This window comes from Pinus tabuliformis, chromosome 4_2 (genome assembly GCF_031772625.1).
Source record: "Pinus tabuliformis cultivar Carrire ecotype Pingquan chromosome 4_2, CPIR1, whole genome shotgun sequence".
Classification (NCBI taxonomy): Eukaryota; Viridiplantae; Streptophyta; class Pinopsida; order Pinales; family Pinaceae; genus Pinus; species Pinus tabuliformis.
Window position 1 is genome coordinate 1,123,950,369 of NC_142304.1, and position 72,089 is coordinate 1,124,022,457.

The 72,089-nt window shown below is 35.0% G+C and overlaps 1 protein-coding gene across 1 annotated transcript; it reads right to left on the reverse strand.

The window, feature by feature from the left end:
- Positions 1–5,480: 5,480 nt before the first annotated feature.
- LOC149173612 (subtilisin-like protease Glyma18g48580) lies at positions 5,481–51,982 on the reverse strand. Its single transcript, XM_089426754.1, has 23 exons — positions 51,833–51,982; positions 49,955–50,052; positions 49,065–49,162; positions 48,755–48,937; positions 45,520–45,719; positions 43,485–43,582; positions 43,114–43,359; positions 42,583–42,694; positions 42,285–42,479; positions 36,508–36,659; positions 36,291–36,394; positions 35,938–36,140; positions 15,071–15,385; positions 14,316–14,413; positions 13,207–13,304; positions 12,897–13,079; positions 10,709–10,820; positions 9,126–9,669; positions 7,399–7,496; positions 7,028–7,273; positions 6,497–6,608; positions 6,180–6,393; positions 5,481–6,034 (listed from the first exon to the last, which is right to left on the reverse strand). The coding sequence occupies exons 1-23, from the start codon at positions 51,980–51,982 to the stop codon at positions 5,481–5,483; spliced, it is 4,413 nt and encodes a 1,470-aa protein (XP_089282880.1).
- Positions 51,983–72,089: the final 20,107 nt, after the last annotated feature.

Genomic DNA, 72,089 nt, shown 5'->3' on the forward strand with positions numbered 1-72,089 from the left:
GAAAGTGATGTCATCATTGATGTTGAGTTTCTTTTTTCAGTGGCCTCCATCTCAGTTGCAATAGGGCTACCGAATAATGGTGAATATTGGTTCAAGGGAATGAACCTAGATCTTGAATACTACAAGCCTTTCTTAAAAACACCATACAGGGAAAAACATGATCACACTATGCCTTTCAAATACTTATTAGAGAAATATTCCCATTTGATGAAGATTATCATGAATTTCTTTACATGTGAAGGGAGATTCTCCAGGTTTTATTCTTATCATTTCCACCTCCTAATGCACTTCACCTTTCAGAAGCCACTCAGCATGTGTAACTACCTATTCAGGAGCATTTCGAAAATGTCAGAGGAAATAAAAACTAAGAACAAGAAGCACTACCCAAGCCTGTTTCATCATAGTCTAATTTAGACAATAGTCCTTCACCAACTTGCAGAGAAAGGCATGACTTGAGAAACCTTTCTAGAAACTGCCCTAAAATGGCATGAGGCCAATGTAGCAACTCAACCCTCTAGCACACCAAAACAACAAATGGAAGTGGGGTCCTCTAAAAAATCAGTTGAGAAAACTCAAATACCTAAGCCTGAGGTGACTAAAGTGTACAAGAGAGGATAGAGGCTTGCGTTTTCTTCTCATGGAGAGAGAGGGGCCAAGCCTTCTTCATCGATAAAGCAGGGACTCGTAGCGAAAGATAAAGACATAGTTGAGCATGAGTTTGAGCTAGTTGATTCAGAGGTAGAGGATCAGAATTCAAGCATGCAACAGATAATTAGAGATAAATACTATCAAATCAAGGAGCTTACAATCAATATGGAAAGAGAAAAATATGTATTTCATTCCTTGAACAGGAGAATAGTCAGCTCAAAGCAAAGGAATTTATCATGGAGAAATAACAAGCCAATTTATTGTAGAGGGTTGGCAAAGGAAAATAAATCATAGAATCAAGTGATCCTGAAGGATAAAAAGGGAAAGGAAAGAGGAAAAGGCCATGAACAAAGGGCCTAAAGAAAGTTTTGCAGGAAGAGGAAAAACACATCCTATTGAATGAAGAGATGGACCTAGAAGATAGAATTTCTCTTGAGGTCAATCAAGACAAGAAGTATTGGACCAATAGGGTGAACGAACACTTGGAGAAGCTCCTTGAGAAGGAAAATAGAGATAATTAGTTGTTTATACATATGGCACACCACTATCAGGCTCAAAACATGATCGCCAATGTCAAGGTAAAGCAACTTAAAAACAAGCTCAAGGAAGTGAGAAAAGACTAAAAGGATGAGGGAAATTTGGAGATGCTTGGTGAAGCATCTATGAAGGTTTAAAAAACATATTTTTACAGCTTCCAGCAGATTTTGAGCAAAGTTTGAGCACTCTTTGTTTTTTGAGAATTTTTGAGCTAAATTCAGAAAATCAGCAGCTCTAGAAGGTGTTGCGCTTTTTCCTCACGCATCTATTTCAGTGAATGTTTACATATTTGAAAAGCTCTTGCCATCCTCTAAAAATAAATTTGCTCAGATTTTGCAGAGGTGGCTTAGTTTTGGAGAAAAATGCAAAAAAGTGGCAAAAAACTAGCATTCTGGACCCTTTTGTGACACACACTGTGCAGAGGGAGTGACCTAGGGAGAATGGATTTTGGAAGGCATTCCCATGGTCAAAATTAAAAAAATTCAAACTATTCTGGAAACTAGACTTGAAGGGCTAGTTCACCGTTCTCTCAATTTTTCATTTCGATCCCTGGAAGGCACCTCAAAATCAGCTCAAAGTCGGCGCTGCCCTTATGCACTTCTCTATGTTTTAATTTGTAAATTCCACTGTGTAAAATTTCTAGTTTCTAGTTTGACTCAGTCAAAGTCAAGATTCTCTTTGTAATGGCACTAATTTCGAGGCTAGGTGATGTAGGCATGAATAAATGTACATCATAGGTTGTTTTTTATGTTTATTAGGCCTCATAAAGGAAGGATACTCCTAAACAAACTTTCCATGAAGTGTTTGAGTTTCACCTTCTCACTCTCACCTGTTGGTTGAGAGAATATTGGAGTCAGTTCCTCCACCAAGGAATTTGAATTCTGAAGGTGGGAAAGTGGTCTAGGAGAGTCTATATATATATATCATTTCTCTTCAGGAGAAAAGGGTTGAACTTTTCGTGAAGGAGGATTGCATGTAATCATCTTTTTAGCTAATACAGAGACAGGTTGGAGCTATTTTCAAGTAACTCTAGCCCAGTGAGTTCATGGTGCTTGTTCTTCATTCTATTTGTTTTCTAATGGTTTAAACATATTTATCTACATGATATCTCTTGTTTCTATGGATGCCTTACATTGAAATATACAAAATTCTTGTTTTTCAAGCTCTGTTATCTGGTTTTCATAGTTATTATGTTTATGTCTTCCTAAGCTAATGAAATCATGTTTACTTATGCTCATTAGTTTCTTCTACATTTTCTCGTCTATACTACACTGACAATATTCTAAATACACCATGGGTTCTGATATCTAGCTCCTTCTCATATTTTCTCCTGCACTCCTACAACCTTGACGTATTTGTGGCTCCAAACCCTAAAACCAAAAATTTTCATTAACAAAAAAACAAATACACATATCTAGCCAAAAATTCATTTGCTTTAAAGTCATATCACTGATAAGCGACTTACAGAGATCCCTCTCATGCTCAGTATGACAAGCTACTCCGCTGAAGTGGTTTGAGGCTACTCTTCTCGATTTCCTTTTTAGCCTAGGAGATTGTAAGGACTAACAATAACCACGAAAACACGCTTATTAGGGTTCAACCAAATTTTGCAGTAATGACTTCTCAAAGACTAAATGAAGGTGTTGTGGATGTTCCACTCTCTTGCGAGAGCGAACAACTGAATCATCCAAATATGATTCAATTATATGCTTGATGTCATGGAAAGCATAGGACATGGCCCGTTGAAAGGTAGCCCCAACATTTTTAAGGCCAAAAGGAATTTTATATATGCAAATGTGCCCTGGGGTTAAATAAATGTTGTCTTATGTTGGTCCTGAGGACGAATTTTTATTTAATTATATCTAGAGAAGCTGTCCATGAATGAAAATATTTCATTTCCAGCACATTCATCGATAACCTAATTGATAAACAAAGTGGGGAAATTGTCTATAGAAGAAAATTTATTCAAATCCATAAAATCGATGCACACTAATTGTTACTTGTTGTTTATCAACAAGGACTAGATTTGAAACCCATTCAATCAAAAAAACATGATAGATGAACTATGTCCTAAGCAACTTCTGTACCTCAACGTTAATAGCTGCAACTTTCCTAAGATTAACTTTTCTATTCAAAACACAAAAACTTTATTATGTATGCTATTAATTGTTAAAATATGTTTTAAAATATATATATACACTTCAAATTTCTTTTGAAATGATATAAAATATAATAATATTTATTTTATTAATTTATAAATATTTAAATTATATGAAACATAATGATATTACTTTTCAATTTATAAAAAGACTTAATAAAATTATATTTTAACAAATTTAATAAAATTTATATATCTTTAAATATTATAATATTATCCTAAATTAATTTTATTTAATTCAAATTTTTATAATTTTTTTACATCTATGAGCTTAAATAAAATTTTCCCATTTGAGATTGAATAGAGATTTACCAATTTAATTTGTTACTTTTGAAAATAGTTTTAAGTTTTATCTTGTATTTTGTTTATTTAATATTATTTTATAATTGTTTTTTTAATGTAGTTTAAATATTTTGGAGATGGGTGAAAATTATGCTCACATTGTATTATGCAGATTCATTTGAAAGGATTATTTCTTATTAGTTCAACTAAAGACTAGAAAATGTAAAGAGAAAATAACTTCTAAATAACAAAAATGTTCTAGCAATTAAAACTCAACCAATTAAACTAACTCTTCAAAGTATATTATTTTTAATTATATAAATATATTTTAAAATATACAAATTATATTTTTAAAAAATGTATTAATTTTCAAAATTTTTAAATATTATTTATAATAAATATTTTTAATCTATGAAATTTAAATTTTCATAAGTTTAATTAAAAAATTTTAAATACTTAAACACATTTTATATAAAGATTAATTAAGAAAATTAAAACACTTTTAAATATTTAAAAATAATTACATATATGTGTAACTAACTTAGTTTCAATTTTATTAACTAAGATTTAAGTTATTAATATTAATTATAATTAATATTTAGGTATATAAGTATTATTTTAGTGTATATAACATAGATTTTGTTGATATTATTATTCTTTGTAAATATTAGGACACTCACATTAGTAAATGTGGTTGATATAGGCAGGGGTGTGTCATTTTCATATGCTTATTGATGTATTTAGTGTATATAACATAGATTTTGTTGATATCATCATTCTTTGTAAATATTAGGACAATCACATTAGTAAATGTGGTTGATATAGGCAAGTCTGTGTCATTTTCATATGCTTATTGATGTATAAAAGGTGGAAAAAATTGTATATCCACTTATATCAACCACATTTACTAATGTGGTTGTGCGAGTTAATGGAGGACACTGGTTGGGTGGATTTGTTGAACATGGTTCACCATACTTGAAGAGAGTTGATGAATTTGATCATGGTTGATAAGGTTGACTAAGGTTCAAAAGGGTTAACCAAACGTTAATGTAACAATGTAGTAATGTTACATCTAACAAACAATGTTATATTAATGTTGACCATTGATACATTGTGATATTGATGTTGACCATGGTTGATGTTACATTAATGCTATTGTTAATGCTACATTAATATTATGAAAAAGGTTGAAGTAATTGAGGAGGTTGATCATGGTGAAAGAGGGTGACAATGATTTAAGAAGGTCAACCATTGTTGGTCAAAGAGGACCATTACCATGATTAATAAAGATTAAGATGATTGTTTAAAGATTAAGAGCAATATTGTAATTAACATTAATTTACCATTATTAACCATTATTATATAATTACAACAATATTAGCTTCATTAATATTTAAGTTATTCATTCTAATTCTACTTAATATTTAATTATTATTTTTAATATATAAAATTATGTAAATAAATAAAATACGATTATTTGAAATAATGTGGGATAATTTATTAAAATCATATTTTTAACCTCTTCATATCTTAACTACTTATGGAAAACCAATCTCTTACTTTTAAACTAATATTTTTAATAAAATTTAACCTCAATTGCATACGTAATATCAAACACCATCCCATCCTATCATATAAAAATCCATATTTAAAAACTGAAAAATTTATATATAAATTATTTTATATTACTCCCAAGTGAATCCAACCAGCTGTAGATATGTCCAACATCTACATTTATGAATTTCTTCATCCTTGAAAGTAACAGCATTGAAGGATTCTCTTATTTTTCCTAACCATAATCCCTCCGGTAAGGAACAATGTCTACAGCTCGTTCATTGATGACTCAAAGGATTTTCTAAGAAGTCTTTACCGATGTTGCGTTGACAGCAATTGGACTTGCCACCAAATGGTGTCTATTTACCCATGTAATTGACCCAAATACATACTCTCCTGCAGAACTCTTGACAGCTCTGAGTGCCACATTAAATGATTTTTTTTCCCCACTTCTTGAAAATTGAAGCACTTGAGGCTGAACCGAAACGGAAATTCCATCAGGGGACTGCACCTTTGCTCTGTAAATTGCAGGTCCATTTCCTACATTTGTCACAGTTCTTTTCACAGTCACAGACCCTTTCAGGTCTGAGACACTGATAGAAGGATAGTTGAGGTCATATATCTTAGGTTCACCTGCTGGACAAGAGAATACCTTCCCTGTTATGGCCTTAATCTGGGTTGAATTATAGTTCAAGCTGCAGAGGAAGCTATTGTAGTCTCTGGTTGATAGATCATAGACTAGGCCAGGATCTGCAGCCCCATTTGGATTAACATGACCCGCGCCATAGTTGAAAGGACCGGCTGTTTGCAGGGACGAATCCTTAATTCTGCCCTTGGTGTTGTCTGTTATTTTAGCTGAAAGAAAATAATGTGCACAGTCAAAGGGAGAGTAACTGAGCATATAGATGTTTGTTTGGCAATCTGTATTTTAACAAAATGGGGTTTGCCTTCCTAAATCTCCCCTGCTTAAAATGACTTAAGTATGGTTAGACACGTATACCTGTAGTCATAAGGGCAGACTTGATGGACCCCGGGCTCCAATGAGGCTGTAGTCGTTTTAATAAGGCTGCAACACCAGCAACATGTGGAGTGGCCATAGATGTGCCAGAAAATATATTGAAAGGTACATGTCTATTATCAGAGGTAAGATCAGTTATTGGTGCTGCTTCTGAATATGCTGCAAGAATGTTCACCCCTGGAGCTGTGATATCAGGCTGCATTGGAGAAAAAATTAAAAACTTTCTTTGCATGAAATTGCAGTACCTTACAATTGATATATTATGATATAAACACATGTTTCAGGAATTGGATTATAACCTTGAGTATGTCAGGACTAATAGGATTTGGCCCAGGAGAAGAAAAAACTGCCATCACCGGAGCTGGCTTTATATTTAACTGAGTCCTTGAATAAATGGAAGCCACAGGGGACCTGATTGTGCATAATTTAATTGCAATTTATCATGTAAGCTCTTTAACGGACTAAAATCCTTTTTAATCAACCTATTTCAAGAATATTTTGAAATTAGATAAACATCTGTAATGTCAATGAATCTGATCAATAGAATATTTTGAAATTAGATAAACATCCATAATGTTAATGAATATGATCGATAGAAATGAGGTAAATTATTTTTGTTTGTTTATCCAATTCAAAAATATTTCTAGAATCTGTAATTAAATTAAGGGGAGCGAAATTTTGTTTCTATTGTTAATTCTAAAATAATATTTTAGATTATAATAAATAAGAGTAACATCACTCTTATCCATCATATTCGAAATATTCTTAAAATCTGCCATCAAAATCTGCAATCAAAATACATGGAATTAAAAACTGCCCTGAAAACCTACCTTGTTGAATTAATGTATTGAAAAACTACTGTTCCAGCAGACGCATTCAAATTTGTTGCAGGCAGTACATGAATGTCTAAATCGACGTGCTGGGGAGTTTGCTTTCCATTGCAGAGAATCATACCTACTCCCCCTGCCGCACGAACCGCTTCACCTTTCTCAATATTGTCGTTGATACCGCTGAGGCAAGCAACGATCTTTCCTTTAACTTTTCTGGGATCTAGAGCTCCCAGGAAGCACCGCTCTCTGCAATATTATTCTCATTAAAACGAAAACACCCACTGTGTATAATTTCACTGATGGAACTGGTACTCTTTCTTGGAAAAATAATAATCATTGAAAATGAAAATTAACAAGCATGTAGCTCATACCCAGCGGTTTCATTTGTATTTGGAGCTCTGACATTCACCGATGATACAAGAGGGTAGAGTCTGTTCTTTGGTAACTGGAATTGGGACAGACTTCGTCCCTGCCATGAAACAAAAACATAGAAAAGAGTATCTAAGTATTTATGAGGGATCAGATATCCTGACTTTAATGCCCTAAATGTTGTTTTATATTTATATTTAATGTAGTATTTGTTACAGGTTTGGAATTTTTTTGAGCAATGTAATTAGAATTTCGGAAAAAAAAAAAATGGTTGGAATCACAAATTTTAATTATGAGTTTTACAATTTAAGTGTTTCCAATTATTAGTTAATTTAAAATTGTTTCATTAAACTTTTATCAAATATTTTAAAATATAAAACACTATTTATTTTAAATAAATAAATTAAAAAATAATTTGAATTTATAATGCTTTCACAAAAAAATAGATTTAATAAATTATAAAAGTTGATTATTAGAATATAAATAATTGATATAAATAAATTTCTTTTAATAAAAATGATAAGCCTAGTTTAATGAGGTTCTAAATTTGCTTTTAAAATAGTAGAAGATTATGAATTTTATGAATGAAATCAAAATAAGCTTTGATAAACAAACAAGTTTTATCAACCTCAAAGTGAAGATTATGAATTTTATGAATGAAACCAAAAGAAGCTTTGACCAACAAAGAAGTTTTATCAATAACTTTGTTAAATTCTATCATCTAGAGAATGAGCTAGGTCATAAGTGAGGGCTCTTCTGCAATTTACTATAGGGCTAACAAGAGTGTATTTTTGTTTTTGTAAATTTTAGGTTGCTCATAGATAATTGAAGTTTGAGGGTTATGAAGAGTAAGTCATTTATGAATAAAGTTTACAATGGCTTTGACCACTAAGTTAGTGATGGAATTTATCATATTTTTAAATAAAAATTTGTATGAAGAAAATGATGGAAAAATGAAAAGTTTAAATTCATAGTGAAAAGTTAATAACATTAAAATATTAACCTTATTAACTTTTAAAATAATAATATTGATATTATCATTAAAATACCATATAAATTAATTTTTTTATTTGTAAAAATTATATTTAGACATCTTTTCACAACATAGTAAAGATTAAATTTTCAATACAAATATGATGGAACATAATGAAAAATTAAAACATTTTTCAAAGCTACCAAAGATGGAAGATCATGAGATAATTAGAATTGGAAAAGGGTGAGGGGTATCATGAGAAAATTAGAAGCGGAAGAGGGTGAGGGTTTTTTGGAAAAGGGAAAGGAAGGATTAATGTAAGTTAATGTTTTGAAAGTATTAAATCATTATATAAAATATTTAAATTATTATAATTAGTTTTATTAAATTTATTAAAAATTTCATGTTAAGGAATTTGATATTTAAATTTAAAATATAAATTTTAAGATATTTTTTGATAAGTTTAGTAGGATTATATTTTCATTATGTCTAGGGAATTGAACAGTGACATCAAAAAGTGCCTAGTGCCTTAACAAAAGCTGAACATGTCTATCCAAGACTCTGTAAACAAATTCCAAAACATTTTTATTTTAATTGTTATTTTTATTTTAATGGTAGATTTTAAAAATGTGATGAAAATTTCCCATAAATTTCAAAATATTTTTAAAATATATAACCAAATTTAAATACCAAAATAATTTTAAAATCTGCCATCAAATTAATTTCAACAAATTTAAAGGAATAAAATATACTCACTGTATATGTCGTGTTGTTTCCAAGAGTAGCGATTGAAGGGAATTCCCTATCGACAGTGCTTGCTGCCACAGTTATGATTCGTGGTGCCACGTTTGGAACACCTTCTGGACCAAAATTTCCTCCAGCGAAGACAACTATTTTTCCTCTCTGGACTGCATGGAACGCTCCAATGGCAATTTCATCTTCAAAATAATCTGGGTCAGGGAAAAATGCCACAGAAATAGAGAAAACATCTACACCGTCATGTATCCCTTGATCAAATGCTGCAAGCATATCCGCAGCAGTGCAAGCATATCCGAACAAGCTAGGCCAACAAGCTTTGTATGTTGCAACTCTGGCATGGGGAGCTCCTCCTTTTGCAACCCCTTTTGCATGTCCGTATAAACTTGCATTTCTCACAAAATTCCCACCCGCTATGGACAGAGTGTGCGTTCCATGCCCTTCTTTGTCTCGCGGGGAACGATATTCCCCTGATAGAGACAGATTCAGATGCCCATATACAGCTTCATATCCCTTGATAAAGTATCTAGCTCCAATCAATTTCCTGGTGCAAATAACAATTTGGTGAGTGAAATGTTGATCCTTTAAAGAAAAGTTTAGCGCCCTTATTTCCAATCAAATCCCTATTTGGGTGTGAAAGCTTTTCTTTACCAATCTAGGTAACAGGGGTTCTATAGTGGAGTTGGGTTTTATAAAAATCAACAAAGCATCCAGCATAAAGAGTTTGAGCATATTGTCCAATCTACATGTTGCAATTTCTTCTTCATTCTCAATTTAATAAACTGAAAATAACAATCACATCAGATTGCAAAGAATACAACAAAATCAAATAAAAAAGTATGCACACCAAACAAGTTGTATTGTTATTTTTTAATTGATCCAAAAAAAACATAAAGTGGAACAAAACCTTGCATGAAAGACAAACTGTACTAGTGCTTGGGAAAAGCCTCAGTAAACTGTACTACTTCATACAAACACCTCTAAAAAGAAGTATAAAATCTATATCTATATTTTAAAGCTTTGGAACGTGTATCCATGAAGGTAGTCCACAAAAATATAATTTTTGTAACTTGGAAATTATAATCTTTTTCTTTGAAAAAAAAATTCTTTCATCAATTTTAAACCACTTTAAAACTCTTAATTTTATAAATACTTGAGTCAACCTAAAAAACCAAAGATCTACTTCCATATAGTTATTAGTAAATTCATATGCACCTGAAAAACCCTTTGGATAAAAAATGTTGGAAAGAATTTAATGATAGAAAATCCTATCAACCTTCCATATGTTGATCTGGGAAAATGAAGATCAGAAATTCAAAATACTTGGAAATGACTTTTTCCCTTATTCAACAGTCATCCTTTATTTGAAAAACCAAAGTAATTTTTCCCTCTTAAATAGAGGAAAGTCCTTATATGTTTGGAACATCAAAATAATGCATAAACAACAAGGAACATAAAGTATTTCTTAACTTTCCACGATTGGACTCATCATCTATCTCATAAAAGATGATACAATTGGACTTTACCAATTAAAACTACTTGGAAAATACATTGATTCATGCCACGTATATCAGTCAGCCCACCTGTTGCATTGCCTTGAAGTGAATTTTGTGCCATTTTGGCAGATCCCTTTCCATCTGGTAGGAACGGGCCCGAAACCTTTGTCACTGAAGCTTGCAGATTCAGGCCATGCTCCTTAACATAACAACAATAACGTTAACAACATAAATCAAATGAATTAACTTGAGTAATGTCTTATTAAACCTGTTATGAATTAGTCTTTATAATTTCTTCTTGAGAAAATCAATGCTTCATTTAGGCATGCATATGAGTTCAGTTTCAATTTATATTGTATTAAGTAGTTACCTTGTGCGTTTCCTAAAAGACATTGTAGTTGAACCAGCATGCAGGATGTAAAGCATTTTGATTAATAAATAGAGTAGATTTTGATTTAAGAAAATGTAGTGAATTGAAGTTTATTATGTTTAGAAAATTTATGATTATTAATAACCTAAAGGGGAAATGATTAATAAATAGAGTAGATTTTGATTTAGGAAAATGTAGTAAATTGAAGTTTATTATGTTTAGAAAATTTATGATTATTAATAACTTATTATAAGGGGAAATGAGAAGAAAATTGTTACAATATGTAGTTAGTTTTTGCGTTTTGTATTATTATTTTGTGTGCAGGCTGTCTTGTTTAATTTGTAATGTTTTGTTTTCATGACATGTTGGGAAGCATTAATTATATGGAAAATATTTTCAATATTGAGTAATCAAAATTCAAGTATTCATAAATTTTAAGATGTGTTAGATATAGTTTAAGATAGTTAAGATAAGGTTTTTTTAATGACCTTTAAAAATGTATAGGATATAGTTTGAACAAGGTATGATAAGGTGCAAGTATGAGTACTAGTAGTGAATTAAATATGAATAGAGAGCACTATTTATTTCTATAAAGATGATCCATGTTGATGAAATGCACAACTCCTAAGTTTAGGATTTGTGGATTGAAACGTAGTCATGGTACATATTTTTATGGATCAAAGTATCAGGAAAAATTATAATCAATTACTTAATAGGATACAATAGGAATATTGTTAGTATTGATAGCACATTATAAGTGGGTAGTTCACTAAATGGATTTGAAATTGATCTTCAATGATCACAATAAGGGAGAACCCTACGTGCAACAACCACCTAGGCTTGAAGTAGACATAAACTGTAAGAAACATAAATTTTGCTTATAAATTCATGAAGATATTATATAGTTTGAAAAAATTTCTTAATCTTAGTATTTAAGAATTAAAACTAATATTCTATAGCATGGTTCTGTTATGTCAAAATGAACCAATATTATATGTAAAACCAACAAGATCTCTGTTTGTATATTTTAGGTAGATGATTTTATGTTTAACTATAATATCTATAAAATTATACATGAATCCAAGCAAGTGATGTTTGAGTTCAAGATGCTCTTTGTGAATTAATGCATTACTTTCTTGGTATGAAATTATATAAACTGCTTGATGTTATTTTCATTTGTTCCATTAAAAGCTTGGCAATCATATTATCATAAGCTGAAAAGCTAAACCAAAAAAATAAAAACAATAACATTGATGTAACTCAATTTTAGAAATTAGATAATAATCTCATATATACATTACCAGACATATATAAGTTTTGTAATCAGTTATATGCCTAGATTTATAACAAATCTACATAGAAAAGAATTTGGGTCATGATATTTATTATACTACACCAAAGAATTTGGAGTTGGTAGTTTTAATTCAAATTGAGATGGCTTAGTAGATGATCAGAAATCAACATTAACATACTATTTTAATATGATAATATTAATCTATAATAAAATTTTAACGAGCAAGCAGATCTATTTTTATATATCTATTATAACAAGCAAGCAGATCTATTTCTATATAATATATAAAGTATATTAATATTTTATATCTATTTCTATATGATATATAAAGTATATTAATATTTTATTTTAATACTTCTATAAATTTTATTCATGTTTATTTTTAAAATTTATATTAACTTTTAAGTTTTACTTGGTTGATGGTAAAAATCCAATATAAACTGAAACCCCAAAAAATACAAAACAGTCTCACCTATTAGCTTGTTTTTTAATATAATTTAAACCAGATTTGAACGAGAAGAGAATAACAACGTTGTTAATGCATGCCATTGACATTTCATGCATCCCTTTTCTGATTATTTTTCATCTACAACAATAGTTCTGAGGGGTACCTGTATCCAGGTGAGCAATGATAACGTTCTTCCCGAACTTTCCTTTTTTCCATAGCGATTGCTCAGGAATTTCTTCATTTTCAGACTCTCCCGCTCCTTGTTCTAGGCCGAGGAATCCCCATGAGTGAGTTGTCTGCAGACTGCCGACTTTGTTGACAGATACAGACAATACCTGCGGGTGTTCTGAATCACAACACCCAAAACCAGTAGGACCACTTCATTCAGATAGCCAAAATTCCATGTGTTTGCAAGTTAGACCATTCATTCAATGCAACAACTGTAGAGGGTCGTTTAATGCTAAGTATGTTACTTGATAGAGAGACAGCGTGCTCTTCTTCCAGAATGGCAGCAAAACCATTAATGGAGGTGGTGTATGAGTAGAAGATGGCTTCTCTGGCTCCTCTCTTGCTGTATGTTTTCATTTAAAACTTCTTTATCAGAGCCCAATTCATAAGCAGGAATACCAGATTCAAAAGCTTGTAACATTTATATCATATAACAATAACAAGAATACTATGCTGGGATATAATCTTGCTCATATGTATATACTGATCATTTTTAAATATAATAGAAATACTATACAACTTTTTCTTCTGAAAAAAAAAAACAAGAAGAAGAACATGCTGATACCTTGTATTTTACATTATATTACTCTACTAGTTTTAAATTAGTTGGCAATGCTATGGGTTATTTATGAATTAAGTTTATCTATTCAAGTTATTGTTACTGTGATGGTAGATTTTGAGACTATTTTTGGATTTGTTACAAGGTAGATGAAACAATTAGTTGGCAATGCTATGGGTTATTTATGAATTAAGTTTATCTATTCAAGTTATTGTTACTGTGATGGTAGATTTTGAGACTATTTTTGGATTTGTTACAAGGTAGATGAAACAATTAACTCTTTTTTTGTGTATTAGATTCCAGTCTTTGATCAATTTATTAATAAAAAATAACTTTATTTTAAAGAAATAAAAATAAAACAATAAATTTGATTCACTAAATCAAATTCCAAAATATTTCTTAATTTACAACCAAATTATTTATCAAAAATTCCAAAATATTTCTTAATTTACAACCAAATTATTTATCAAAAATAACTTACATTTTAAGAAAAATATTACAGTACCTTTTAAATAATATGAACAAAATTAAATTAAATGTGAATAAAACAAAATTTATAACCTAAAATAACAATAACATAAAAATATTAATTTTATTTATATCTTTGAAAAATAAAACTACTTTTCTGATTCATATTAAATAAAATTAACTCTTAAATTAAAACAAAAACCTCTGATTCATAAATAAAACTAACTCTTAAATTAAAATAAATATTTAAAAACAAACTGTATATTAAAATAGTCTTATATAAAAATTTAACGCAATATTTTAAAATTTATCAATTTATTCAATTACCTTCCGAGTATTGATCCCAGAATCCTATAATGTGTGTTCGCCACTTGTCCGTATGGCAAATTCTCGTTATGTTGTCCTCCCAGGTACACTATATAAGACTGCAGGAAACAACACAAATTGAATCATATATTTGGTTAAAATCTTTATATATATATAATTAAAAAGGAGTTATGATCAAATATTATAAAATAAATTTATTAAAAAATAATGGTAAATGAAATATTTTAAAATTTTATATATTAAATTATTATTTTATATATTAAATATTTATATAATATATTTAAAAATAAATAAAGTTAAAAATACTAAAACTAATAACTTTACCAGAGTTTCATGTGATAGTTAACAACCCATATTTCTGACAGAATCATTTCATACCTAATACCCACTAACCTATCTTTCACCCATATGTTTTAAAAAAGGAAAAAACTAAAAGGAAATGAAAAATATATTTAGAGGAATTGTAGAGATGGTTAAAAAGTGGCTAGAATGTTAGTTTGACAACGAACTTCAACCGTAGTTTAGTTTTTAGTTATGTACAGTTTTCTTTGTAACGAATAGTTTTTGGTTATGTAACGGTAAATACATGAATATATCGAATGTCATGTAGAGGATATTAATCATCGAATGAAATAGATTCATATTCAGTTTATTTTTCTTGGTCCTCTCTCTCATTTTGTTCTTGTGTTCTTTCTTTCTCTGTCATTAACTCAATAAGTGGTATCAGAGCCTGGACAAATCTCCTGTGATCAAACCCGTGATTTATTCCTGAGGACGGGCAGAATTTCTGAGGACGGCGTGGACAGCAAGAACCCTGGCGTTGAGTTTGAAACGGTGTGACCCTGGCGTTGAGGCTGAAACGGTGTGGATGGTGTTGCAGTAGTGTTTCCCTGAATCCGGGTACGTTGCAGTAGTGTTTCCCTGTGTGGACGGCGTTGCAGTAGTTTCCCTGGATCCGGCCTTGCTGTGGACAGCGTTTGCAATCGTTTCCCTGAATCCGTTTGCAATCTGGGTATTGTTTGCTGAATCCGGTCTTGCTGTGGACAGTGTTGTCCTGTGGACGGCGTTTCCTGAATCCGGGTATCGTTTTTTTTTGTTGTAGAAATTAAAAAAAAAAAAAAAAACGGGTTTGTAGATTTTTTAAAAAAGAGAGCAGCAGAGCAGATTTGTTTTTTTTTTTTTTTAAAGAGAGCAGCAGTGCAGAGTTTTTTTTTAAAAAGTTAGCAGAGGTTGTTCAGCAATTTGTTCAGAATTTTTTTTTTAAAGAAAAATGGAAGGGTTTGCAGAAATTCTTTAAAGTTTGCAGATATTCTTTAAAGATAGCACAAATTCAGTTTTTTAAAGATAGCAGCAGAGATTGAAAAGTGTGTTGTAGTTGTTTTTTTTAAATTTTTGTAGAAGAACAAGTTTGCAAGGGATTTGCACGGAAAACAAAAGGGTTTGCAAGGGGGAAATTTTTTTTTTTTTAAAAACCTGAAATCCTAGGAAGGAGGGAAAATGGCCAAGATGTCGAATGCAAGATTCGAGGTGGAGAAATTCACCGGAAAGAGCAATTTTGCTCTTTGGAAACTGAAGGTCAAGGATCTGCTTGTGCAACAAGGGTTGCACAAGGCATTGGATGGGGTTACTAAGAAACCCACAACCATGACTACTACAGAGTGGGAGGACTTGGATGCCCGTGCTCTCAGTACCATCCGGCTATGTCTAGCGGATGAAGTTCTCTTCAACATCGTTGAAGAAACTACGACGTCAGGTTTGTGGGAAAAACTTGAAAACCTTTATATGACAAAATCATTAACCAACAGAATTTATCTGAAACGACAATTATACAGTCTTCGAATGAAAGAAGGTTCAAGCGTTGCAGAACACTTGAATGTTTTTAATACACTAATTTGTCAATTAACAGATATGGAAGTGAAAATACAGGAAGAAGATAAAGCCATAACCTTGCTGTGTTCTCTGCCTGAATCATGGGATCACTTCGTAACCTCGATCAGCTTCAGCTCTGCTGATTCTTTGAAGTTTGAATCAGTCGTGGGAGCTCTTCTGTCTGAAGAGGTACGAAGGAAATCCAGCACTGATACAACTGCATCAGAAGCCATGGTTGCTAGAGGACGCTCAAAGGAAAGAGGAGACAAACCAAGGGGAACTTCCAGGTCGAAATCGAATGGCAAAAAGTGTAAGGTAAAATGTTGGAGCTGCGGTAAAGTTGGACACTTGAGGAAGGACTGTTGGAAACGGAAGGAATCCGAAAACCTGAAGAACGAAGCGAATCAGGCTGATTCAGGTATTGTAGATGAAGTTTTATCTGCTGAAGATTTGTGTACGATAGATGAAACTTCACCTGAATGTAATGTCTCTCAGAGTTTTGATAGCTGGCTGTTAGACTCTGGTGCTTCGCATCATATGTGCCCACATAGAAACTGGTTTACTTCGTATGAAAATGTAAACGGTAGTTTTGTGTTTATGGGTAACAATATGTCATGTCAGACTGTTGGGATGGGAGATATCAGGATTAAAATGTATGATAACACAGTTAGGACATTAACTAGTGTTAGACATGTACCTGATTTGAAGAAAAATTTAATCTCTTTGGGAGTGTTGGATTCAGATGGTTATAAGTTTACAGGTCAGGATGGCGTCTTGAAGGTCTTCAAAGGTGCCCTTGTGGTTATGAAGGCAGAGAAGGTCGGGAATCTTTACAGGTTAAAAGGAAGTACTCAGGTCGGTGAAGCAGCGGTTGCGTCAGAAAAGGAAGAAGCAGGGACTCGTCTGTGGCATCAGCGTTTGGGTCATATGAGCGAGAAAGGTCTTCACATACTGATGAAACGTAAATCTCTTCCCGGTCTGAAATCCTTGAATTTAGATTTCTGTAAACATTGTGTGTATGGGAAACAGTGTAAACAGCGATTTAAAGTTGGCAATCATAATAGTAAAGATGTTTTAGACTACATTCATTCTGATCTGTGGGGGCCTTCCCCTGTTATGTCATATGGAGGTGCATTGTATTTTTTAACGTTCATTGATGATTATTCTCGTAAAGTTTGGGTCTATCTGCTAAAAAGGAAAGCTGATGTATTCAATGTGTTTAAACAATTTAAAGTAATGGTAGACAAAAGAACAGGCAAATCTATTAAATGTCTAAGAACTGACAATGGTTGTGAGTTCACTTCTGTTGAATTTGAACAATACTGTAAGGATGAGGGCATTGTTAGACACAAAACTGCTGTTTATACTCCTCAGCAAAATGGTGTTGCTGAGCGTATGAATCGGACTCTTATGGAAAGAGCCAGAAGCATGATCAGCAATGCTAACTTGCAAAAGGAGTTGTGGGCGGAAGCAGTATCTACTGCTTGTTATTTAGTTAACAGATCACCCTTAGTAGCAATTGATTGTAAAATTCCTGAAGAAGTCTGGACAGGTCAGTCTTGTGACTATTCTCATTTGAGGATATTTGGCTGTGATGCTTATTCTCTGATTCCGAAAAATCAACGTTCAAAGTTAGATCCAAAGTCGAAATGTTATGTCTTTGTTGGGTATGACTATGCAGTGAAAGGATATAGGTTGTGGGATCCTACATTGCAGAAGATAGTTATTAGTAGAGATGTAACATTTGATGAATCTTCTTTGTTAAAATCAAATGTTGAAAGAATTGAACAGGAACAGGTATCGCCGAGTCAATGAGTTCAGTTGGAGGCCAGATCTTTTGGTGGCAGTCGAAAGGAAGGAGAGACTTCTGGAGACAAAGGTGTTGAAGACACAAAGGAAGCCGTTGAAGCTTCTGAACCAGAGCAAGTTTCTGAACCAGTTCAGCAACCAGTCGCTCTGAGAAGGTCTACAAGGGAAAGGAAAACTCCCAAAAGGTATGAAGATTCTGCTGCTTCATATTTTGCTTTGGTTACTGAAGATGGGGAACTGTCTTGTTATCGGGAAGCGATAGATGATACAGATAGCGAGAAATGGAAAAAGGCTATGGAAGAAGAAATGGACTCCTTAGCCAAGAACAATACTTGGGATCTTGTAGAGCTTCCTAAAGGGAGAAGTGTTGTTGGATGTAAATGGGTCTTCAAGCTGAAACAGAAATTTGATGGTAGTATTGAGAGATATAAGGCGAGACTGGTAGCAAAAGGGTATTCTCAGGTTGAAGGTATAGACTTTCATGAGATTTTTTCTCCAGTTGTAAAACTTGTTTCTATACGTACTGTGTTGGCACTAACTGCGTTGCTTAATCTTGAGTTAGAACAGTTAGATGTTAAAACAGCTTTTCTACATGGTGATTTGAACGAAGAGATATATATGGAACAACCAGAAGGTTTTGTACGAGGTCGCAGCAGAAGACTAGTTTGCAAGCTCATGAAATCATTGTATGGTCTGAGGCAGTCTCCCAGACAATGGTACAAGAAGTTTGATTCCTTCATGGTGAGCCAGAACTTTATAAGAAGTGAGTATGATCATTGTGTGTACTTCAAAAGTTTCAATGGCATATTCATTATCTTAGCTTTGTAGGTTGACGATATGCTTATTGCAAGCAAAAGCATGGAAGAGATCAACAGGTTAAAGGCTCAACTCTCTAGGGCGTTTGATATGAAGGATCTTGGAGCAGCAAAACATATCTTGGGCATGGAGATACACAGAGACAGGAAAAATGGTAAGCTTTGGTTATCACAGCAGAAGTATGTGGAGAAGGTACTTGAAAAGTTCTCTATGAATAATGTAAAACCTGTTAATGTTCCTTTAGCTTCCCATTTTAAGCTTTCTTCGGTTTTGAGTCCTAGAGATGATGAAGAAAAGCAGTATATGTCTCATGTACCATATGCAAATGCGGTAGGCAACTTAATGTATGCGATGGTATCTACAAGACCTGACATTTCACATGCAGTTGGAGTTGTCAGCAGGTTCATGGCAAATCAAGGTAAAGAACATTGGCAAGCAGTGAAATGGGTGCTTCGATATCTAAGAGGCACAAGAGATCATTGCATCGTCTTTGATGGTAGTGAAGGATCAGTCTGCGGATATGTAGATGCTGACTATGCAGGTGATTTGGACAAAAGAAGATCTACTACAGGTTACGTCTTTACTCTTGCAGGTGGAGCAATTAGTTGGATGTCAAAGCTTCAAGACACGGTTGCATTGTCCACTACCGAAGCTGAATATATAGCTGCTTCAGATGCCAGTAAAGAAGCAATCTAGTTAAAGGGTTTGCTCGATGAAATCGGAAGGACGTAGGAGAAAGTGAGTGTACTTTGTGACAGTCAAAGTGCTATTCACTTGGCCACAAACCCTGCCTATCACAGGAGAACCAAGCACATTGATGTGAGATATCATTTTCTGAGACATGTGATCGATGGTGGAAAAGTAGCTCTTAAAAAGGTCCACACACGAGAAAATTGTGCAGACATATTCACAAAGCCAGTTACAGTAGAGAAGTTGCGGTGGTGTTTAGCTTCTCTTGGCTTGCAGGAAAGATGATGAATGTGAAAGTTGTTGTCAAGGTGGAGTTTGTTAGTTTGACAACGAACTTCAACCGTAGTTTAGTTTTTAGTTATGTACAGTTTTCTTTGTAACGAATAGTTTTTGGTTATGTAACGGTAAATACATGAATATATCGAATGTCATGTAGAGGATATTAATCATCGAATGAAACAGATTCATATTCAGTTTATTTTTCTTGGTCCTCTCTCTCATTTTGTTCTTGTGTTCTTTCTTTCTCTGCCATTAACTCAATACAGAATAGCAAAAAAAATTGAAAAGATATTACAGTAGTAGTGTTTGAATCATGTTTTTGATGGTGGAAATGGATTCAGCACCATCAACAACCTCTGAGGCACCCAAAATCTGAAAGTTTAACAGCTATAGCCTGATTTACAAAAATCTCTACAAAATTTTATCAAGTTGAAATGGATTCAGCACCATCAAAAACCTTTGAGGCACCAAAATCTGGAAGTTTGATAGCTATAACCCAGATTTACAAAAATCTCTATCTTCAAGACAAGATGAACCACAGTGGATGGTTCCAAACGCATCTACTAGAATTTTTCTTATGTAATTTTTGCCTGGTACAATTTGGATTGTTAAAATGGTGGTTAGACAGAATAGTTGGTATATTGCTCACTAAAATTTATTTCCTTGAGAGTTGCCTAATGATGAAAAATATTATTGTAATGAGTAAGTACCTAAGAACATGATTTGTTTTAACCTTAGTACTGCTCTTGGTTTATGCCTTGTGAATTACATGACGATGACAAATTTGTCCAGCCTATAATTATTGTTTATATTAACCCTCACTCTGGCCCGAAACAAATAGAGTAGATAATTTCCCAAAAAAACTAATAAAACTCATATAAATAATTTCATCTCATTATTATATGTAATAGATCATATCATCTGATGATGAAAACCTGTCTCACAATGTTGACATATAAAAGATATTGCACGCAATAAAAGGTGTAATGTATCCGGAATTTTTTTTGTTTTTTTTGGGTTAAAATGAGTGATATAATTTCTGGTTACATGATAAATTTCAGTGGTTTAAAATAGGTTTGTAAATGAATAACTAAATCTAAAACAACTTTTGAGCTACTCAAATTTTGCTGACACTTACAATTCCAAAAAATCCAGTGGAAATCCAAAATAAGCATAAATCAGTACTTACTGAACTTAAATCTTAATGCAATTCCTCTGAAATTCTAATAACTATAAATCTTCAGACTGCAGGTACTGAATAACAATATTCCCCAAACAAATACAAAGCAACATTCATAAGGCGAGCTGTTGTTCTTGCCTGTGTAGCGCCCAAGGCCGAATATACGAATGACAGTGACAAAACAACGAGTACAACTGAAATCGTTCTCCCGGCCATGGTGGGTGCTGCGCAGAATTATTTCAAAACGTTATGACTCTGCGCGTACCAGGACTTTGCAGCTGCTTCATACAAAAAACATTATATGGAAAGGGCTTATATATATATAAACATTGAAATGGTTTGACAGACCTAGTTGAATACCAAAGCTATAACCAGATTGGCATGTCCTCTCCAGTGACAGCAACATGTGAAGCACGGCGGATATTTTGGCTTCTTTAATTCCTATGATTGGGAAACTTGTTGAGAACTGCAATTCATCTCTAATTCCAACTCATCCCTAATAATTGTTTCGTGATAAGGTTAAATAATTAGTCCGCAAGATCCCTTTGCTGTCAGATTTATCGTAGTTTGTTATGGAAATTCGGAACATTGGAGTATTAATATGGATTTTTGTGCAAATGATTGCTAAAAACTTTTAAATTCATGCAACAATCTTAGAGGTGACTTTAATAAAAAAAAAATTTAAATAAAGATATTTATATTGGATTTGAAAATAATTTTAAATTAACATATTTTCAGTTGGAAGAAAAAAGAGAAGTTTCTTTAATTCTTACCCATGTAAAAGAGTATTGTCCAAGATAGATTAATATTTTTATAATGTCATGTGGAGATATTAAGATATTTTTGTATTTTGTGTTACTATAGGTTTTTCATTCGCCATGTTTGAATGAAAAAAAGAGAACACAGAGCTAATGATATGGTTGTCACTTTTTTATTGAGCCTATAGGTTTATTAGGCCGAGAGGCTCATTCTATAGCTCATTATGATGTGTAATCGTGTCTGAAGTCACCAAAGTTGAAATTTTGTTCATGTTCATGTTTTTAGATTGTTATTGTAAAAATCCAATATAAACTGAAACCCCAAAAAATACAAAACACTCTCACCTATTAGATTGTGTTAATTCATGACTATGAAGGTTGTGAATTGTGATTTTCTCTTTTTTCGAAGAGCCTCTATAGCACCATTTTGAAGGTATTACAATTTTCTGGAGTCAAAAGAATTCTGCCTTGTGAAAGATTTTGTTGGACATGCTGAATTTTTTAGTCTAATTGTTTCTTTCCAGTCCAACAGAAACTTAAATAAATTGGATTGTGAACTGATTTTATGTCCCACAGCTAATCTCCAATCAAAACCTTGTTCATTTTCTCACACAAACCATGCGAGAAAATTACATAATCTACTACACTTGCTCCATTGTAAGTATTGCAAGTGAAATTACTAGACTTTGCCCATCTAGACAAGCCATTACAAATGACTAAATCAAAGGCCCTACATAGAGTAAGCAATTTTTCACCAAAGATATTGCATCCATTGTCCTATGAAATTATTTCCCTCTGATGATTACTCTCCTTTGTAAGCCAAATAGGGTCGCAATCTTCTTTACAGCAAAGAATGCTAGCTTGTTCACTTGTAGTCCTAGCATTGAAATCACCCACTATAAGGACTTCACGTAGCTAAGAATATGTTGCAATATCCACTTTTAAGGCTACAAATGGATCTTTGTGGTCAATCTCTCTACCTTTGCAGATTTTTGAAACTTGCAGCACAAACTAACATGCTGCAATTCGGATGTAGTTTCCATTTTCTAAAATTTTAAACCAAATGAATTGCTTATTTGAGCCTTCTTTTTCTAATTGAATGAGATGACCTTCTTTATCTCTCACTAAAACCATTCTACCCCCGTGTCCTTTTCCATTTCCTACTGACTTGTTCCACACTACCTTCTTCCAGTGTCCTTCAAACACAGGTGACTTACACGCTTCATGCTCATGTGTTTATATGAGGCAAATTACGTATCTACCTTCTGCAATATGCCCTAACCCAGGCCCTCATCTCCCGGGGTAACCTTTGCAGTTCCAACAAACTAATCTTAAGGAAATTTGGGCATGAATTGATTGCTATTTATTTTGACGTGCAAGACTCACATTTGAGTCTTTGTCCTTGCTTTCCCATACTGACCTTGCTTCCTGATTTCTTGTTGAAAGTTTGTTGCCTCTTATTTATTACCATCTTACTGCTCTGTTTTGGAAGGAGGTCCAAATCGCACTATCATAGCTTTTCCTTTATAAATCTATGCTCTCTTGATTTTATCTCTTGCTACCCAAAGCTTTAACATTTCTTCCAGTTGTCTTACAGTTAAATATTCTTCTAGGAAAAAGTGAGAACCCATCAAGAGATGCTTCTTGCTTAGAATGATATATTTATCATGCAAGCCAGTTATGATGAATTTTATGGGTCTGGCTCTCTCACCATTAAACTTACCCACCCTTCATGCTTGGCATATTTGTCTTTTCCATAGCAACTTGTCTTTCAAGAAGTCTCTTGCAAGGTCAAGAGTACATCCATTTTTCCCAAGTCTTTCACCCCTTTAATAATTATGTTTGCTTCTCTATTTTTTCTTTCCTTGCCTTCTCCATCTTGCATGTTGTTAACTTGAATGTTTGTTTCTCCTTCCTTATTAGCATAATTGCTAATAACTTGAGCCCAAGTGTTGGAAACTTTGGTAGAATCTCCTTTCACTTTTTCTCTTGCTCTCTGTTCATGGTTGTCTATTTGGGCAATCATTTTCCCTTTATCTTGGGATGATTTCACATTCACTGCCTATGTACTTTCCACTACATATTTCTTTATGTTTTGCACATCTACCTTCATGTGTTTCCATTCTATCTTCCCTATCAGGAGGGCATCCTGTAGCAATGCCACTTGTTCTTTCAAAAATTTATTGCTTTCTGCTAATGCCCTGTTCTCAGCTGTTATCATATGAATTTTATGATCTCTTTCTTTCTCTTTAGCTTCGACAACCTCCAACCTTTGTTTTGCATTTAACAATTCTTTCACATAAAGATCAAATGACCATGTGAGAGGTGTGGATGTGGGACTACATAAGGCATAACCATCAATGACTTTTCCCCTAGACTTCTTGTTGCCACATGCTTGTAGAGGGGACTTGTTTGAGTGCTTATTGTGAAGGGTTCGAGTACTTTCCTTTTAAGACGATTTTTTCCTTGTCTGCTCCCATTTTGGACGAGCTAGTCTTCGTTTTGAAATGCCCCGATACTGTTTGGCATTGACCCAAACCCACTTCCTAGCTTTTGCAGATGGGACAATTTTCACTTGTCCTAAATCATTTGTCTCCACATGTTCTTAAATCCCTTGTCCCCTTGTCATGTTTGAATGCATTTTCCATCCAACATGTTCCGAGAAATATGTAGGTCTATAAAATGCCAAGATTACTTTGCACTGCTCCTCGTTGTTCAGGTTATCACTGCTCCTTGCTTAGGCTATAGGTTTCTCCTTGCTCAATACTTTTGTTGCATAAAAATCTCCCTTCTCTCACAATGCATAAAAAAAATTAAATAACTATACAAAACATTTAAATAATGTTGGCTCAAAAAAAAATTGCACATGAAGAAATTGAATCCCTGTCAACTCATGTTAGATTCATATTTAAAATTGAACTATGCTAGTATAAATTAACAATGGAAAACATCAAGCCTACTATGAAATTTTGGAAAAACATCAAATTAACATACTTATATTGAATTTGAAACCAATTTTAAATTAACATATTTATAGTTAGAAAAAAAAGGAAGTTTCTTTAATTCTTACTCATGTATGAGTATTGTGCAAGGCGATCAATATTTTTATAATGCCATATTGAGATATTAACATATTTTTGTGTGTATGCAGGTTTGTCATTCACCATGATTGAATGAAAAGAAATAGAACAATACGTTAATGATATGGTCACCCTTTTATATAAATTAACAATGGACGACCTTTGTCCCTACGAACTCTTAAAATTTTTATTTACTAAAAACATAAAGGCCCAAATACTCTTATCAGATAGGGCTATTCGGATATGGGACCCCATGGACCAAAATTTTCATCTATAAGATTAAGCCTTTTCTCTTGAGGTGAAAAATCTATGTTTCCTCACTAAATTATCAAGTCAAGGTGCTTGGATGGTTGTAGAAAGGAAGAGAAGGTGGGGAGGAAATTGTTGGTAGTTACATCATTCATCATTTTCAATTATGAGCTTATAAAACCACTAGAAAAATTCCCATCAAGGACATGAAATATATTGTTAGCTATGTGAGTGATAATAGATATTTGTTAGGTATATGTTATATTCTTTGCATGACTATCGCCATGAATGAGATGATAGATATTGTTAGGTATGTGTTATATTCTTTGGGTATCTACCCCCCAAAATGATTCTTATCAAAGCACCAAAAATGGGTCACAATGGGGTTTAAGCCTCTCAAAAGAAACTTAAATGGGATTTCACATATTTTTTTGCATATTTTGGCACAATTTTCTATTTTGGTGGTTTTGTGGGGCATAGTGGTTTAGACCATGGTTTCCTAATTTTGGTTAAGGAATTAAGATTGTAAACTAATCCAAATTAATGGAATATATGGTTTCCATATCATATACATTGTATTGTAAATAATGAAATTGATTGAAGATAAAAAAAATTAGAGGTGGAAATCTAAAAGGTTTGTTGGTTTTCCCATATTGAATTTTTTAGTAAATCTCTATGTAGTATGTGATTTTCCATTGTTTTACTTTTCTATTTACAAAAAAATTGTGTATTCATCACATAATTGTTTTTTATTTAAACTACATTTCGTATAAGAGGGTAGGTGTAAGCTAATGATGGACGTTAGCGGCAATGAAAAACTAAAAAAATAACAATATGTTAACTTGGCGGGATGATTAAAGGTACTTATGCAATGAATTTTAATATGGTGTGAAATAATTAGACGTATGAAAATGAATAAGATTTCTCCATATATTATTTTTTATTTATAGAAAATAAGCCTAGCTATGTGAATTTTTAGTTTTTCTAACATTTTTTTGTTATTTTCATTCAAAATATAGTGCTTATGTTTATGTTAGTACAACCTTTGAGTAACTAAATGATATAATGTTACTACAAAAACTTGTAGAGTTGTAGAGAACATATTGTTTTTGTAAGAATATCAATTACTCATGCTATCAATCACACTATAAAAGTACACAGAAGACCTTCATTATATAGTAGTGAAGGAGTCACAGTGTTGATTAGAGATAATTATGACAATTGGGCAAATACAAATTCCTATGTCAGCTTATGACTCACTATATCTAGCTCATTAGGAAAGGTAACATTGGAAAATAGCCACTCTAACACTACCCTTAAGAAAAATGTAGGGAGTAAACATTGTAGATACAAAAATTGTACCAAAAGCTAAAGTACCAAAATTGTGGATATCAGATCCATGAAATCTCAATGAGGTTGGTTGATTTTTGAAGTAAAAAATGTTGTAGAGGCACACGAGTGTCCAAGTCTATCAACTTCCCTAGAAATTCTTTATAGAAAATAGGTTCCAACAAATAACCAAGAAAAAGGCTTCAAACTAAAGAAACAACATTAATGAAAAAAAAAAACAATTAGGCATATAAGTATATAAATGTCAGCAAAAACACGATATAACAACAATAATGAAGACATATGAAAACCATCACCATCACAAAGAAGAAAATATTAGTAATGAAATTATCATAAGAACAACAATAATATCTATCATCATTAAAACCCCCCTAGAAATATAATTGCAATAAGAGTAGGAATTAGTTATATCTATCATCAAAACATTTCCCATGAAACATAACTAAGCAAGTAGTCGTAATCAACAATTAGCAAGATGAACTCTATATGACTACACAAATAATGAGACAAAACAATATGAAGTTTGAAAACATTTGTTCAAATGATTCCACAACCATCCATCAATCCAACCGAAATTCACCTTGACGGTCAACACTAGTCCATGGCTCCTCCTCTCACATCTCTTTTGTCGTGACTTGAATGCATGGATGCTATGTTACCAAAAATGTTGACACCTAGGTTGTATCCTTTAATCCATATGAGGATGTTGATATCGCTCGACTTTTGGTTCTACAAACTTAAATCTATGTGTAACAACACTTCAACTAAAATGAAATTAACGTCCATGTCAGTGATTTGTTTATCACAATAAGTAGGAGCATGTTCTTCTAGAACTCAGACTCTATTGGATTATTGGGGCTTGACCCAGGTTCAGAGTTAATTAGCCAAACAAATCCGGGTACTACTGGCCCTTTCGACAACAGTCCGCGAAGCGCGGATTGAGGTCTCACCTGAAGTAGTATGGGAGGGTGCTAGAACCATGTTTCTACACCCTAAAGATGTCTCATGAGTTCAAATGGTTTGTGGTTTGTCCCTGCACATATATTTCTTTGTGTACTTTCCCGTTCCTCGCAGCTTGATACACTGCCTTCGCGCAACCCTACCTAGGGGCTGAGCGTTGTGTTCTACGTTATTACCTAAGACCTTGCTTGTATTCCATTGTCAGTTAATTATCTTTTCCTACTTGAGTGTTTTAAGTTATATTTAACCACATAAAACATGCATACAAAAGCGCACAGTCAATAAATAGTATAATTGCAAATTATTTCAATCATGCACTAAACTAAGAACAGATACACAAAATTATAGCAAAACTTCTCTTTATTGATTCTTTCCCCGGTTACAAACTCGAATCACCCTCTGCACTTAGCTGCAAGGGTCCGCACCCTCAGCTGTGGACTACTAGGCCTCTGTGCACTCAGCTACAGAGCCTTCTCCTACTCTATGACCCAAAGACACACTTCACACTACGACTCAAACACTTAGACTTCTCCTTCCTTCTTCGTTAGAGCCTCGCTCTATTTATACAATTCCATGGTCCATGGACCATGGGTAGGTCTATCCAATCGACATTACATTACAAAACTAGGGCGGACAACCGTGTGACTCTATCATACTTTTGCACTCCATGCCTGCAATTTGCAGATATTTACAACAAGATTTGGTCAAAACTTGGGCTTTAAGCCCAAAAACATGCCTTCGGGCTGATTCCATGCCCAACATGCCCCCAACAAAAACATCATGACTCACCGTTGAGTCACTTTCTTGGCGTGGTAATCTTGGCGTAGAGTCCCTCCAACTGTTCTCGAACTATGTGGAGGTTAGTAGCGCACTGAGCTACTACTTGCTGGATCTATTGCATACATTGCTCTGGGACCTCTATGTCAGGAGTGCTTCTCTGCATCAATATGTGCATCCCCTGCATATGTGTAATCTTTCCTTCGATTTCTGCCATGATGGTGATGACCTCATCGATCCAAGGACGAACGTGCGCCTTCAGGACTACTTCCTTATGTCATGCCCCATCCACCTGCTCCTTCAGTGCTTTGGCCTGCAGCATCCGCGAAAGCCTCTAGGTGAGGACCACCATCTATGCAGTTCCTTGGACACTGTCATACTGTTGTTGGAGCTCTCATGCCTCTATCTCTAAGCGTTGGATGTTGGGGTCCTCCTGCAGAGTTGTGATGACCTCAAGTGATTCTTCCAACATGCTCGTGCAGTCTCCCACTACACTGCCAATTTCCTCCAATCTCGTTATGATAACGCTAATGCACTATTCTTTGACTTTCGGGGGAGTGGATGGTTGCGCCTTTAACCTCAACTCACAATCTGCAGATTTAGCTCCAGCTGAACCTTTCTCATTTCCTCCCTGCTCTTGTGGACCCCTACTGCTAACTTGTGGATCCCCGCCTCCACTGGTATATCTGTTGGGATGGCTAGCTCCAGGACGCTTTAGCAAGCGTCCTCTATCACCTATACCAGCTGTTGATTTTGCAACACCAATTCATTGCGCTGCAAGATTAGTTGTTCCATGTTTATTTTTTGCTCACTTAGGACTTATAGCACGCGGCTCTGCCTAGCTCACAACTCTGCAGTTATCCCATCCTACAACACATATAAGGTCTTGCGTGGGAGCACAACTATATTGACACTGAGACCTTTCAGCGTGCTAACCGAAGGCCTATTGGCATCATTTGATGGCACTAGTGCCCCTTATGGAAGAACTATGGTTTTCATTATCTGCGTGTGTAACATCTGCTCTTCTGCCGAGGATCCGACTATACCAACCTGAGTGGAGCATACCTGTAATTCTTGCAACTATGCTTTGAGGGCTCCTAGCACAATTTGGTTCTCCTGCATGAAATCTTGGAGAGCCTAAGTGGTGACATCGCGTACCGCTTTGCTGATGTTGCGCAGATCACCTCGATTAGGGTGATCGGGTCAATGGAAAATTTTGAGGCCTTGACCTTCTTCCACGACCCTACCCGCTCAGCTAGGTGTTGGCACTTCACTTGTGTTGACGCGGTTCGTGGGTCCGTGCCTCCTTCTATTTCTACTTCCTCTTCTTCCTGCCCTTGCAAAGGCATTATTTGGCCCTCACCCGCCTTTGTGGCTACTTCTTGTGCTACTGCTGCGGCCTTTTCCTGATTTATGCCACAATCCCGGTGCCTTTTGGAACATCCCCCACAGTCAGGGTCTGCGTGACCTCCTCAGTGGTCATTTTTTTATGTCCATAACATCCTGAGCAGTTGGCATCGTACTCGTCTGGAAATCTAGCACTTGCGAACTCAGGGGCTCAATCAATGCTCGTCTCACAACATTCAGGGCTTTGCTCAATTTCTTAATTCACAAATGACCAAGTTTTGTTTGTTGGGAAGCCCTTTGTATTTTATAGCGCTTTTTGAATTTGAATTCGATCGTTCCCCTCAAATTCGGTTCATTAATGCTTCCTTAGAAGCAGATTTTTCCAAATATTTCCCATAACTCACATCTTAAATGCCTGCCTCCTACTCCAATTGGCCTCAAGTCAAGCATCCCATCGTGAATAATGACTTCAATGGTCACTTTCTAGCCAATCCGCGAGGTAGCACAACCCCCTATGTGTGGTCGTGGACCTTGTGACTCTTTGCTTTTGCAAGCATCTCCAATATCTCGTAACTCCTAGGTAGAATAGTTTATAGTCCCGCACTCCCTTTCAACTGCCTGGAGCACTAAGACTATTCCTTCCCCAACTAGTCAGGCCACCACACTACCTATGTGCGGTTTCTTCCGATCATCCAACATTCCTTCTGGGAAATACCTACCTTTCATCGTTGCTGGCCACATCACGCACCTTATCCTTTGTAGTGCATCAACCTGGTTAGTTCTCTTAGTAATATGCGGTCCAAGCCAAGGCATTAGGCTAATCAATTCACGACGATAGTCCTCAAGCTTTTCACCATGATTGTGCACATCTTGTTTTATCACCATGGTCTTCTTATCAAGAACCTCGTCCCTTATCTCGTCTTCTAGCTTCTTGACTTTTTCTTCTACCAAAGTGCTTTTCCTCCTTAACCGCACCCTTTCTTTTTCAAGTTCTTGGAGCCTAAAGTTTCCCTATTGGATTTCTGCTTCCAAGTTTTCACGAACTATCGCATCCATTGGTGTGATCATGTGGGGGCTAAGTTTTCCAAGTATTATAGGGCTTACTTCAGTTGCTTCATACTCCAGCCTTGGTGGTGCCTGCACGGTTAGGATTTTTCACACGGTCCTATATGCTCAGAGAACCGCTGGTATGCGTAGGTCCTAGTTAGTCTATTTGGTATTGTGGACCCTGTTCAGTACTTCACACACTTTTTCAAAAGCTTCGACATGGATAACATTCTGCATGCTTGGTCTTATCATACTTGCTGGTCCCAAATGGAGGGGTTGTTCACGCCATTGTCTTGTCTAGTCCTGCTTGCCGAGCGTGTTTCTTATCATGCAGATGGTGTGCCTTCGTGCAGGTTACGCACCATATGCCTGTATCCATCTGGAAATATGGGTGTATGAAACGTTTTGTCGGGTATACTTGGCTTTTATCCACATTTGAGGCTTCCCAAATTGTAGGCACATCATCCTTCTACATTCGCTCCAGTCCTCAAAACTTCTTTGATGTGTACCCTACCATCTTGCGGGCATAGCGCGTAGTACCCATTTTAGAGTATCGAAACACTACTATTCTGGTACTTCTCTTTCAAATTTGTTTAGGAAATCATCCACCTCAGTCAACTTGTCACACATAGGTAGAACTCTTACCTCTGTTGCCACATAGTGCAACAACCTTGTCATCTTGTTATAGTTGAGTGTGGTTACCTTGTGTAACTGGTTTTTCCATTTTTCTATTTCCTCGTCTGAATTTGAGGTGCAGGAGCTTTCACACTCCCAATATATTCGACCATCCACAGTGGGATTTACCCAGTCTTGCTCCCATGCAGTTATCTTGTAGATGCAGTCTAGATTGTCGTCATTATCGTTGTCACACACGGGTTATGTGTAGCGCAATCTTTCCGCAGGGTCTAAAGGTACCACTACGTGCAGTGATTTTTTATCAAAAATCATCTTGCACTTATTTATATTTATAACTCCATTCATGTTAGTGGCCCACTATATTCCTAGTAGCACAAGATAGGGATTGTTGTCATCAACAATTTCTCTCACTTCGAAATCTACAAGCGCGCTTGCACCTTCAATATCTACCGTTATTCCCTGCAATATTCCCATAGGTAGGATCTTTTGCTGGTTTTCCATTTGCAGTTGGAAAGGAGATCATTGCAGTGTAGGCCTGCCCATGCACTCTCATGTCTGCTTTGGTAGGACGTTCGCGTCCGATCCTAGATCCAAAATCACTTGATCCATTTCATATTCCACGATCTGCACAATCAATATCATCTCCCTTCTTGTTCGCGTCATGTGCTTCCCGAGCTTCTGGACTACGCATGGTTCTCTTGGCGCGGTCCCAACACATCTAGTTATGAGTTCTTGTAGCCCCTTCATAGCCTTGTTGTCGTGCAACAGCTTCATGCATGTCTCTAGGAATGTAGTGAGCATTGATGGGTCCATTTATGGTTCCAGCCTGTCTTTACTTCCTAAAGCAGAGGCATCCGTGAATCTCTTCTTAGCTTCCATGAATGTCTCTTTAGCGTGTTCCATATCAAATTCAGGTTCCTTCGTCAGAGCCTTGCGAACCCTGGTACTTTATTTGGGCTGCTTGCCCTTGTCATCCCTTGTCGTAATACCGCTCGAAGCATGATATTTACATTTGGGTCTTCCTCGTGCGGCTCAGACCTCATCATTTGTAGGTTCTGAGTCGAGGGACGTTGGAGTGCTCCTTTATCACGCAACTTTGCTATCAGTGCGGGACAATCCTCCATCTCATGATCAAACTGCATACAATATAAGCATGATGGTCTTGTTGGATTTGTACAATTGCGGGCATAAGGCCTTGGTCCTCCACAATTGTAACATATCAGCTGGCCGTGACCTCTTCTTGGTCCCATTACTCCTCGGCCTCATCTACGGCCCTGAAATCCAGCGCGCACCGTTCCTGCATTTTGATCCAGGGGCCATGTTTTAGCCTGAAATATGTAGGTAGGAGTCTGATCCATCATGTGTTCATAACTTCTACAGGTCTGTTGATCATGGCCTACTGACCTGTAGAAATTACAGAACAACTGTTGGGAATTCTACGTATACTTCTATAATAGATGGCAGTTATCTCTAGTGTGCTTCCCTCCTATCTGATAAAATGCACACCGCAATGTAGGTGCTGTGCTTGGTCCTACTTGTGCCTCCAATCTCAAAGGCATTGGTCCTTCTTCGGCCACGTAGTTCGTGAAGACTGGACAATGGTCCTTGTCATGTCCCCGGCCTTTGCACTTTATGCATCATACCTCCTCACGTGCTTCTGGGCGAGCTGTCCTGTCTTGTTTCAAACTCTGCATCTTAAGGCACAAGTTCTTAAATTGCACGTGAATCTGCTGGACTCCCATGTTAGGATCTTGTATCAGAGTCTTTTGCAATCTCATCGCGACCTCCAAAGCTTTAGCCTAAGTGGTTAGCCTTTGTCGCGACAACGCGTTCCGTAGATGTGGTGTTAATGAGGCTACAAACCATTCACGGTGTTGCCCATATGTTAAGGTCATGTTCGTTTTCTAAATTGTGCACTTTAGTCTTTGATCCAATTCCCATGGTTTTTCCCCTCGTAGCATTTTGATTTTCTTGAATCCAATGATCTACTGTGCCTCCGATTTCGGCCTACTAAATTCTTTTGTTTAGCGCAGTCTAGATATTTGCTATCCCCTCATTTGGATTATCATTGGAATGCTTAATGTATAAAATTATATTTTAACAAATTTAATAAAATTTTTATTTATATATATATATATATATATATATATATATATATATAATATTATCCTAAATTAATTTTACTTAATTCAAATTTTTATAATGTTTTACATCTATGAGCTTAAATAAATTTTTCGAGATTGAATAGATATTTACCAATTTAATTTGTTACTTTTGAAAATAGTTTTAAGTTTTATCTTGTATTTTGTTTATTTAATATTATTTTATAATTGTTTTTTAAATGTAGTTTATATATTTTGGAGATGGGTGAAAATTATGCTCACATTGTATTATGCAGATTCACTTGAAAGGATTATTTCTTATTAGTTCAACTAAGGATCAGAAAATGTAAAGAGAGAATAACTTTTAAATAACAAAAATGTTCTAGCAATTAAAACTCAACCAATTGGACTAACTCTTGAAAGTATATTATTTTTTAATTATATAAATATATTTTAAAATATAAAAGTTATATTTTTAAAAAATTTATTAATTTTCAAAATTTTTAAATATTATTTATAATAAATATTTTTAATCTGTATGAAATTTAAATTTTCATAACTTTAATTAAAAAATTTTAAATACTTAAACACATTTTATATAAAGATTAATTAAAAAACTAAAACACTTTTAAATATTTAAAAATAATTACATATATGTGTAACTAACTTAGTTTCAATTTTATTGATTAAGATTTAAGTTATTAATATTAATTATAATTAATATTTAGGTATATAAGTATTATTTTAGTGTATATAACATAGATTTTGTTGATATTATTATTCTTTGTAAATATTAGAACACTCACATTAGTAAATGTGGTTGATATAGGCAGGTGTGTGTCATTTTCATATGCTTATTGATGTATTTAGTGTATATAACATAGATTTTGTTGATATCATCATTCTTTGTAAATATTAGGACAATCACTTTAGTAAATGTGGTTGATATAGAAGTTTGTGTCATTTTCATATGCTTATTGATGTATAAAAGGTGGAAAAAATTGTATATCGACTTATATCAACCACATTTACTGATGTGGTTGTGCGAGTTGATGGAGGACATTGGTTGAGTGGATTTGTTGACCATGGTTGACCATACTCGAAGAGAGTTGATGAATTTGATCATGGTTGACAAGGTTGACTGAGGTTCAAAAGGGTTAACCAAACGTTAATGTAACAATGTAGTAATGTTACATCTAACAAACAATGTTATATTAACGTTGACCATTGATATATTGTTATATTGATGTTGACCAAGGTTGATGTTATATTAATGTTGTTGTTAATGCTATATTAATATTACAAAAAAGGTTGAAGTAGATTGAGGAAATTGATCATGGGGAAAGAGGGTGTCAATGATTTAAGAGGGTCGACCATTGTTGGTCAATGAAGACGATGATTAATTTCAAGACCATGACCATACTTGAAGAGAGTTGATGAATTTGATCATGGTTGACAAGGTTGACTGAGGTTCAAAAGGGTTAACCAAACGTTAATGTAACAATGTAGTAATGTTACATCTAACAAACAATGTTATATTAATGTTGACCATTGATACATTGTGATATTAATGTTGACCATGGTTGATGTTACATTAATGCTATTGTTAATGCTACATTAATATTATGAAAAAGGTTGAAGTAGATTGAGGAGGTTGATCATGGTGAAAGAGGGTGACAATGATTTAAGAAGGTCAACCATTGTTGGTCAAAGAGGACCATGACCATGATTAATAAAGATTAAGATGATTGTTTAAATATTAAGAAAAATATTGTAATTAACATTAATTTACCATTATTAACCATTATTATATAATTACAACAATATTAGCTTCATTAATATTTAAATTATTCATTCTATTTCTACTTAATATTTATTTATTATTTTAATATAAATATTATTTTAATATATAAAATTATGTAAATAAATAAAATACGATTATTTGAAATAATGTTGGGATAATTTATTAAAATCATATTTTTAACCTCTTCATATCTTAACTACTTATGGAAAACCAATCTCTTACTTTTAAACTAATATTTTTAATAAAATTTAACCTCAATTGGATACGTAATATCAAACACCATCCCATCCTATCATATAAAAATCCATATTTAAAAATTGAAAAATTTATATATAAATTATTTTATATTACTCCCAAGTGAATCCAACCAGCTGTAGATATGTCCAACATCTACATTTATGAATTTCTTCATCCTTGAAAGTAACAGCATTGAAGGATTCTCTTATTTTTCCTAACCATAATGCCTCCGGTAAGGAACAATGTCTACATCTCGTTCATTGATGACTCAAAGGATTTCCTAAGAAGTCTTTACCGATGTTGCATTGACAGTAATTGGACTTGCCACCAAATGGTGTCTATTTACCCATGTTATTGACCCAAATACATACTCTCCTGCAGAACTCTTGACAGCTCTGAGTACCACATTAAATGATTTTTTTTCTCCACTTCTTGAAAATTGAAGCACTTGAGGCTGAACCGAAACGGAAATTCCATCAGGGGACTGCACCTTTGCTCTGTAAATTGCAGGTCCAAATTCTTACATTTGTCACAGTTCTTTTCACAGTCACAAACCCTTTCAGGTCTGAGACACTGATAGAAGGATAGTTGAGGTCATATATCTTAGGTTCACCTGCTGGACAAGAGAATACCTTCCCTGTTATGGCCTTAATCTGGGTTGAATTATAGTTCAAGCTGCAGAGGAAGCTATTGTAGTCTCTGGTTGATAGATCATAGACTAGGCCAGGATCTGCAGCCCCATTTGGATTAACATGACCCGTGCCATAGTTGAAAGGACCGACTGTTTGCAGGGACGAATCCTTAATTCTGCCCTTGGTGTTGTCTGTTATTTTAGCTGAAAGAAAATAATGTGCACAGTCAAAGGGAGAGTAACTGAGCATATATATGTTTGTTTGGCATTCTGTATTTTAACAAAATGGGGTTTGCCTTCCTAAATCTCCCCTGCTTAAAATGACTAAGTCCTTTTATGGTTAGACACGTATACCTGTAGTCATAAGGGCAGACTTGATTGTTGAAATCGTAATTTCAACGCAGCGGCAACATCGCCAGAATCCGTTCAGCATACACGCCTGGAACTTCTCGGACCAGCTTTCCGATGAAGGAATAATCCGGCAAGGAGCTCCGAGAAAATATGGAGCTGACACGTGGTTTACCACTGACGTAACGCAACGTAAGTTTCTCGGGAGGTATTGTTCAGTCACATGATGTCTTCCGATATTGTTGTCAGCCGTCCGATGGGGCTCTTCGTTCTCCGCCGTCGATCTCCGAAGATGCAGTCAGCCCGCATCAAATCAATGTTTGCGTGGAGTGAAAACTCAAATCTGTTGACCGCCACTCCTACCTGCATACGAGCCTGCAACGATTTAAATGCTTGCGTGGAGTAAAAACAAGTTGGGTTGACCGCAGGTTTTATTAACGCATTTAATAAATTGTCATAGTGGTGGATAGAACTCTTAAGTTTCTTTTACGGCATGTAAATTTAATGTTTGTTCTTTGGGAGTCGTAGTTTTTTTTTGCATTGTGTTTTAGCGTTAAATACATATATAACAAGGCAAAAATAAAGTGTGCTCTGGGGTTGTTATATGTGGACTATTGTAAAAGGAATAGAGGGGGCAGCGTAGGTTACATATATGGTAAATTGTAAAATGCACAGTGTGCATGGTGAAAAGAAGAACGCATATGAGAGTGCGTAAAAATAGTTTTTGCTGCAGCGAAAAAAACCATGTTGACTTGCAAGAAAACTATTGTGATGCACAGACGTGCATAAGTGAATGTGAATGTTTTTATGCGTAGACCTCTGTTGATTTTGTAAAGAAAAAAATGCACAGCAGTGCGAAGAAATTACATGGAACAGGTTGTAATGTTTTTGTGAGACATAGTAAAACAGAGGAGTAGCAAAAACCATGTGTGGTTTTGCACAGCAGTGCATAAAGAAAATGGTGGAGCGTTTTTTTTGTAAGTCTGTGTAAAAATTTGTTTTACAACAGTAATGTAAAAATGGGTTTTACAGCAGTAAACCCAGCTCAGTAAATTCTGAGGAGACAGAGTAGTTTTTTATTGGTTGAAATTTTTGTGGTGAATCCCTCTCAGCAAAGAGGATGAAGTTTGTATCAGGCTTTATATTGTAATCAATAGAAATATTTTTATGGCTGTGTAATAGACTGTTGAGTCATTTTGTTTTTAAGAGGTTCCCTGTGCAAAGATCCTGGAACAAAGGAAACAGAACATTCCTCCGTGTGTTTGAATGTTTGGTTTTTGGTATTTTCTCCCATTGAAAAATATCCAACAGTGGTATCAGAGCTAGTCCAGGCTCTTTGAAGACTCAAAGAAGCTGAAGGAAGGTGTTGTTGCAGCAGTCAAACCTCTCCAGCAGTGTGAAGTCTCAGCCAAAAGGATTAAGGTATTTTTCAAAGCTTTCCTTTCTGTTACTGTGAAAGGAATAGTCAGTGATTTAAAAGAAAACATAGTCAAGTATTTAAAGCCTAGAAAAGAATGGCAAGGTCAAAGAATAAAGCCTCCAAGCCTGTTAAAAATGTGTCTCCCTCCTCTACTAAACTAGAAGGCAATCTATTTGAAAGCATTGTATTTGAGGTTCCAAAGTTTGTTGGAAACTTTGATGTATGGGAAATAATGATGAGGGCTTTCCTAATGTCTGAGGGGATTGAAGTCTGGGAGTCAGTGATTGATGACAGCAAGATGGATGAAGAATCCATGGAGTATGATGCACAAGCAGTAAAACTAATCTTGGATGGACTCCCTGATTCTGTAAAGAAGAATCTAGGAAAATATACATCAGCAAAGGATATTAGGGACAGACTGCATGACCTTCATGCAAAGGGAGCACTGACCATGACAATGAGTCAAGAAGAACCCATCATAGAAGCTGAGAATGAAAAACTTGACCTCATCAAGCTTCAAGTGAAATAAAGGGATGAAGAGCTAGCCAAGCTCAAGAAGGAGCTTGACCAATGCAAGAGGAAACATCATGAAGAAGTCATATCCATGAAAAATCAGCTAAACAAAGCAAAGAAGCAGGAAGATGACTTGTTAAGTCAACTTGAACAAAGACACAAGAGAGTGAATAAGTTTGTGGAAGAGATTGGACAGTACAAGGTAGAGGTCTCCTCCCTTAAGTCTGAACTACAAGAGGCCAGGAAGCAGGCACAAGAAGCTGAAAAGAAGATGGAGAGTAGTCAAGCAGAAATCTCCAAAATGAAGACAGATATTATCTCCTTCAAAATAGTAGCAGCTGAAGCTACTCGTAGCAAGGAAGAAACTGAGGGACAACTAGCAAAGAAGAATAATGAGTGTGAAAGGTTAGAAGAAGAAATTGTCCTCCCCAGGAAGAAGGTTGAAGGGATGAACAATATCATGAAGAGCTCTCAAGCTTTGGATGACATGCTCAGCTATCACAGATCTCCATTTGATAAATCAGGACTTGGGTATGTAGGTGAATCCTCAAACAAGGATGAGGATGCTTTAAGCAAAGGAGATGTGAAGAAGCCAGAAAGAGATGGTGATGCTCCTAGTTCCAGCAAAGGCAAGGAGAAAAATGAAGGCTACAATAGAAGAAATCCTGCTCCAAGCAGAAAACCAGCTCCAAGAAGAAATGTAGCTGATGTCAAAGAGGCAAGAGTCAATGGTTATCATCAGAGGATCTCAAGGCAGCAAGGGCTCAGAAGCACATCAAGGAAACCTCCATCTCACAGGTACCAAAGTTCATTTTATGGTTATTGTTACTCTTGTTCAAACTTTGGTCATATGGCAAAAGACTGTAGAGCATTTCATAAAGATAAATGTTGTGATCTCCGGAAATCTCCAAGAAACAATTTTAGAAGAAATCATGAAATGTTATTCATAAACAACGTTGAATGCTTCAAGTGTCATAACATTGGGCATATGGCACGCGATTGTAACTTGACATGGGCTCTTACACAATCTAGACCCATGCAAAAGAAGAAAGTTACACAAGTATGGAGAAGAAAAGAAATACAGTGTGAAAGCCCCTTAAGCAACGCAGTTGATCTAAGTTTATTTTGAGAAGAGTCTGCCAAAAGAAGACAAGCATACACTAAAGGGGAGCTTGAATTTTTTTGTTGTTTGTTGAACTGTATTAACAGTCATTTGTTGATGGAGGATGTATTGCAGCGCAGCAGTTGCAAATGAAATCTTTGTTAATCCCTCTAAAAGGTAATATGCAGCAGTGATGAAATCAGCAATGTTTTTGCTTTGTGTTTATGCAATATGCACAGAAATGCATAAAGAAGAAAAGATGGCAGCGCTGAAATGTAAAGAGCAGCAGCGAGACAAAAGAAAAATGCAAAGCATGGAAACCCTCACAGCAGTGGGAAGACAAAATATAAAACAACAGTTTGAATTTTTTTTTGTTATGGAGCACATGCATTGAAATGCATGGCAATGGAAGGTAGTTTCCTTCTATGTAATGTGAGAGAATATACTCACAGCAGAATGAGTGTAATGCACAGCAGATGAAAATGTTTTGTATCGGGAATGAAAATGCAAAACAGTAAGAAGAAAATGAGAAGAAGGCAAAACGCAGCAGAGCGTAAATGCCCAGTGGCTGAGAATGCAATGAAATTTCTCACACAGCAGTAAAAAAAATGAAATTTTTTTTATGCAATGCAGCATGCAAAGAGATGCATAAAGAAAAACAAGGACAGCAGATTTTTAATGCACACTGGATGTATAAGAATGTGTGTGGCAGCAGAAAGCCAAAGGAATTGCACAGTAGTGCATTGTGTAAAAAAAAAAAATGAAGACTAAGATTGTGTGAAGCAAGGGCGCATGAGAAAAGGCAGCAGCATGTGTTATTTTTTTGTGGAGAATGAAGTGCCAAGAGTATGGGCACACAACAGTATGATGAAACAAAAGGCAGCGACAGTGCAAATTGCAGAGGCAATGCAGCAACAAGAAGTTATGAACAGCAGCATGATGGCAAGAAGGAGAAGCACACAGCAATGCAAATAAAAAAAATGCAGCAGCAAGAAGTTTTGAACAACAGCACATGCAAAAGAAATTTTCCTTACAGCAGTAAAGGTAAATGTAATGAATTTGTTGTTCATTAAGTTGAAATGCAATATATGCAACAGCAGTGAGTGTAAGAAATGTTTACACACAACAGTGTAAATTTGTAAGTTGGGACAGTGTAATTGTTCCAGAAAAGACAGAGTATTATGTCTTTGAAGAATGCACAGCAATGCAGAGTTTGCAAAGAAATGTAAGTGAAGTGCAGCAACACAACAGCAGGTGTAGGTATAGACACAGCAGTGTGAGGTAGACACAGTAAAGAAGATGGCACAACAGTGCAACAGAGAACATACAGCAGCATAAAAGAACAATGTAATGAGTTTGCACACACATCAGTGCAATGATTGTTTGTTTTTGAAACTGCATGCAAAGCAGTGTCTGTTTGTAATCCCTCTGTTAATGAGGAAGGTGCTTTTCAACACAGTGTCATGGTGAATCCCTCAGTCAAGAGGAATATGCTTTTCAGCATAGTGTGGTAAATCCCTCTATCAAGAGGATGATGCTTTTCAGCATAGTCACAGGTGAATCCCTCTGTCATGAGGAAGGTGCTCTTAAGCACAGTTTCAGGTTAATCCCTCTATTAAGAGGAAGACAACTTTGTTGTTTGTGGAACTGCATCAGAAGCAGTGCTGGTGAATCCCTCGATGTGAGGAAGTGTTTAGGTATGTTTGAATGACCAACTGTTGAAATTAAAGGGGAGTGTTGAAATCGTAATTTCAACGCAGCGACAACATCGGCAGAATCCGTTCAGCATACACGCCTGGAACTTCTCGGACCAACTTTTTGATGAAGGAATAATTCGGCAAGGAGCTCCGAGAAAATATGGAGCTGACACGTGGTTTACCACTGACGTAACGCAACGTAAGTTTCTCGGGAGGTATTGTTCAGTCACATGATGTCTTCCGATATTGTTTTCAGTCGTCCGATGGGGCTCTTCGTTCTCCGCCGTCGATCTCCGAAGATGCAGTCAGCCCGCATCAAATCAATGATTGCGTGGAGTGAAAACTCAAATATGTTGACCGCCACTCCTATCTGCATACGAGCCTGCAGTGATTTAAATGCTTGCGTGGAGTAAAAACAAGTTGGGTTGACCGCAGGTTTTATTAACGCATTTAATAAATTGTCATAGTGGTGGATGGAACTCTTAAGTTTCTTTTACGACATGTAAATTTAATGTTTGTTCTTTGGGAGTCGTAGTTTTTTTTTGCATTGTGTTTTAGCGTTAAATACATATATAATAAGGCAAAAATAAAGTGTGCTCTGGGGTTGTTATATGTGGACTATTGTAAAAGGAATAGAGGGGGCAGCGTAGGTTACATATATGGTAAATTGTAAAATGCACAGTGTGCATGGTGAAAAGAAGAACGCATATGAGAGTGCGTAAAAATAGTTTTTGCTACAGCTAAAAAACCATGTTGACTTGCAAGAAAACTATTGTGATGCACAGACGTGCATAAGTGAATGTGAATTTTTTTATGGGTGGAACAGGTTGTAATGTTTTTGTGAGACATAGTAAAACAGAGGAGTAGCAAAAACCATGTGTGGTTTTGCACAGCAGTGCATAAAGAAAATGGTGTAGCGTTTTTTTGTAAGTTTGTGTAAAAATTTGTTTTACAACAGTAATGTAAAAATGGGTTTTACAGCAGTAAACCGAGCTCAGTAAATTCTGAGGAGACAGAGTAGTTTTTTATTGGTTGAAATTTTTGTGGTGAATCCCTCTCAGCAAAGAGGATGAAGTTTGTATCAGGCTTTATATTATAATCAATAGAAATATTTTTATGGCTGTGTAATATACTGTTGAGTCATTTTGTTTTTAAGTGGTTCCTTGTGCAAAGATCTTGGAACAAAGGAAACAGAGCATTCCTCTGTGTGTTTGAATGTTTGGTTTTTGATATTTTCTCCCATTGAAAAATATCCAACATTATCCAACATTGATGGACCCCGGGCTCCAATGAGGCTGTAGTCGTTTTAATAACGCTGCAACACCAGCAACATGTGGAGTGGGCATAGATGTGCCAGAAATTATATTGAAAGGTACATGTCTATTATCAGAGGTAAGATCAGTTATTGGTGCTGCTTCTGAATATGCTGCAAGAATGTTCACCCCTGGAGCTGTGATATCAGGCTGCATTGGAGAAAAAATTAAAAACTTTCTTGGCATGAAATTGCAGTACCTTACAATTGATATATTATGATATAAACACATGTTTCAGGAATTGGATTATAACCTTGACTATGTCACGACTAATAGGATTTGGCCCAAGAGAAGAAAAATCTGCCATCACCGGAGCTGGCTTTATATTTAACTGAGTCCTTGAATAAATGGAAGCCACAGGGGACCTGATTGTGCATAATTTAATTGCAATTTATCATGTAAGATCTTTAACGGACTAAAATCCTTTTTAATCAACCTATTTCAAGAATATTTTGAAATTAGATAAACATCTGTAATGTCGATGAATCTGATCAATAAAATATTTTGAAATTAGATAAACATCCGTAATGTTAATGAATCTGATCGATAGAAATGAGGTAAATTATTTTTGTTTGTTTATCCAATTCAAAAATATTTCTAGAATCTGTAATTAAATTAAGGGGAGCGAAATTTTGTTTCTATTGTTAATTCTAAAATAATATTTTAGATTATAATAAATAAGAGTAACATCACTCTTATCCATCAAATTCAAAATATTCTTAAAATCTGCCATCAAAATCTGCAATCAAAATACATGGAATTAAAAACTGCCCTGAAAACCTACCTTGTTGAATTAATGTATTGAAAAACTGCTGTTCCAGCAGACGCATTCAAATGTGTTGCAGGCAGTACATGAATGTCTAAATCGACGTCCTGGAGAGTTTGCTTTCCATTGCAGAGAATCATACCTACTCCCCCTGCCGCACGAACCGCTTCACCTTTCTCAATATTGTCGTTGGTACCGCTGAGGCAAGCAACGATCTTTCCTTTAACTTTTCTGGGATCTAGAGCTCCCAGGAAGCACCGCTCTCTGCAATATTATTCTCATTAAAACGAAAGCACCCACTGTGTATAATTTCAGTGATGGAACTGGTACTCTTTCTTGGAAAAATAATAATCATTGAAAATGAAAATTAACAAGCATGTAGCTCATACCCAGCGGTTTCATTTGTATTTGGAGCTCTGACATTCACCGATGATACAAGAGGGTAGAGTCTGTTCTTTGGTAACTGGAATTGGGACAGACTTTGTCCCTGCCATGAAACAAAAACATAGAAAAGAGTATCTAAGTATTTATGAGGGGTCAGATATCTTGACTTTAATCCTCTAAATGTTGTTTTATATTTATATTTAATGTAGTATTTGTTACAGGTTTGGAATTTTTTTTGAGCAATGTAATTAGAATTTGGGAAAAAAATGGTTGGAATCACAAATTTTAATTATGAATTTTACAATTTAAGTGTTTTCCATTAGTTAATTTAAAATTGCTTCATTAAATTTTTATCAAATATTTTAAAATATAAAACACTATTTATTTTAAATTTATTTAATTTAATAAATTAAAAAAAAAACTTGAATTTATAATGCTTTCAAAAAAATTTAGATTTAATAAATTATAAAAGTTGATTATTAGAATATAAATAATTGATATAAATAAATTTCTTTTAATAAAAATGATATGCCTAGTTTAATGAGGTTCTAAATTTGCTTTCAAAATAGTAAAAGATTATGAATTTTATGAATGAAATCAAAAGAAGCTTTGACAAACAAACAAGTTTTATCAACCTCAAAGTGAAGATTATGAATCTTATGAATGAAACCAAAAGAAACTTTGACAAACAAAGAAGTTTTATCAATAACTTTGTTAAATTCTATCATGTAGAGAATGAGCTAGGTCATAAGTGAGGGCTCTTATGCCATTTACTATAGGGCTAACAAGAGTGTATTTTTTGTAAATATTAGGTTGCTCATAAGAGTGTATTTTTTGTAAATATTAGGTTGCTCATTGATAATTGAAGTTTGACGGTTATGAAGAATAAGTCATTTATGAATAAAGTTTCCAATGGCTTTGACTATTAAGTTAGTGATGGAATTTATCATATTTTTAAACAAAGATTTGTATGAAGAAGATGATCGAAAAATGAAAAGTTTAAATTCATAGTGAAAAGTTAATAACATTAAAATATTAATCTTATTAACTTTTAAAATAATAATATTGATATTATCATTAAAATACCATATAAATTAATTTTTTAATTTGTAAAAATTATATTTAGACATCTTTTTCACAACATAGTAAAGATTAAATTTTCAATACAAATATGATGGAACATAATGAAAAATTAAAACATTTTTCAAAACTACCAAAGATGGAAGATCATGAGATAATTAGAATTGGAAAAGGGTGAGGGGTATCATGAGAAAATTAGAAGTGGAAGAGGGTGAGGGGTTTTTTTAGAAAAGGGAAAGGAAGGATTAATATAAGTTAATGTTTTGAAAATATTGAACCATTATATAAAATATTTAAATTATTATAATTAGTTTTATTAAATTTATTAAAAATTTCATGTTAAGAAATTTGATATTTAAATTTAAAACATAAATTTTAAGGTATTTTTTGATAAGTTTGATAGGATTATATTTTCATTATGTCTAGGTAATTGAACAGTGACATCAAAAAGTGCCTAGTGCCTTAAGAGAAGCCCGAACATGTATATCCAATACTCTGTAGACAAATTCCAAAACATTTTTATTTTAATTGTTATTTTTATTTTGATTGTAGATTTTAAAAATTTGATGAAAATTTCCGATAAATTTGAAAATATTTTTAAAATATATAATCAAATTTAAATAGCAAAGTAATTTTAAAATCTGCAATCAAATTAATTTCAACAAATTTAAATACCAAAATAATTTTAAAATCAGCCATCAAATTAATTTCAACAAATTTAAAGGAATAAAATATACTCACTGTATATGTCGTGTTGTTTCCAAGAGTAGCGATTGAAGGGAATTCCCTATCGACAGTGCTTGCTGCCACAATTATGATCCATGGTGCCACATTTGCAACACTTCGTGCTTATGGACCAAAATTTCCTCAAGCGGAGACAACTATCTTTCCTCTCTGGACTGCATGGAACGCTCCAATGGCAATTGGATCTTCAAAATAATCTAAGTCACGGAAAAATACCACAGAAATAGAGAAAACATCTACACCGTCATGTATCCCTTGATCAAATGCTGCAAGCATATCCGCAGCAGTGCAAGCATATCCGAACAAGCCAGGCCAACAAGCTTTGTATGTTGCAACTCTGGCATGGGGAGCTCCTCCTTTTGCAACCCCTTTTGCATGTCCGTATAAACTTGCATTTCTGACAAAATTCCCATCGGCTGTGGACAGAGTCTTTATCGCCCTTATTTCCAATCAAATCCCTATTTGAGTGTGAAAGCTTTTCTTTACCAATCTAGGTAACAGGGGTTCTATAGTGGAGTTGCGTTTTATAAAAATCAACAAAGCAACCAGCATAAAGAGTTTGAGCATATTGTCCAATCTACAAGTTGCAATTTCTTCTTCATTCTCAATTTAATAAACTGAAAATAAGAATGACATCAGATTGCAAATAATACAACACAATCAAATAAAAAAGTATGCACACCAAACAAGTTGTATTTTTATTTTTTAATCGATCCAAAAACATAAAAGGGAACAAAACCTTGCATGAAAGACACACTATACTAGTGCTTGGGAAAAGCCTCAGTAAATTGTACTACTTCATACAAACACCTCTAAAAAGAAGTATAAAATCTATATCTATATTTTAAAGCTTTCGAACGTGTATCCATGAAGGTAGTCCACCAAAATATAATTTTTGTAACTTCGAAATTATAATCTTTTTCTTTAAAAAAAAATAATCTTTCATCAATTTTAAATCACTTTAAAACTCTTAATTTTATAAATACTTGAGTTAACCTTAAAAACATAAAATCTACTTACATATAATTATTAATAAAATTCATATGCACCTGCAAAAACTCTTTGGATAAAAAATGTTGGAAAGAATTTAATGATAGAAAATCCTATAAACCTTCCATATGTTGATCTGGCAAAATGAAGATCAGAAATTCAAAATACTTGGAAATGACTTCTTCCCTCATTCAACAGTCATCCTTTATTTCAAAAATCGAAGTAACTTTTCCCTCTTAAATAGAGGAAAGTCCTTATATGTTTGGAACATCAAAATAATGCGTAAACAACAACGAACATAAAGTATTTCTTAACTTTCCACGATTGGACTCATCATCTATCTCAAAAAGATGATACAATTAGATTTTACCAACTAAAACTACTTGGAAAATACATTGATTCATGCCATGTATATCAGTCAGCCCAGCTGTTGCATTGCATTGAAATGAATTTCGTGCCATTTTGGCAGATCCCTTTCCATCTAGTAGGAACAGGCCCGAAGCCTTTGTCACTGAAGCTTGCAGATTCAGGCCATGCTCCTCAACATAACAACAATAACGTTAACAACATAAATCAAATGAATTAACTTTAGTAATGTCTTATTAAACCTGTTATGAATTAGTCTTTATAATTTCTTATTGAGAAAATCAATGCTTAATTTAGGCCTGCATATGAGTTCAGTTTCAATTTAAATTGTATTAAGTAGTTACTTTGTGCGTTTCCTAAAAGACATTGTGGTTGAATAAGCATGCAGGATGTAAAGCATTTTGATTAATAAATAGAGTAGATTTTGATTTAGGAAAATGTAGTGAATTGAAGTTTATTATGTTTAGAAAATTAATGATTATTAATAATGTATTATAAAGGGAAATGAGAAGAAAATTGTTACCATATGTAGTTAGTTTTTGCATTTTGTATTATTATTTTGTGTGCAGGTTATCTTGTTTAATTTGTAATGTTTTGTTTTCATTGAGTATAAAAGACATGTTGGGAAGCATTAATTATATGGAAAATATTTTCAATATTGGGTAATCAAAATTTAAGTATTCATAAATTTTAAGATGTGTTAGATATAGTTTAAGCTAGTTAAGATAAGGTTTTTTTAATGACCTCTAAAGATGTATAGGATATAGTTTGAACAAGGTACCATAAAGTGCAAGTATGAGTATTAGTAGCGAATTAAATATGAATAGAGAGCCTTATTTATTTCTATAAAGATGATCCATGTTGATGAAATGCACAACTCATAAGTGTAGGATAGTCATGGTACATATTTTTATGGATCAAAGTATTAAGAAAAATTGTAATAAATTACTTAATGGGATACAATAAGAATATTGTTAGTATTGATAGCACATTATAAGTGGGTAGTTCATTAAAGGGATTTGAAATTGTTCTTCAATGATCACAATAAGGGAGAATCCTACATGCAACAAGCAACTAGGTTTGAGGTAGACATAAACGGTAAGAAACATAAATTTTGCCAAAGTTCTTAAACTTAGTATTTAAGAATTAATACTAATATTTTATAGCATGGTTCTGTTATATCAAAATGAACCAATATTATATGTAAAACCAACAAGCTCTCCATTTATATATTTTAGGTAGATGATTTTATATTTAACTATAATATCTATAATTATACATGAATCCAAGCAAGTTATGTTTGAGTTCAATATGCTCTTCTTTGAATTAATGCATTACTTTCTTGGTATGAAATTATATAAATTGCTTGATGTTATTTTCATTTATTCCATCTAAAGCTTGGCAATCATATTGCCATAAGCTGAAAAGCTAAACAAAAAAAATAAGAACAACAACATTGATGTAACTGAATTTTGGAAATTAGATGATCATCTAGTATATACATTACTAGACCATATATAAGTTTTGTAATCAGTGTTATTTCTAAATTTATAACAAATCTACATAAAAAAGAATTTGGGTCATGATATTTATTATACTACAAGAAAGATACTACAAGAAAGAATTTGGAGTTGGTAGTTTTAATTCAAATTGATATGACTTAGTAAATGATCAGAAATCAACATTAACACATTATTTTAATATGATAATATTAATCTATAATGGAATTTTAACAAGCAAACAGATCTATTTTTATATATCCATTATAACAAGCAATCAGATCTATTTCTATATGATATATATAGTATATTAATATTTTATTTTAATCCTTTTATAAATTTTATTCAATTTGTATGTTTATTTTTAATTTTTATATTAACTTTTACTTTTACTTGGTTGATGGTAAAAATCCAATATAAACTGAAACCCCAAAAAATACAAAACACTCTCACCTATTAGATTGTTTTTTAATCTAATTTAAACCAGATCTGAACGAGCAGAGAATAACAACGTTGTTAATGCATGCCATTGACTTTTCATGCATCCCTTTTCTGATTATTTTCATCTACAACAATAGTTTAGTTCTGAAGGGTACCTGTATCCAGGTGAGCAATGATAACGTTCTTCCCGAACTTTCCTCTTTTCCATAGCGATTGCTCAGGAATTTCTTCATTTTCAGACTCTCCGGCTCCTTTTTTTAGGCCGAGGAATCCCCATGAGTGAGTTGTCTGCAGACTGCCGACTTTGTTGACAAATACAGACAATACCTGCGGGTGTTCTGAATCACAACACCCAAAACCAGTAGGACCACTTCATTCAGATAGCCAAAATTCCATGTGTTTGCAAGTTAGACCATTCATTCAATGCAACAAATGTAGAGGGTCGTTTAATGCTAAGTATGTTACTTGATAGAGATACAGCGTGCTCTTCTTCCAGAATGGCAGCAAAACCATTAATGGAGGTGGTGTATGAGTAGAAGATGGCTTCTCTGGCTGCTCTCTTGCTGTATGTTTTCATTTAAAACTTCTTTATCAGAGCCCAATCCATAAGCAGGAATAACCAGATTCAAAAGCTTGTAACATTTATATTATATAACAACAACAAGAATCTTGCTCATATGTATATACTGATCCTTTTTAAATATAATAGAAATACTATACAGCTTTTTGTTCGGCAAAAAAAATCAACAACAAGAACATGCTGATACCTTTCTCTTGTATAAATCGGTTATTTATGAATTAAGCTTATCTATTCAAGTATTGTTACTGTGATGGTAGATTTTGAAAATATTTTTAGATTTGTTACAAGCTAGATGAAACAATTAACTTTTTTTATTTATTAGATTTTAGTCTTTGATCAATTTATTAATAAAAAATAATTTTATTTTAAAAAAATAAAAATAAAATAATAAATTTAATTCACTCAATCAAATTCCAAAATATTTTTTAATTTACAATCAAATTATTTATCAAAAATAACTTACATTTAAAAAAAAATATTACAGTATCTTTTAAATAATATGAACAAAATTAAATTAAATGTGAATAAAACAAAATTTATAACCTAAACTAACAATAACATAAAAATATTAATTTTATTTATATCTTTGAAAAATAAAACTACTTTTCTGATTCATATTAAATAAAATTAACTCTTAAATTAAAACAAAATCCTCTGATTCATAAATAAAACTAACTCTTAAATTAAAATAAATATTTAAAAAAAACTATATATTAAAATAGTCTATATAAAAAGTTAACGCAATATTTTAAAATTTATCAATTTATTCAATTACCTTCCGAGTATTGATCCCAAAATCCTATAATGTGTGTTCGCTACTTGTCCGTATCGCAAATTCTCGTTATGTTGTCCTCCCAGGTACACTATATAAGACTGCAGGAAACAACACAAATTGAATCATATATCTGGTTAAAATCTTTATATATATATATATAATTAAAAAGGAGTGATGATCAAACATTATAAAATAAATTTATTAAAAAATAATAGTAAATGAAATATTTTAAAATTTTATATATTAAATATTTATATAATATATTTAAAAATAAATAAAGTTAAAAATACTAAAACTAATAAATTTACCAGACTTTCATGTCATACTTAATAACCCATATTTCTGACAAAATCATTTCATACCTAATAGCCACTAAGCTATTCTTTCACCCATATTTTTTTAGAAAGGAAAAGACTAAAAGGAAAGAAAAATATATTTATAGGAATGGTAGAGATTATTAAAAAGTGGTCGGAATAGCAAAAAAATTCAAAAAATATTGCAGTAGCAGTGTTTGAATCATGTTTTTGATGGTGGAAATGGATTCAGCACCATCAACAACCTCTGAGGCACCCAAAATATGAAAGTTTGACAGCTATAACCTGGATTTACAAAAATCTCTACAAAATTTTATGAAGTTGAAATGGATTCAGCACCATCAAAAACCTTTAAGGCACCCAAAATCTGGAAGGTTGATAGCTATAACCCAGATTTGCAAAAACCTCTGCAAAATTTTATCAAAATCTTGTCAGAATTTCTATAAATTTGGGAAAAAAAACATTTTATTTAGACTAACCAAAAAAATACTCATTCCAATCAATTAAAAAAACGGAAACATATGATAATAATTTTATGTTATTATTTTTATTTAAACTTTTTGGATTGGATTTGGTTTAAAATCTGATTAAAAATGGAAAAGTTTAATTTTAAATTATTAAGTTTATATAATTTAAATATTTCCAAAGTAAAAGTAAATGTGTTTAATTTTAAGTTATTAAGTTTCTATAATTTAAACATTTCAAAAGTAGATGAAGATTTTGAATTTATTTTTTACCCTAAAATCAAATTATTTAATTTTGAAAAAATATTATTTTATTAAAATAAATAAATTAATAAAAACTATAACTTGGATTTTTTGGAATTAAGACTTTTGTGATTCATAATAATTGTACCATTATTTTTCTGAAAAAATCACATAATAAAAATTCTAGTCCAAACATTATTATGGTTCATCTTCAAGACAAGATGAACTATAGTTGCTGGTTCGAAACACATCTACTAGAATTTTTCTTATGTGATTTTTGCCTGATACAATTTGGATTATTAGTTGCCTAATGATGAAAAATATTATTGTAAGAGTAAGTGCCTAAGAACATGGTTTGTTTTTAGTTTATGCCGTGTGAATTACATGATGATGAGAAATTTGTCAGGCCTATAATTATGGTTTATATTAACCCTCACTCTCGCCCGAAACAAATAGAGTAGATAATTTCCCCAAAAAAACTAATAAAACTCATATAAATAATGACTCATTATTATATGTAATAGATCATATCATCTGATGATGAAAACCTGTCTCACAATGTTGATATATAAAAGATATTGCATGCAATAAAAGGTGTAAAGTATCCAGATTTTTTTTTTTTTTGAGGTTAAAATGAGTGATATAATTTCTGGTTACATGATAAATTTCAGTGGTTTAAAATAGGTTTGTAAATGAATAACTAAATCTAACACAACTTTTGAGCTACTCAAATTTTGCTGACACTTACACTTCCAAAAAAATCCAGTGGAAATCCAAAATAAACACAAATCAGTATTTACTGAACTTAAATCTTAATGCAATTCCTCTGAAATTCTAATAACTATAAACCTTCAGACCGCAGCTACTGAATAACAATATTCCCCAAACAAATACAAAGCAACATTCATAAGGCGAGCTGTTGTTCTTGCCTGTGTAGCGCCCAAGGCCGAAAATACGAATGACAGTGACAAAACAACGAGTACAACTGAAATCGTTCTCCCGGCCATGGTGGGTGCTGCGCAGAATTATTTCAAAACGTTATGACTCTGCGCGTACCAGGGCTTTGCAGCTGCTTCATACAAAAAAATAACGACTAGAATAGACATCTGGTATTATATGGAAGGGGCTTATATATATAAAAACATTGAAATGGTTTGACAGACCTAGTTGAATACCAAAGCTATAACCAGATTGGCATGCCCTCTCCAGTGACAGCAATATGTGAAGCACGGCGGATATTTTGGCTTCTTTAATTCCTATGATTGGGAAACTTGTTGAGAACTGCAATTCATCTTTAATTGCAACTCATCCCTAATAATTGTTTCGTGACAAGGTTAAATAATTAGTCCGCAAGATCCATATGCTGTCAGATTTATTGTAGTTTGCTATGGAAATTCGGAACATTGGAGTATTAATATGGATTTTTGTGTAAATGATGCTAAAAACTTTTAAATTCATGCAACAATTTTTTTTTCAGAGAGAAAATCATTATAGATTATATTAAGAAAATATAATATTTTGCATACATAACAAAGAGACCATCCCAGTCCTGAAACAGAGTTCAGAGAGAAAATCATTATAGATTATATTAAGAAAATATAATATTTTGCTTATATAACAAAGAGACCATCACAGTTCTGAAACAGAGTTCAGAAAATGTCTAGATGACAGATAAACAGATACCCGGCAAAAGAAAATAACCTTTGTTAGTCCAATTGCTTATAGATTTTTAAATTTAGCAGCAAAATTCATGCAACAATCTTAGAGGTGGCTTTTATGACAAATACCACTTGCAGTTATAGCATTGAGAAAGAATTAATGAAGGACAGGAAGCCTACCGTGAAGTTGATAAAAAAAAATTAAACAAAGATATTTATATTGTATTTGAAAATAATTTTAAATTAACATATTTTCGGTTGGAAGAAAAAAGAGAAGTTTCTTTAATTCTTAGTCATGTAAACGAGTATTGTCCAAGATAGATTAATATTTTTATAATGTTATGTGGAGATATTAAGATATTTTTGTATTTTGTGTTACTATAGGTTTGTCATTTGCCATGTTTGAATGAAATGAAAGAGAACACAGAGCTAATGATATGGTTGTCACTTTTTTATTGAGCCTAAATGTTTATTAGGCGAGAGGCTCATTCTACAGCTCAGTATCATGTGTAATTGTGTCTAAAAATTAAAAGAAAAATAGAAAGAAGAAAAGAAATTATTTTATGGTTGTCACTTTTTTATTGAGCCTAAACATTTATTGGGCCGAGAGGCTCATTCTACAGTTCAGTATGATGTGTAATTGTGTCTGTAGTCACCAAAGTTGAAATTTTGTTCATGTTCGCCAAACTAAAAATTAAAAGAAAAATAGAAAGAAGGAAAGAAATTATTTTAAAGTCCATAACACTAGAGATAGCCTGCGGGATTCTTCATCTACTAGATGTATTGGGCCCTTTTTCTATGAAGCTTCACAATAAATACTCCTAGCTTCTCGAAAAACCCCTTGCTAAATAGATTATCCCAAGAGCTAGCTGCCAGCATTATGCATAACTTTCCCTGTTGTCTTTGAAGGCCTCATATTCTAAAATGAAATTCTTTTTTATTTGCACTTTTTCCCAAAGAACAAAAAATGCATACTCTTTCCTCCCACACTTCTTTTGGCCTTTTCCAATGCGCTGTTTCAAAACACAATGGAGTTTATGAGAATTAGTCCTTAACTGAGCAATTAGAATTTTGGCTCTCCAAGAGATGTTGACCTCTATGTATGCTTTTGTTTGATGACTATGAGTGTGATTAAACACATCAATATAGTACTTTTTCTTTCTTCCTAGCTCCTTATCCCAAGTACCCCTGTGGAACTTTTCCATAACAAAAGATTTTATCTCTTTGTTGTTTATGCAACACGTGTTCAAAAAAATACCCCATTTACTAAACCATTTGTTATTTTGCTGCATCAAGTCTTTTATTTATTTATTTATTTATTTGTTTAATCTGTTGCACAATTTTTTGGCCCATAGTTCACAACCATAGGGAATCACCAGAATCCCTAGATGCCCAAAAAGAGTTTGAGTGCTTTTCAATCACATAACTCTGCCTCTCTACACCTATTTTGAAAAGCATAAAATGCTTTCCAGCCCCCCAAAGTTCTTTTATTTCTACAACCATCCCAGCTTAGATTTTTGTTGAAGTCAATTCTGAGGTATTTGTAATCTGCAACTTCTTCCATGATGCTGCCTTCAAAGTAGAAATTATGTTGGTTATGTTTTCTTTTTTTTAGAGAAAACCACTACTTCATTTTGTTGATATTGTCTTGCATCCCCACACTTCTATAATAATGCTAAAGGGATAGTAAGTGCTCTTACAAATAAGCACGTAAGTAAGCCTGACGATTCTTGATTGGACCAGCCCGTATTCATTTCATCTCCCAGCCCGGGTTCAACCATCCCCCACGCATTCTGAGTCGATTTAGGAATCAAAATAAGGTCATCTGCATACAAAAGAAGCTTTATAATAAATTTTCCCAAATAGGTACCATTACCCCCTTGCGAATTTAACCACTCCTCGAGCTTGTCAATATATAAACCAAAAAGGGTAGGAGACAGTGGGCAACCTTGATTGACCTTGATATCGCTTCTAAAACATTCAGAAATGCTCATTGAAGTTCTAATTTTGAATTTCATCTCTTCGTATAGCCTATGCAGATAAAATGTGAACAGAATTGAAAAGAAAGAGATGTAGCTCTCAGGTGTGGCCTGCACCTGGAGACTACACTCACAAAACTTGAGAGATCACTCTCGTCCACTCTATTCCCCAATCAATCAAAGATTACATCAATAAATACAATACTAGGAAATAGGAAGTTGCACCCAAACGCCATAACTATAAGAACTAATCCTAAACTAGGGAGAAAGTTACAACAACGTAACTATTTTCTCCATTAATAACAAAATACTATTAATTATTCTCAACTCCCCCCCTTAATGGAGAAAGGGTTCTCCTGAACTCCTAGCATCTTTCTAAACAATTCAAATTTCACTCGTGCAAGAGGCTTTGTAAAAATATCAACCACATTGTCACAAGTTTTACAATATTCGACAGCAATTTCTTTTGACTGTATTTTTTCTCTAACAAAGTGAAACTGGGTGTCTATGTGTTTGGTTTTTTTATGAAACACTGGATTGTATGCTAATTTGATAGTGCTCTGGTTGTCGCTTTTGATAGAAATGGGTTGATTCTGTTCTTTTCCTGCATCGTTAAGAAGTCTCCTCAACCAGATTGCTTCACATGTTGCTGCACACAATGCTTGATATTCAGCTTCACATGACGACAAAGCTACAGTACTTTGTTTCTTGCTGCTCCATGCAATTACCCCGGAACCTATGTTAAATGCATAACCTGTGATGGACCTCCGATCATCCAGGTTACCTGCCCTGTCTGAGTCTGAAAAACCTGCTAGAGTAACATCAGATACATCAGTGTATAAAATACCAAAATGAACAGTACCACAAAGATACCTCAACACGCTTTTTGCTGTTGTCCAGTGACTTTCACACGGTTTTGACATAAATTGGCTTAATACACTAACTGAGTATGCCAAGTCGGGTCTGGTTGTTGTAAGATATATAAGGCTGCCAACCAGTGTCTGTACATTGTGGCATCTACCTCCTTAGTTCCATCGTCACTGCTCAATTTCAGATTTTGCTGCAAAGGTGTCGCTGTTGATCTACACCGATCCATCCCAAACTTTTCCAACAGATTTCTAGCATACTTCCCTTGGGTAAGAAAAGTTTGCCCAGTATCTCTCAATACTTCTAATCCCAGACAATAGTTAAGGCTTCCGAGATTTTTCATCTCAAAAACTTGTGCCATTAGCCTTTTGATTCCTCTAATTAAATCCTCTGCATTTCCTATTAAAATCATATCATCCACATATAGAGAAATCAAAATAATCTGCCCCTAATCATTGTACTTGGTATACAAATTTGGGTGATTTAAGCTTCTATGGAAACCATACTCTACAAAGAAAGAATCAACCTTTTCATACCAAGACCTGGGTGCTTGCTTTAAACCATATAAGGCCTTTTTCAATCTGCAAACAAGATGTTCCTGCCCCTGTTTTACATATCCTTCTAGCTGTACTAAGTAAATTTCTTCTTTTAAATCACCATTTAAAAATGCAGATTTAACATCAAGCTGGTGTAATTCCCAATTACATTTAGTAGCTAAAGCAATAAGCATTCTAATTGTAGTTATCTTTGCTACAGGTGCAAAAGTATCATCAAAATCTATACCTTCCTGCTGTGAATTTCCTTTTGCAACCAACCTAGCTTTTAACTTATCTATACTTCCGTCTGCTTTCATTTTTGGTTTAAACAACCACTTGCTTCCTATAGGTGTTTTATTTTTAGGCAGCTCTACTAATTCCCAAGTACTATTTCTAAGAATTGATTCCATCTCCTCATTCATTGCAGCTCTCCATTCCTCAAATTGACTAGCTTCTTTGTAATTAGAGGGTTCTACAATGTTTAAAACTTTTGACATCAAAGCATAGTTTCTCAACTTCAATGGTAATTGAGTCTTCCTACCTGACCTTCTTGGTAGGGGACTTACCTCAAATTTGTTTTCTTCTGCAATAACTGGGCCTGCTCCTTCTCCTTCTTGATGTTCTTCTTCATTCTCTTCTTTCTGCTCCTGTTCTTGCTCCCTTTCATCCTCACTACTTTCCTCCAACAACAATGGAATGTGCCAATCATCTCCAACATCAACTTTCTTTTCTTGTACCTGTTCATGAAAGACTACATCTCTACTTGCAAATGTCTTACGAGACTCACGATTGAACAGTTTGTATGCTTTAAACTCTGTGCCATAACCAACAAAGATGCATTTGACTGCCTTAGGGTCTAGTTTCTTTCTATCAGCTTTGGGTACATGTGCAAATGCCTTTGAACCAAAGACTCTTAAGTGATTTACTGCTGGTTTAAATCCATACAAGGCTTCAAAAGGGGTTTTGAAGCCAAGAAACCTAGTAGGACTTCTATTTTTCAAATATACAACAATATTTATCGCTTCTGCCCAAAAAGTATTAGATAGACCCTTACCTTGCAGCATGCTCCTTGCGCACTCTACTAGGGTTCTGTTTTTACGCTCTGCAACACCGTTTTTCTGTGGTGTGTGCGGCACTGTATACTGCTGAACAATCCCGTGAGATTTGCAGTATTTCATGAATTCCTTTGATTTGTATTCTCCTCCTTGATCAGATCGGAGAATTTTAATACTTTTTCCAAACTGATTTTCCACGAGGGTTTTGAAATCTATAAAACATTGGAAAGTCTGACTTTTCTTGTTTAAAAAATAAATCCATGAATACCTAGTGCAGTCATCAGTAAACAACAAAAAATAGTATGCTCCCCCTAGCGACCTTGTCTGCATGGGACCACATACATCAGTATGCACTAGCTCTAAGATTTCTGTTTGCCTCCTCCTATCATGCACAGTGAACTGTTTTCTATGCATCTTTCCTAAGGCACAACCTTCACAGTTTAACTAAATGTTACGAAAGATGGGGAGACCTTCGACCATACCTTTCTTCTATAACAACATGAGATCCTGCAGATTCAGATGACCAAACCTCTGATGCCAGAGTTGTTCAGTTGTCGACTCTCCTGCAACCATGGCTTGCTTTGATATACTTTTTGCATCCAATCTGTATAGGCGTCCAACTCGCATGCCTGTTGCAAAAATTTCATTCCTGCAATCCTTTATCACACAGTGAGTCTTGAAGAATTCGACATGCATATCTTGATCAGCCATCATAGATACAGATATCAGGTTTTTCTTTATTCCAGGTACATATAAAACATTTGAAAGGTGACTAATTTTTCCATTTGGTAACTTAACTGAAATCACCCCATGACCTTTAATCTGATATCCATTATCATCCCCTAGATATATTTTTGATCCATTTATAATTTCTTCAAGACTGTCGAAAAATTCTTTATTACCTGTCATGTGAGAGGATGCTCTAGAATCGACATACCAGATGTCATCTTCATTTGATGCAGAAAGGGCACAGTCGACTGTGAACAGTCGAAATTCATGACTGAAGTCTTCTTCTTCAACAAAATATCCTCTATGTTTTGGATTTGCCTGTCTCCTCGTTGCCTCATCAACCTGCCTCTTATAATAACAATCTCTCTGTATATGACCCTTCTTTCCACAATAAAAGCATTTCTTTTCAGAATGATTTGCAAGCATACCTTTATGAGAATGCAGATTCTTCTGTGATGTTCCTCCTTTCTGGACTGATTGCTGTTGTGACTGCTTCCCTTTGGATAGTCGTCGTTTTTCCACCAACGCGAGATCGTCACTGTGGGGGTTCAGATTCAGGTTCTGCCGTCGCTCTTCCTCTTGTTGCAAGATCGCAGTGAGATCATCAAACGTGGTTGTTTTCTCCCTTGCCGAGACTCCAGTGATGAAGGTTTGGAAATCATCACGCATCCCATTCATTGTAATTGCAACAAGATCTTCATCAGCCACCGCCACTCCAATGGCCACCAATCCGTCTTTAACATCCTTAATTCACGTGACAAATGCAGTAGCAGACTCCCTTTCGTCCATCCTCATTGAAAATAGCTTGCTTTTCAGAGCCAAAACTCTATTTGTATTCTAGGTTTCATACAGATTCTTGATTTTCGTCCAAATCTCTGCGGACGTTTTACAGTCTCTGATGTGTGCAATGACATTGTCTTTCACAGACATCTTTAACAGGACCTTGGCCTTTTTTTCTCGTTTTTCCCAGTCTTCCTTCTGTGTGCTCGCAGTCGGCTTCTTCTCATCGCATGTCACTATAGTCCAAGCGTTCGCACCTTCGAGCAGGGTCTGGATCTTAAACTTCCAATTCGTGAAGTTAGACCCGTTGAGTTTACCAGACTCGTTAAGGTAAGATTCCATTGTATTACTCATTGTGAATCTTCTTAATAGCAACAACAACAAAAAAACAATACCTGTCAGATCGATCTGTCACCTCTGCCACCGATATGCAGTTTCTGGCACTCCCGCTCCAATGAGCAAATTTGGCGTTTCCAACACAGCCGAAACAATGATTTGATCACTATTGATCCGATCCACCTCTCCTGGATTGATCTGCCACTTCGCCGATCATGCTCTCCCTACATATCGCCAAACGAAGTCGAGGTTTCCCGCAGATCTCCTCTGGCGCTTTCCCGATCTGTCTCTCCCGGACGGATCTGCCACTCCGCCGATCTTCACCGTTTGCAGACCGCCAAACGAAGTTCACGCTATTCACAGATCCCCTTGGCGCTACCCCGAGCGAAAATTCCGCGCTAATTCAAAATCGTTTAGAGTATTTTAATTGGCACGACTTTCCCGGTAAAATCCCGCACCAATCGAGCTTTTTGGCGCTCTGGCACAGTTTATTCCTCAATAACCGTGCTAATTCCTCTATTGGCGCGACTGTCAGCGCAAAATCTGTGCCAATCCATGAAAAATCTGCGCCAATACTTTCGAGTCCGAGCCAGGGGTTCTGCAGTCCACCTGCTCAATTTTCGAGCACAGAGCTCTCGTGTACACACAGCCACAAAGGCGCTTCAAGCCACACAGGCTATTCTAGCCACACAGGCAAGCTAGCTACTACAGGCACTTCAGCCTCACAAGTGACAAAAGATCAGGCTCACTCAATCTGAGCTCTGATACCAAGATAAAATGTGAACAAAATTGAAAAGAAAGAGATGTAGCTCTCAGGTGTGGCCTGCACCTAGAGACTACACTCACAAAACTTGAGAGATCACTCTCGTCCACTCTATTCCCCAATCAATCAAAGATTACATCAATAAATACAATACTAGGAAATAGGAAGTTGCACCCAAACCCCATAACTATAGGAACTAATCCTAAACTAGGGAGAAAGTTACAACAACATAACTATTTTCTCCATTAATAACAAAATAATATCAATTATTCTCAACTTATGCACAACTACTCTCAAATGTTTAGGAACCCCAAGTTCCTCCATTCTGTGCCAAAGCTTATCCCTAGGAACTGTGTCAAACGATTTTCTGAAATGAACAAAGCAACAAAATACTTCTTCCTTTTTCTCCCAAAATTTTTCAATGATGTGCCTTAAAGTTATACAATGATCAATTATGGAATGTTTAGGTCTAAAAGTTTCTTGTCCTTTAGCACACTTATCTCTTTCCTCTGCCCAATTGCTAATTTTATTTTCTAGCATGCTTCGAAATAACTTTGCAAACAAAGGGTTTATCATGATGGTCCTATAATTGGAGGGATTATTGATGTCACCGCTCTTGAAAAGAGGTATTTCCATATTAGTTGTCCAATCTATGGGGAGCCCCTGTTGGATGATGTTGAATTTTTTTTTAATGTGAGATGCAAGGATATTTGAGCCCCACTTTAGATATTCTACTTGGAGTTCAGCTAAGTCTTTTGCTTTTCCAACACCCAACTTCTTGATACCCATCTCTACCTCTTGCACCATGAAGAGTTCAGTATCAGTGTTAACCAAGGGGGTAGGTTTTACCTTGGGATCTTGCTCATAGAGTTGTCTTGCATAGTCAAACCATTTAGAAGTTGTAATACTATTTCCATTTTGTATCTTTCTTGGTTGGAGCTCCTTCCAAAATAATTTTGGATTATTTTTCCCAATGAAGATTAATTCTTCCCTCCTTGAAACCATGAAATCAACCTTTTTCTTGCTTAATAACTGCTTGTAACCTTTGAGCTTTATGTTATCCTTGTTTAACTCTTTCCACATTCTCCTTGCCTTTCCAGTCCTCAACAAACCAAACATTAATCGGAAAGCACTTTGTTTCACACTTCTTAATTTTTTCTATTTTGCACTCTGCAAATGCGCATTGAATTAAATGTGTTAATTCATGACTATGAAGGCCGTGAATTGTGATTTTCTCTTTTTCGAAGAGCCTCTCTAGCATCATTTTGAAGGTATTACAATTTTCTGGAGTGAAAAGAATTCTGCCCTGTGGGAGATTTTGTTGGACATGCTGAATTTTTTAGTCTAATTGTGTCTTTCCAGGCCAACAAAAACTTACATAAATTGGATTGTGAACTGATTTTAAGTCCTGCAACTAATCTCCAATCAAAACTTCGTTCATTTTCTCACACAAACCATGCGAGAAAATTACATAATCTATTACACTTGCTCCATTGTAAGTATTGCAAGTGAAATTACCAGACGTTTCCAATCTAGACAAGCCACTACAAATGAATAAATCAAAGGCCCTACATAGAGTAAGCAATTGTTCACCAAAGAGATTGCATCCATTGTCCTATGAAATTATTTCCTCTGATGATTACTCTCTTTTGTAAGCCAAATAGGGTCGCAATCTTCTTTACAACAAAGAATGCTAGCTTGTTCACTTGCAGTCCTAGCATTGAAATCACCCACTATAAGGACTTCACGTAGCTAAGAATATGTTGCAATATCCACTTTTAAGGCTGCAAATGGATCTTTGTGGTCAATCTCTCTACCTTTGTAGATTTTTGAAACTTGCAACACAAACTAACATGCTGCAATTCGGATGTGGTTTCCATTTTCTAATATTTTAAACCAAATGAATAGCTTATTTGAGCCTTCTTTTTCTAATTGAATGAGATGACCTTCTTTATCTCTCACTACAACCATTATACCCTCATGTCCTTTTCCATTCCCTACTGCCTTGTTCCACACCACCTTCTTCCAGTGTCCTTTAAACACACGTGTCTTACACCCTTCATGCTCATGTGTTTATATGAGGCAAGTTAGGTATCTACCTTCTGAAATATGCCCTAACCCATGCCCTCGTCTCCAGGGGTACCCTTTGCACTTCCAACAAACTAATCTTAAGGAAATCTGGGTATGACTTGATTGCTATTTATTTTGACATGCAAGACTCACATTTGAGTCTTTGTCCTTGCTTTCCCATACTGACCTTGCTTCCTGATTTCTTGTTGAAGAGTTTGTTGCCTCTTCTTTATTACCATCTTACTACTCTGTTCTGGAAGGAGGTCCAAATCGTACTATCATAGCTTTTCCTTTATAAATCTATGCTCTCTTACTTTCATCTCTTGCTGCCCGAAGCTTTGACATTTCCTCCTATTGTTTTACAGTTAAATATTCTTCTAGGAAAGAGTGAGAACCCCTCAAGAGATGCTTCTTGCTTAGAATGATATATTTAACATGCAAGCTAGTTATGATGAATTTTATGGGCCTAGCTCTCTCACCATTAAAATTACCCACCCTTCATGCTTGGCATATTTTTCTTTTCCATAGCAACTTGTCTTTCAAGAAGTCTCTTGCAAGGTCAAGAGTACATCCATTTTTCCCAAGTCTTTCACCCCTTTAATAATTGTGTTTGCTTCTCTATTTTTTCTTTCCTTGCCTTCTCCATCTTGCATGTTGTTAACCTGAATGTTTGTTTCTCCTTCCTTATTAGCATAATTGCTAATAACTTGAGCCCAAGTGTTGGAAACTTTGGTGGAATCTCCTTTCGCTTTTTCTCTTGCTTTCTCTTCATGGTTGTCTATTTGGGCAATCATTTTCCCTTTATCCTGGGATGATTTCGTATTCACTGCCTATGTACTTTCCACTACATATTTCTTTATGTTTTTGACATCTGCCTTCATGTGTTTCCATTCTGTCTTCCCTATCAGGAGGGCATCCTGTAGCAATGCCACTTTTTCTTTCAAAACATTATTGCTTTCTACGAAAGCCTTGTTCTCAGTTGTTATTATATGAATTTTATGATCTCTTTAGCTTCGACAACCTCCAACCTTTGTTTTGCATTTAACAATTCTTTCAGATAAAGATCAAATGACCATGTGAGAGGTGTGGATGTGGGACTATATAAGGCATAATCATCAATGAATTTTCCTCTAGACTTCTTGTTGCCACATGCTTGCAGAGGGGACTTGTTTGAGTGCTGATTGTGAAGGGTTCGAGTACTTTCCTTTTAAGACCATTTTTTCCTTGTCTGCTCCCATTTTGGATGAGCTAGTCTTCGTTTTAAAATGCCCCGATACTGTTTGGCATTGACCCAAACCCACTTCCTAGCTTTTGCAGATGGGACAATTTTCTCTTGTCCTAAATCATTTGTCTCCACATGTTCTGAAATCTCTTGTCCCCTTGTTATGTTTGAATGCATTTTCCATCCAACATGTTCCGAGAAATATGTAGGTCTATAAAATGCCAAGATTACTTTGCACTGCTCCTTGTTTTTCAGGTTATCATTGCTCCTTGCTTAGGCTATAGGTTTCTCATTGCTCAATACTTTTGTTTCATAACAAGCTCCCTTCTCTCACAATGCATAAAAAAAATGAAATAGCTATACAAAACATTTAAATAATGTTGTCTCAAAAAAAATTTGCACATGAAGACCTTGAATCCCTGTTAGCTCATGTTAGATTCGTATTTAAAATTGATCTATGTTAGTATAAATTACCAATGGAGAACATCAAGCCTACTGTGAACTTTTGGAAAAACATCAAATTAACATACTTATACTGAATTTGAAACCAATGTTAAATTAACATATTTTTAGTTAGAAAAAAAAGGAAGTTTCTTTAATTCTTACTCATGTATGAGTATTGTGCAAGGCGATCAATATTTTTATAATGCCATGTTGAGATATTAACATATTTTTGTGTGTATGCAGGTTTGTCATTCACTGTGATTGAATGAAAAGAAATAGAACAATACGTTAATGATATGGTCACCCTTTTATTAAATTAACAATGGACGACCTTGTCACTATGAAATCTTAAAATTTTTATTTACTAAAAACACGAAGGCTCAAATACTCTTATCAGATAGGTCTATTAGGATATGGGACCCCATGGACCAAAATTTCCATCTATAAGATTAAGCCTTTTCTCTTGAGGTGAAACATCTATGTTTCCTCACTAAATTATCAAGTCAAGGTGCCTGGATGGTTGTAGAAAGGAAGAGAAGGTGGGGAGGAAATTGTTGGTAGTTACATCATTCATCATTGTCAATTATGAGCTTATAAAACCACTAGAAAAATTCCCATCAAGGACATGAAATATATTGTTAGCTATGTGAGAGATAATAGATATTGTTAGGTATATGTTATATTCTTTGCATGACTATCGCCATGAATGAGATGATAGATATTGTTAGGTATGTGTTATATTCTTTGTGTATCTACCCCCCTAAATTATTCTTATCAAAGCACCAAAAATGGGTCACAATGGGGTCTAAGCCTCTCAAAAGAAACGTAAATGGGATTTCACATCTTTTTTTGCATCTTTTGGCACAATTTTCTATTTTGGTGGTTTTGTGGGGCATAGTGGTTTAGTCCATGGTTTTCTAATTTTGGTTAAAGAAATAAGATTGTAAACTAATCCAAATTAATGGAATAGATGGTTTCCATATCATATACATTGTATTGTAAATAATGAAATTGATTGAAGATAAAAAATTAGAGGTGGAACTCTAAAAGGTTTGTTGGTTTTCCCATATTGATTTTTTTAGTAAATCTCTATGTAGTATGTGATTTTCCATTGTTTTACTTTTCTATTTACAAAACAATTGTTTATTCATCACATAATTGTTTAATATTTAAACTACATTTCGTATAAGAGGGTAGGTGTAAGCTAATGATGGACATTAGTGGCAATGAAAAACTAAAAAAATAACAATATGTTAACTTGGCGGGATGATTAAAGGTACTTATGCAATGAATTTTAAGATGGTGTAAAATAATTAGACGTATGAAAATGAATAAGATTTATCAATATATTATTTTTTATTTATGTTGGCATTATGAGATAAGTGTTGTCCTTGATGGCAAACCACACTGATGACAAATCATAGTGCAGAAGGTCAGCAGCAAGGAATTGATGATCAGACTATAAGAAGAAGAGAAAGTTCATACACGCAGGTTCGTTAAGCCCAAGTCGCGTGTACACGCAGGTTGGCTTCAGCAAAAGCGCGTGTATGTGGAAAAGTACCTTTGGTCCATGGCGGTTAGTCCTTGGAAGTTGTGCCTATGGTTTCGGACCATTGTGTCTCGACGGGCGTGTCGATCCCTAGTTTTGAAGTTGATGGTATTGGATTTCTATGGTTTTGGCTCTTGGTATTGAACAAGGCCTAAGGCTATATAAAGGGAAGGAAATCATTAGGCAAGTGCATCTGAAATGTCTTGAATATCTGATGAAGCATTAGATCCAGTATGCAGGGTTATGGGTTGATGATGCATTGCTTGATCTGAGCTAAGGAGAGATCTCACCTGTTGATGGAGAACTAGATCTAAGGAGAGATCGGGATCAAATGGTTTGAAATGAACTATCTTTATGATGCTTATTCTAGATCTACATACTGACGCATGTATTGTTCTATAAGTGTTATGAGTATGACTGATGTCTGGTACAGCTGCAAGTTATGAGAAATTATTTTTAGATCTGTACGCGGGTTGGCTTTGATAAAAGCGCGTATACACGCGGGTTTGATTCATCGAAGTAGTGTATACATTGTAAAGCTTGATATTTGAAGTTGCAGATGGATCTGATGGTTATTACAGAGTTCTGTGTCTGCTCTATGTTCTGGTGATTGTTGTTAACAGGGTTTCAGTGATTCAGAGTTTGATGATTGTTTTGAGCTTCAACGATAATTATGGGTCCAGTATGAAAATTGGATGAAAAGTGGCCTTGCAGATTATGTGTTGTGCTTCAGTGTATCCAGTCTGAAAATTGATGAAACGTGGTACCTGGAGGTGAGAAGATTGTAGGCAAGCACCTACATACTAGTATCTAAGCTAGTACAAAAGCTAAAGGAGATCTTTGGAGCATTGTAGCAGGTAGCAGCCTGCGTACTAGTAAATGGATCGGCTAGTACAAGAGCAAAGGGGGTTGTAGCTCCCGTACTGGTATAAGACTGCACCAGTACAAATATTGTAAAAGGATTTTCTTATTAAGAAGAAGATTGAGATGACTTGTAGCAGGTGGTTTTCACCCACATTGGGTTTCCACCTTATATCTTTGTGTTCATGTGTGTGGCTCTTGTGTGATGTTCTGTTCTGTTATTCTGCACCTGTTTACTGTTAATATGCTTAATAATGATCTGATGCATTTACTGAAGATTAAGCTAACTGAATTATAAGATCTCTGGATATACGCGAGTTTCATTAGACACAGTAGCGTGTACACGCGGGTTAGCTTAATTGAAGTAGCATATATGTTTCTGAGTATGAAATTTAAAATTTTGATTGATCTGATAATACTGATTCACCCCCCCCTCTCAGTATTATTTCCAACAATTTATAGAAAATAAGCCTAGCTATGTGAATTTTTAGTTTTTCTAACATTTTTTTGTTATTTTCATTCAAAATATAGTGCTTTTGTTTATGTTAGTACAACCTTTGAGTAACTAAATGATATAATGTTACTACAAAAACTTATAGAGTTGTAGACAACATATTGTTTAATTACTCAAGCTATCAATCACACTATAAAAGTACACAGAAGACCTTCATTATATAGTAGTGAAGGAGTCACAATGTTGATTAGAGATAATTATGACAATTGGGCAAATACAAATTCCTATGTCAGCTTATGGCTCACTATATCTTTCTCATTAGGAAAGGTAGCATTGGAAAATAGCGACTCTAACACTACCCTTAAGAAAAATGTAGGGAGTAAACATTGCGGATACAAAAATTGTACCAAAAGCTAAAGTACCAAAATTGTGGATATGAAATCCATGAAATCTCAAAGAGGCTGGTTGATTTTTGAAGTAAAAAATGTTGTAGAGGCACACGAATGTCTAAGACTATCAACTTCCCTAGAAATTCTTTATAGAAAATAGGTTCCAACAAATAACTAGGAAAAAGGCTTCAAACTAAAGAAACACCATTAATGAACAAAAAAACAATGAGGCCTATAAGTATAAAAATGTCAGCAAAAACACGATATAACAAAAATAATGAAGACATATGAAAAGCATCACCATCACAAAGAAGAAAATATTAGTAATGAAATTAACATAAGAACAACAATGATATCTATCATCATTAAAACCCCCCTAGAAATACAATTGCAATAAGAGTAGGAATTAATTATATCTATCATCAAAACATTTCCCATGAAACATAACTAAGCAAGTAGTTTTAATCAACAATTAACGAGATGAACTCTATATGACTACAAAAATAATGAGACAAAACAATATGAAGTTTGAAAACATTTGTTCAAATGACTCCACAACCCTCCATCAATCCAACTGAAATTCACCTTGACGGTCAACACTAGTCCATGGCTCCTCCTTCCACATCTCTTTTGTCGTGACTTGAATGCATGGATACTATGTTAACAAAAATGTTGATACCTAGGTTGTATCCTTTAATCCATATGAGGATGTTGATATCGCTCAACTTTTGGTTCTACAAACTTAAATCTATGTGTAGCAACACTTCAACTAAAATAAAATTAATCTCCATGTCAGTGATTTGTTTATCACAATAAGTAGGAGCATGTTCTTCTAGCACTGAACAAATCTGGGTACTACTGGCCCTTTCGACAACAGTCCGCGAAGCGCGGACTGAGGTCTCACCCGAAGTAGTATGGGAGGGTGCTAGACCCATGTTTCCACACCCTAAAGATGTCTGATGAGTTCAAGTGGTTTGTGGTTTGTCCCTATGCGTAGATTTCTTTGTGTACTTTCCCGTTCCTCGTAGCTTGATATACTGCCTTCGCACAACCCTACCCAAGGACTGAGCACTGTGCTCTACATTATTACCCAAGACCTTGCTTGTATTCCATTTTCAGTTAATTATCTTTTTCTACTTGAGTGTTTTAAGTTATACTTAACCACATAAAACATGCATACAAAAGCGCACAATAAATAAATAGTATAATTGCAAATTATGTCAATCATGCACTAAACCAAGAACAGATACACAAAATTATAGCAAAACTTCTCTTTATTGATACTTTCCCCGGTTACAGACTCGACTCGCCCTGTGCACTTAGCTGCAAGGGTCCGCACCCTCAACTACAGACTACTAGGCCTTTGCGCACTCAACTGCAGAGCCTTCTCCTACTCTATGACCCAAAGACACACTTCACACTACGACTCAATCACTTAGACTTCTCCTTCCTTCTTCGTTAGAGCCTCGCTCTATTTATACAATTCTATTGTCCATGGACCATGGGTAGGTCTATCTAACTGACATTACATTACAAAACTAGGGCGAACAACCCTGTGACTCTATCATACTTTTGCACTATGTGCCTGCAATTTGCAGATATTTACAACAAGATTTGGTCAAAACTTGGGCTTTAAGCCCAAAAACATGCCTTCGGGGGGATTCCATGCCCAACAGACCCCCAACACAAACATCATGACTCGCCCTTGAGTCACTCTGTTGGCGCGGTGATCTTGGCGCAGAGTCCCTGCAACTGTTCTCGAACTACGTGGAGGTCAGCAAAGTACCGAGCTGCTACTTGCTGGATCTATTGAATACATTGCTCCAGGACCTCTGTGTTAGGATTGCTTCTCTGCATCAATATGTGCATCCCTTGCATATGTGCGAGCTTTCCTTCGATTTCTGCCATGATGGTGATGACCTTGTCGATCCAAGTACGAACGTGTGCCTTCAGGACTACTTCCTTATGTCATGCCGCATCCACCTGCTCCTTCAGTGCTTTGGCTTGCTGCATCCGTGCAAGCCTCTGGGTGAGGACCACCGTCTATGCAATTACTTAGACACTGTCATACTATTGTTGGAGTTCTCGTGCCTCTGTCTCTAAGCGCTGGATGTTAAGGTCCTCCTGCAGAGTTGTGATGACCTTAAGTGATTCTTCCAACATGCTGGTGTAGTCTCACACTGCACTGCCAATTTCCTCCAATCCCATTGTGATAGCGCTAACGTGTTGTTCTCTGACTTTCGGGGGAGTGGATGGTTGCGCCTTTAACCGCAGCTCGACAATTTGAAGATTCAGCTCCAACTGAACCTTTCTCATTTCCTCCCTACTCTCACGAACCCTTGCTGCTAACTAGTGGATCCCCACCTCCATTAGTATATCTGTTGAGATGGCCAGCTCCGGGACAATTTAGCAAGTGCCCTCTATCACCTGTACCAACTATTGATTTTGCAACACCAATTCATCGCGCTGCAAGATTAGTTGTTCCATGTTTATTTTCTGCTCACTTAGGACTTACAGCACGCAACTCTGCTTAGCTCACAGCTCTGCAGTTATCCCATCCTACAACACATATAAGGTCTTGCGTGGGAGCGCAGCTATATTGAAACTGAGACCTTTCAGCACGTTAACCGAAGGCCTATTGGCCTCATTTGATGGCACTAGTGCCCTTTATGGAAGCACTATGGTGTTCGTTATCTGCACGTGTAACATCTACTTTGCTGCCGAGGATCCCACTATACCAACCTGAGTAGAGCGTACTTGTAATTCTTGCAACTATGCTTTGAGGGACCCCAACACAATCTGGTTCTCCTGCATGAAATCTTGGAGAGCCTAAGTGGTGACATCGTGTACCGCTTTACTGATGTTGTGCAGATCACCTCGATTAGGGTGATCAGGTCAATGGAAAATTTCGAGGCCTTGACCTTCTTCCGCGACCCTACTTGCTCAGCTAGGTGTTGGCACTTCAGTTGTGTTGATGCGGTTCGTGGGTCTGTGCCTCCTTCTTCTGTTTCTTCTTCCTCTTCTTCCTGCCCTTGCAAAGGCATTTTGGCCCTCACCCGCCTTCGTGGATACTTCTTGTGTTGCTACTGTGGCCTTTTCCTGATTTATTCCACAATCCCAGTGCCTTTTGGAACATCCCCCACAGTCAGGGTCTGCGTGACCTCCTCGGTGGTCATTTTTGTTATGTCCATAACATCCTGAGCAGTTGGCATCGTACTCGTCCGGAAATCTAGCACTTGTGAACTCAGGGGCTTAATCAACACTTGACTCACAACACTCAGGGCTTTGCTCAATCGCTCAATTCACAAATGACCAAGTGTTGTTTGCTGGGCAGCCCTTTGTATTTTATAGCGCTTTTTGAATTTGAATTCGACCGTTCCCCCCAAATTTGGTTCATTAATGCTTCCTTGGTAGCAGATTTTTCTAAATATTGCCCATAACTCGCGTCTTAAATGCCTGCCACCTGCTCCATTTGGCCTCAAGTCGAGCATCCCATCGTGAATAGTGAATTCAATGGTCACTTTCTAGCCAACCCGCGTGGTAGCACAGCCCCCTATGTGTGGTCGTGGACCTTGTGACTCTTTGCTTTTGCAAGCATCTCCAATATCTCGTAACTCCTGAGTAGAATAGTTTATAGTCCTGCACTCCCTTTCAACTGCCTGGAGCACTAAGACTATTCCTTCCCCAGCTAGTCAGGCCACCACATCACCTATGTGCAGTTTCTTCCAATCATCCAACATTCCTTCTGGGAAATACCTACCTTTCACCATTACTGGCCGCATCACGCACCTTATCCTCTGCAATTCATCAGCCTGGTTAGTTCTCTTAGTAATATGCAGTCCAAGCCAAGGCATCAGGCTAATCAATTCACGGTGATAGTCCTCAAGCTTGTCAGCATGATTGTGCACATCTTGTTTTATCACTGTGGTCTTCTTATCGAGAACCTCGTCCCTTATCTCGTCTTCTAGCGTCTTGAATTTTTCTTCTACCAAAGTGCTTTTCCTCCTTAACCACACCCTTACCTTTTCATGTTCTTGGAGCCTAAAGTTTCCCTATTGGATTTCTGCTTCCAAGTTTTCGTGAAGCATCGCATCCATTGGTGTGATCATGTGCGGCCTAAGTTTTCCAAGTATTATAGGGCTTACCTTAGTTGCTTCATGCTCCAGCCTTGGCGGTGCCTGCACGGTTAGGATTTTTCACACAGTCCTATATGCTCAGAGAACCACTGGTACGCGTAGGTCCTAGTTAGTCTATTTCATATTGTGGACCCTGTTCAGTACTTCACACACTTTTTCAAAAGCTTCGACGCGGATAACCTTCTGCATGCTTGGTCTTATCATACCTGTTGGTCCCAAATGAAAGGGTTGTTCACGCTATTGTCTTGTCTAGTCCTGCTTGCTGATTGTGTTTCTTATCGTGCAGATGTTGTGCCTTCGTGCAGGTTATGCACCATATGCCTGTATCCATTTGGAAAGATGGGTGCACGGAACTTTTTGTCGGGTATACTTGGATTTTATCCACATTTGAGGCTTCCCAAATCGTAGGCACATCATCCTTCTACATTCCCGCCAGTCCTCAAAACTTCTTTGATGTTTACCCCACCATCTTGCGGGCATAGTGCGTAGTAACCATTTCAGAGTGCACATTAACATAGTGTTTTGATGAAGGAGTTCAACCCTCCAGGGTTACGTCTCCTTGGTCGAGATTTCATGGCTTGGGCCTCTGTATTAGCTCAATGTGGAAACAATGTTGTTTACAAAGCTCTACGGCTCCTGATTCCTATACCAATGTGTTTAAAAGGTCCAAATTAGCTCATAACACTTCTTTCTGATCTCAATTTGGTTGAAAATTGAGTAAGTTACGGCTTAAACAATTTTTCCTAGAAAACCTCCACTAAATCTGGAGAGATTGCAGTTAAGTCCACCAATTTTGGTGGCGGTTCCAGATTTGGTTGCTCTCACATAAATTCCACCAAATTAATAAACGGTTTAATTAGGCTTAAACGTGATTAATTAACTGTTAAACAAGATTAGGGGTGCTCTTAGCGTTGGCCCTAGCCTTTGGTTCTTACGCGTGGTCATATGGGGTGGGGGCTGGCCCACAGGGCTAGCTCCCACCCCTCGTCGTCGACAAACACTTATGGTATAAATGACTGTGCGCAGCCCTCCTTTTCTATGTGATGTTTGTGGTGTAATGACAAGGCTTTCAAGTGGGGCGGGGGAGGTCGTGTGTTCCATTCCCCCTCCCTTCGCTCCTCATATAATTTTGCATTTAAATATATTTTGAACCTTTGTATAATTCTTCGCATAATGCACGTTTGGAAATATGTTGGAATTTAATTAATATATATATATATATATATATATATATATATATATCTTAGTTGTATTATAATATATAATTTAATAAATTATATAATATA

Bases quoted from the DNA above. Each gene is read 5' to 3' on its own strand.
- LOC149173612 (XM_089426754.1), bottom strand. From the start codon at position 51,982: ATGGCCGGGAGAACGATTTCAGTTGTACTCGTTGTTTTGTCACTGTCA. The intron at 43,360-43,484 runs GTATGAGCTACA...ATAATATTGCAG, and splicing joins AATACAAATGAAACCGCTGG to AGAGCGGTGCTTCCTGGGAG. The intron at 13,305-14,315 runs GTAATTGAATAA...GAAAACATACAG, and splicing joins CTGGGATCAATACTCGGAAG to CAAGAGAGGAGCCAGAGAAG.